General features: G+C 35.0%; 2 protein-coding genes across 2 annotated transcripts; both read left to right on the top strand.

Moving 5' to 3' along the window:
* Positions 1–62,241: 62,241 nt before the first annotated feature.
* LOC127093925 (secreted RxLR effector protein 161-like) lies at positions 62,242–62,772 on the top strand. Its single transcript, XM_051032816.1, has one exon. It carries the CDS (start codon positions 62,242–62,244, stop codon positions 62,770–62,772), a length of 531 nt encoding a protein of 176 aa, XP_050888773.1.
* A 5,009-nt stretch (positions 62,773–67,781) lies between these two features.
* On the top strand, positions 67,782–70,080 carry LOC127096622 (WAT1-related protein At4g08290). The gene is made up of 7 exons (XM_051035169.1): positions 67,782–68,091; positions 68,182–68,244; positions 68,341–68,457; positions 68,714–68,960; positions 69,102–69,263; positions 69,366–69,517; positions 69,623–70,080. The coding sequence occupies exons 1-7, from the start codon at positions 67,880–67,882 to the stop codon at positions 69,843–69,845; spliced, it is 1,176 nt and encodes a 391-aa protein (XP_050891126.1). The 5' UTR covers positions 67,782–67,879; the 3' UTR covers positions 69,846–70,080.
* The last annotated feature ends 2,009 nt before the right edge of the window (positions 70,081–72,089 follow it).

The following is a 72,089-nucleotide window of genomic DNA, read 5'->3' as shown; positions in this document are numbered from 1 at the left end:
GCACAAAGAAACCCAACACAACACAACACAAAAAAAACAGTAAATACTTACAATGTTGGGGTGCCTCCCAACTAGCGCTTGTTTAACGTCGGCTAAGCTCGACGGTGCGATGCTCACAGAGGAGCATCAAGCGGCAAAGCACAGCTCTCGCGATCCACATGACCGCCGAGATAAACTTTCAACCGTTGGCCGTTCACGGTCCAACTATCTTTCTTGTCTATGTCTTCAATGACAATAGCCCCGTACTCCTTCACCTCTTTCACCCGAAATGGCCTGGACCATTTTGATTTCAACTTCCCGGGAAACAATTTCAACCGGGAGTTGAACAATAGGACCAATTGTCCGGGCACAAATTCTTTGTTACGGAGCTTCTTGTCGTGATACTTTTTTGCCTTTTCCTTGTACAACCAACTTGAGTGGTATGCGGCATTGCGCATCTCTTCCAACTCAAGTAGTTGTACCTTCCTTTTGTCACCGGCCAACTCATTCTCAAAATTTAAAAATTTTAGGGCCCACAAGGCCTTGTGCTCCAATTCAACCGGCAAGTGGCAAGTTTTACCAAATACCAATTGAAAGGGAGTTAGGCCAATTGGAGCTTTAAAGGCCGTACGGTAGGCCCATAATGCTTCGTCCAATTTTTGGGACCACTCCTTTTTTGAATTAGACACGGTTTTTTCGAGGATTCTCTTAATCTCATGATTAGAGACCTCAGCTTGCCCATTAGCTTGTGGGTGATACGGAGTTGTCACCCTATGCGATACACCGTAATGTTTTAAAATAGTTTCCAAAGGTGCATTACAAAAGTGTGACCCTCCGTCACTTATCAACACTCGGGGGGTTCCGAAATGGGAAAATATGTTTTTCTTCAAAAATTTATCACCGTTTTCGCATCCGCCCGAGGTGAGGCAATCGCCTCAACCCACTTAGAGACATAATCGACAGCAACAAGCATGTACTCGTTCCCATAAGAGGGTGGGAAAGGTCCTACGAAATCTATGCCCCAACAATCAAATACTTCCACTTCTTGGATATTTTGGAGAGGCATTTCATCTCTCTTACCTATCCCACCGCTTCTTTGGCAACTGTCACAACTTTGCGCATGGGTATGTGCGTCTTTGAAAATAGTCGGCCAATAAAATCCCGATTGAAGAATTTTAGTGGCCGTTCTAACCCCATTATAATGTCCGCCGTAAGGCGAGTTGTGACAATGCCAAAGGATGCTCTGGGCTTCATCGCCAGTCACGCATCTCCTTAATAGGTTATCACTACCCAACTTAAACAAGTATGGGTCATCCCAGACATAATACTTCGCATCCGAAAGGAACTTCCTGTTTTGGTTCGAAGTTAGGTCGGAAGGCACAAAACCACTAGCCTTATGGTTTGCAAAGTCTGCAAACCACGGCCTAACTTGAACTTTAAACAGTTTTTCATCAGGAAATTCTTCCCGGATTTCTTTTTCAGACGCGGTAACCTCCACATTCACTAAGCGGGATAAATGATCCGCTACCAAGTTTTCCGACCCTTTCTTGTCTTTTATTTCCACATCAAATTCTTGTAACAAGAGGATCCAACGGATGAGCCTTTGCTTCGAATCCGGTTTGGTTAGCAGATATTTAATCGCCGCGTGGTCGGTATACACAACGACTTTAGACCCTATAAGATAAGACCTAAACTTTTCTAGCGCATACACTATTGCAAGTAGTTCTTTTTCCGTTGTGGCATAATTTATTTGAGCCTCGTTAAGAACCTTACTCGCATAATGTATCGCATGAAAAGTTTTGTCTTTTCTTTGGCCAAGTACCGCTCCAACAGCATAGTCACTCGCATCACACATTAGTTCAAAATTTTCATTCCAATCGGGAGCGAATATTATTGGAGCGGTAACCAATTTTTCTTTTAAAGTTTCGAAAGCTTGCAAACAATCATCGGTGAGGAGAAATACCTGGTCCTTAGCGAGCAAATTGCTCAAAGGCTTAGCCACCTTTGAGAAGTCCTTGATAAAGCGCCGGTAGAACCCCGCGTGCCCCAAAAAGCTACGGATGCCCTTCACATTCACCGGAGGAGGTAATTTTTCTATCACTTCAACCTTAGCTCTATCCACTTCAAGCCCCCTTCTAGAGACTTTGTGGCCTAGCACGATCCCCTCGGTCACCATGAAGTGACACTTCTCCCAATTAAGCACCAAATTGGTCTTCACACATCTCTCCAACACCGTCTTCAAGTTCGCCAAGCATTGACTAAAAGACCCACCAAATACCGAGAAGTCATCCATGAAGACTTCCATTGTTTTCTCTATCAGATCGGCAAAAATGGCTTGCACACATCGTTGGAAAGTCGCCGGTGCATTGCACAGCCCAAAGGGCATTTTTCGGTATGCGAACACTCCAAACGGACACGTGAAGGCCGTCTTCTCATGATCGGCCGGGTCAACCGCAATTTGATTGTACCCGAGTAGCCGTCCAAAAAACAATAGTATTGTTGGCCCGATAGTCTTTCGAGCATTTGATCCATAAATGGGAGTGGAAAATGGTCCTTTCGAGTCGCGGTATTCAACCGCCTATAATCAATACACATTCTCCACCCCGTTGCAACTTTAGTGGGGATCAATTCATCCTTGTCATTCCGGATCACGGTAATCCCCCCCTTCTTCGGAACAACGTGCACGGGACTAACCCATGGACTATCCGAGATCGGGTAAATCATTCCCGCATCCAATAGCTTTACAACCTCCTTTCGAACAACCTCCTTCATGGTAGGATTTAAGCGGCGTTGTGGTTGAGCTACCGGCTTGAAATCCTCTTCCATCAAAATCTTGTGCATACAATAGGATGGACTAATTCCTTTTAGATCGGAAAGAGTCCAACCCATGGCTTCTTGATTTGTTTTTAGCACAATGATTAGACGGGCTTCTTCTTTATTTGTCAAAAGGTTGCTTATGATGACCGGCTTTGCCTCGGTCTCATCTAGGAATACATACTTCAAAGTAGAGGGAAGCACTTTCAATTCAATTGGCGCTTTTTCGTCAATAACCTCCTTCTTCAAGTTTTCCTCCTCTACTTCCCATGGTTGTAGGTCGTCTAAACTATCAAGTTCCTTTAAGCATTCCTCAAGAGCTAGCTCTTCTTCAACAGTGAAAACCTCCAATGAGTCGTCAAGAGCTAACTCCATAGGAGATATCTCATGAATATGCTTTGAAACCTCCATAATAGCGTCTTCGATCACATCGATGCGGAAGCTATCATTTCTATCTTTTGAATGCTTCATTGCCTCGAATAGATCGAATGTAACTTCCTCATTTTGAACTCTCACCTTCATTAAACTGTCATCAACATCTATCATCATTCGCGCGGTCTTCATGAACGGTCGGCCCAAGATGAGCGGAGCATCATCATCTTCCTCCATATCAATAACAATAAAATCGACCGGGAAAAAGAATTTGTCGACCTTCACCAAAACATCTTGGGCTACGCCATGAGGATGGGTCGTCGACTTATCCGCCAATTGCAACGTCATTCGGATGGACTTAATCTCAATGTTGCCAAGTCTCTTGATAATTGACAAAGGTATAAGATTAATGCTTGACCCCAAGTCAATAAGGCCTTTCCCGACATAAACGTCACCAATTTTAACTGGCAATGTAACTCTTCCCGGATCAACCTCTTTCTTAGGAAGCGTCCTTTGAATAATGGCATTACAGCTCGCATCAAGGACGATGGTCTCCGGTTCCATATACCTCCGCTTTTTTGTTAGTATGTCCTTCATGAATTTGGCATACTTGGGCATTTGCTCCAAGGCTTCGGCAAACGGAATGTTGATTTGCAACTGTTTAAAAATATCCATGAACCGGGCGTAATGCCGTTCATTCTCCCTTTTGGACGGAGCATGAGGATAAGGAAGGTTTTGGATTGGAGTAGCGCTCACTACCTCCTTTCCCTTTGCAACTCTAGCACTCTTCCATCTAGGCTTTTTTACTACCTCCCCTATTACCTCATCACTTGTATTTTTCTCAATCTCCACACCTTTTTTCTTTTCAACTTCACCATTATTTTTATTCTTTTCAACTTCTTCACCCTCACTCCACTCTCATACTTCACCATCAACATTTTCCTCCAATATTTCCTCCTCAATTTCTTTCTCTTTCTCTCTTTGTTCACTCTCAACTCTTTTTTTATTCTCACTACCCAACTCCCTCCCACTTCTCGTTGTGACCGCCTTACAATGCTCCTTAGGATTTGTTTGCGTGTTTGCCGAAAAGGAAGGACCGGTTTGTTGTTCCGCGAGTTGCTTGGCAAGTTGCCCAACTTGAGTCTCGAGATTTTTTATGGCCGCGTCATTGCTCTTTTGATTGGCCATTGACATTTTCATGAATTGCGTCAATGTCTCTTCCAATTTAGAATTGACGACCGGCGGTTGTTGAGATTGATACGGATTTTGGGGATGGTTTTGACGGCTAGAAGAACCACCTCCATAACCTTGGTTATGGTAATAGTTACTCCTAGGTTGGAACCCTTGGTTCCCTTGGAATTGTTGTTGTTGATTTTGAGGATGCGGTTGATAAGGTTGTTGTTGTTGTTTTTGTTGTCTCGGTTGATAGTCCCGTTGATTGGCCATGTAGTTTACTTCGTCAAAACCGGGAGGTGGACAAAATCCGGTGTCATGTTCACCTTTACAAAGTTCACAACAAGCTATTTGTTTAGCTTTTGACGGTTCTCTTAACTCTTTAATTTGTTGCGTTAAGAGTTCCACTTGTTGTGAGATGAGCTTGTTTTGGGCAAGGATGGCATCGTTCGTCCCTAGCTCAAGCATTCCCGCCTTCTTCAAAGAATTTCCTCGACTTTGAATCTGAAGATCATTTAAAGCCATTCGATTTATGATGTTTGTGGCTTCTTCGGCACTTTTTGACAATAAAGAGCCACCCGAGGTAGCATCCAACAACGTTTTGCAGTTTGGTTGAAGTCCATTTTTGAAGATATGGATTTGAGTCATTTCATCAAATCCATGCCCTTTACATTTCCGAAGCATGGACTTGAATCTTTCCCACGCTTCATTTAATGATTCACTGGTTCCTTGTGAAAACACCGAGATGACCGTCTTGGATTCCATGAATCGGTTATGGGAGAAAAATCTTTCGATGAATTTCTCTTCTAACACGTTCCAGTCTGTCATTACGGCTGGTGTTTGATCTAGGTACCAATCCTTTGCTTTACCGAGCAAAGCGTGGGGAATAATCGTCTGAACAACGGAAGCTCCTGAGCCTGATCCACTCCGGCAGCCAATGCTATCTCATAAAATTTTGTGAGAAAAGCAAATGGGTCTTCATGGTCCATTCCGGTGAATGGACTTCCATATAAAAGATTTAGAGTTCCCGTTTTCATCTCAGCTTGCCTTCCGGTGTGGTTGGCAAACTGAGCGGTGTTCCTTGGACTGTTTATGCATGGAGTAGAAATAGGTGGTGGTGGTGGTTGCTCCATGTTTGGTATGAATGGTGGTGGATTTGTGGTTGAAGAACTTTCTCCTTGCTCTTGGCGTTGTCTAGCCTGTTGCCTCCTACGTCTCGTTTTGCTATTGAGCCTCCTTGCGGTTCTCTCGATCTCGGGATCAAAAAGAAGTTCGTCCACAGGGATTTGCCCTCGCATAAAACGTAAGCTGCACACTAAACCAAACAAATTACAAGCACAAGTCAAAAATTAACAAGCTAAAACTTAAACAACCATTGCGATGCTCGCAATATCAATTTACAATCCCCGGCAACGGCGCCATTTTGTTAGTTGTAAATTTACGTGTCGGGTTTTTGTTATCGTATCCACAGGGATTGTAAGATATCACCGCCGTTCGATGGTTGTATTAATTCTAACTCAATGTAACAATAAGGTTTTGGTTGGTTGTCACGTTATCTTGCATAAAAAGGTAATAAATTGCGGTAAAAGTTATGGTTTGAATAAATGAGAAATATTGCCAAAGTTAGGGTTCGATGATCACTTTGCATGTATTTGTTCGGTCAACAATCTTATAAACTCCTTTAGATGATGAATATTTCACAAAGTCCTCTCAATATGTTTCTCTCGAACACACATTGTGAGTTTTCCCATTTTGATCCATTGTTTCTCTCGAACACAATCTATCAAAATGACAACTTTTTGGTTCAACCTTATGGTGAACAAAATCATTCATTACTATCTCTAGCTAACAAACAAGATTGGATGAAAACCTAGGTCAAGAGTTGGTAAACATCTCTCGATCATAAACCAACACAAAGAGTTTTAAATAGAAACAAAGTTTTCATCATATATTCACCATTAAAGAGTTTACACATGAAGATCCTTACATTTACACACAAAGCTAGTAATCACCTACATCTAACCTTGACAAATGGAGGACTTAGCTACTCATTTTCATGGTAGCTTGGTCGGCAAGTTTCGGAAGAAGGTTGATCAACATCCAAGTCGGATAATCGATATTGGATGGGAATCCACCTTCTTTTTGTAGAAGATGGTTACAAGATGAAGAGAAATGAAAACTAGGGCATAAAAGCTCCCAAGAACAATGCTGTAAAAATATCTAACAAAAGTACAAAAGTGGAAAATGAGGTAAAAACTAGGTATGGTGCTCAAAAGTGGCACCTGCTACTTATAGAGTAGTACTGGGCTGTCATGCTCGCTAGGCGAGCAGAAAGGCTCGCCTAGCGAGGGTCTAATTGTGGCACCAAAGGCACCTGCGCCCAGAGAAAACAGACTAACTCAAACTGTCATGTTCGCCTAGCGAACACACCTTCGCCTAGCGAAGGACACGCTTCAACCTTCGCCCCAGCGAGGTTGAGAGGTTTTGCTACTGGAATGCTCGTTGGGGACTCGCTAGAGCCTCGCCTAGCGAGTAAGTGCTGGCTGCGCTTTTCACCAAAACTGAACGAACTCGCTACCACCTTCGCTAGCAGCTCGCCTAGCGAATTTATTGACATTTTACTGGAGCTTTTCGCTAGCAGCTCGCCTAGCGAGCAGGTTTCGCCACAGCCTTCGCCTAGCGAGCATGCTGATGAATGCTTGTTTTCTTTGGTTCCTTTGCCAACTTTCTTGTGTCTTAAATTTCAATTATTTCATGCCTTCTTCCTGCACAATAACACACAAATCAAAGGCACCAAGCTTGTTTATCAATGTAATGCATTTCATCTAAAACAAAGGTGATTTTGACAATTTAGCAAGGAAATAGAGTGAAAGATACCCTTAATTGATGGCTCAAATAAGCACTTTTGGGTATCTAACACTCAACAACTTTATTAACTACAATTAATAAGGATATTCTAGTAAATGATATTAAATTTATCTTTGAAATCAAGACATCTAATCATTTTCTTAAGAACCGCACATAGCTCAAATATGATATTTTTTATGAGACAGAAGGAGTAATAATTTACAACAACCTACACACATATGTTAATAATTTCACAATAAATTGACACAAAAAATATCAACCATAAAAGAAGAATTCTTGTAGAAAGCATTATTAGTTCTTCACCAAGTTTGAGAATGACTTACCATGTGTTTCAAAACACATCTTCCAAACCACTTTCGGCACACTGTCATATGGGTTATTTGTGACCATCTCACAAAATATGTACATTTTATTGCTTTGCTCACTTGGTTCTTAACTCTGGATCAAACTACACAATTTTATATGGAGATATGCCGCCTACATATGTTCCTAGAGCTATCATCTTAATAAAGACTCATTTTTCTTAAAAAAATTCATAATCATATTTTCAAGGTACAAGGCCAAACACTCAAGTACCTCACTATTTACCACCCCAAAACACATGGTAAAATAAAGATCATAAATCATAGTCTTTAATTATCTTAGATGTTCTACAAATGATCACTTCAGATGATGGTACTAGTTTCTATACCTTGTTGAGTTATAGCGTAAAACTTTGTTCATGTTTTAATTTGAGGCCTTGGATAGGCGAATCCACCTATCAGACATGACTATTTGGTATGCATATCAATGTGGGCTCATTTGACATTACCGTGCAACAGAGACATGAAATTTTGAGATAACTTAAATAAAACTTAGTAAATAGTAGAAATAACATGGAAATCCAAGCTAATAAGAAGATAATTGATCATGCCTTTGCAAGCCAATCGTCAATAAACAATCAACATGCGGATCTATAATTTTTTTTTATAAAAAACATTGTTTTGGCCTTCTTCTAGCACGATTATGGTCACTGATCATCCAAACCTAGTTTCCTCGTTCCATGTGATCTATCTTTAAAAAATGTTATTTTGGATAAACTTATTTCTCCCTAATCTTTTCTTAAAGATAGAATGTTTGTTGATGAATTGGAGGCTATCAATACGGTGATAAAATTGGCCAAGATATTTATGAAAGTTTGTCTTATATTTAAGGAGGATTTTGAGAAAGCATATGATTCATTCAGTTGGAATTTTTGGATTACATGCTTATCATATTTGGTTTTAATGAGAAGTAGAGGTTTAGATGGGAGCTTTATGTTTGTTGGTAATCTTATTGTGCTGGTTAATGGGTTTCTAACTCAAGATATTAGCATCCAATGGGGTTTGAAATAAAAAGGATTCCCTAGCTCCTTTCGTTTTCTTGCTTGTATATGGGCGACTAAGTGGCTTAGTTAATATGGGTGGTGAGATTAGTATTTACTCTAGGTCTAGGGTGGAAGCATCTGATTTTAAGGTATCTCATCTTCAATATGCATATGATACACTCATAGTAGAGGTTCCTACTCTTAAAATATATGGAGTATTAAGGCGTTCCTGGGAGGTTTTAAGCTAGCTTTGAGGCTTTGGATTAACTTCTTCATAGAAATTCTTCTAGGGTTTAATGTGGACCATGTCTGTCTAACCTTGCATGTGAATTCCTTTCTTGAGATTGAAACCCTTCCTTTTAGGTGCCTTTTTTTGTCGGTAAGGTTAATCCTATGATTGAATCTACTTGAAACGCTTTAGTAAATTTGCTTACTAGGGGGCTCAATTCTTCGAAGCACAAAAATGTTAGTCTGGGTGGTCGAGTTGTTCTCCTTAATTCTATGGTTAATGTTATTCATATATTCTTCTTATCCTTTTTTAAAATGCTCGTAAAGGTTGGAAGAAGCTTGTTAGGTTACAAATAAGGTTTCATTGGGGAGGGGTGAAGGGATAATCTAAGATTTCTTATATTAAATGGGATAATGTTTGTAATCTTAAGAGTAGAGGGTTAGGAATTAGGGACCTCTAGATGGTTAATTTATCCCTTTAGGTAAATGGAGGTTGCTTATAGGTAGGTATTTTGTGTGATATTCTTATAGCTAGGTATGGTGGCTCAATCGTTTTCTCTATTCAGGGGAGAGAACATTGGAGCTCCGATCTACTTTACGTGTTTGAAAGGTGTGTTTGTCCTTGGGTCTAAAGAGGATGACCCCTATGATTGGCTTGTAGGTGGTACATTACTACAAATAATGCATTTCATGATAAAGTTTTCAACTCAGCCAATTAAAAACTGAGGTCAGATGCCTTAGAACACGACCTTTTAATTTTTTGTTTAAAATTATATCTTATCCCTCGATTTTTGAGTAAAAGCGATATGAAATGTAGCTCAGGGTTTGAGCTTTGATTCCCATCTCCTGCAATTTCGTTTTTTATTTAGAACCAATATGGAGCCCTTATTTTATTTAATTTTTTTAATTATAATATAAATAGTTTATCCCCTTGATTATTGGTAAAACCGAAAGGAAATGTAGTTTAGGGCTTGAACTTCGATTCCCAGCTCTTTCAATTTTGTGTATATTTACAACCAAAATGGCGCTCTTATTTTTTATTTAAATTATCATATAAATACTCTATTCCTCTGTTGTTTAACCAACCGATATCTAAACTTCAAACAATATTTTATTTTAACATCAGAATGTAACTCTCATTCACTTTTGCATTTCTCATAAACTTTGTGCGTCCTAACGAGCGAACGAAACACAATTGTTCATGTTCTCCGCCTAACGAACGAAACAATATTCTTCATCTTCTCCAAGTCGAAGGAAGTAAACAAAGGAGGAAGGAAGCTCGAATAAGGAAACTCGAATCTCAAACCAACACATTTCTTTGACTCTCTCATCAAGTTTCGGATATGTAACATTTCTTCATGAACGTACCAATAATTTTGTTTTTGTTTTTGTGGTTGTTGTTGTTGTTGTTTTCGTTATTGTTGTTGTTGTTTTTGTTTTTATTGTTGTTGTTGTTGTCATCGTTGTTATTATTGTTATTCTTCTTCTTGTTGTTGTTGTTGTTATTGTTGTTGTTGTTGTTGTTGCTATTATTGTTGAGACTTAAGGTATAGTATTGTGTTGTTTTTGTAGTATAGTTTTTGTGTTGAGATTGAACGTTTCATTGTTGTTTCTCCATGAATGTACTAGTAATGTTGTTGTTATTTTTGTAGTATTTGTGTTGAGATTTAATGTTCATTATTTTTTTGTGTGTACGATTTTTATTTTATTTTCAGAAGTTGTATGTGATTATGAATTATAGTTGGATGAAAGCCAATAGATTAAGTAAATAGTATGAGAATGGAGTGATTCAATTTCTTGAATTCGCGGGAAAAAAACCTTCTTGACAATAATCGGAATTTTATTGTCCTTGTAAAATATGTTGAAACATGCAAAAGCATCCAAAGAAAGATATATTCAATCATTTGGGTTGTGATGGAATTATTCAAAATTATACGAAATGGGTATGGCATAGTGAAGTGACAAAAAAAAGACCTGCGTCACATGGATTTGAAGTTGCTGAATATATGAACGATAACCTAGAATATATGATATGTGATATTGGATTAGATTATTTTAAGAAAGCCCATGTCGATGATACTTTACAAAGTGAAATGGAAGAGTCGTTATTTTTGGGATGCATAAATTTTACAAGATTGTCAACTGTGGTAAGACTATTTAATTTTAAGGAAAAATGTGGGTGGACGGATAACAGTTTCATTGAATTTATTGAATTATTGTAAGAAATGCTTCAAGAAGGTAACACGTTGTTGAACCGTAGTTATGAGGCCAAGAAGATTTGTGTCCAACAGGTTTGGACTATTTCAATATACATGCATGTCGTAATGATTGCATATTATACAAGAAAAAATATGAAAACTTGAAGGAATGCCCTGGGTATGCGGAGTCACGCTGCAAGCTGAAGGACAATTATGCTGAAGATGATGATGGTGTAACCAGAAAGAATGTTCCTGCCAAGGTGATGTGGTACCTACCAATAATTCAAAGGTTCAAGAGACTGTTTACTAATGTAAATGACACAACGAATACTATATGAAAAGCATATGAAAGATTAGGTGATGGGAAAAAATTCCATGTAGCGAATTCATTACAATGGGAGAAAATTGATTAGTTGTTTCAAGATTTTTCCCTTGAGCAAAGGAACCTTAGTCTTGGACTTGCCACCGACTGAATGAACCTGTTTGGTAATATGGGTACTAAACATGGCTTATATTTATGCTTCATGAACAACCACAAAGGTAAGTTATAAATTATGAGAAGAACATATCATAAAGTATCAATGATGATTTTGGGTCCAAAATAACTAGGGAACGACCTATATGTTTATTTAACTCCGTTGATTAAGGATATAAGAGTTTTATGGGAGGAATGTGTTAATTTTAATGATGCATATATAAGTGATAACTTTAAGATGTGTGTCTTGTTGTTTTGCACAATCAATGACTTTCCTGTATACCTAATTTGACTAGGTACAACGTTAAGGGACATAAAGTGTTTCCTATATGTGAAACTGATACATGCTCCCACCAACTACAAAATGTAAGAAAGTTTATTTACCTTGGGTATCAAAAATTTCTAAGACCCAATCATCCACACCGTAGGTTGTGGAAGGCTTTTAATGGAGAGAAGAAGTTTGATATCGCTCCAAATCCCTTAATCGGGGAGGAAGTTTATAAAAGACAACAACACATTAATGTTGTCTTTGGAAAGAAACAAAAAGGTCACGTGGAGAAAAATATTTGGAAAAAGAGGTCGGCGTTCTTTGATCTTTCATATTGGCCTAACCTCGATGTAATAAATTATCTTGATGTGATGCATGTTGAGAAAAATGTATGTGATAGTTTGATTGAAACACTTCTCAACATTAAATGCAACACAAAAAAAGATAGTAAAAATTCTCGTCTAGATATGGTGGGGATGGGTATACTGCAAGAGTTAGCCCTAGAAGAAATAGGAAATAAAATATATTTTCCTCCAACATATCACACTTTATCTAATTATTTATGTTAGTTGTAGTTATTGATGCATGTTGCTGATATTGATGTTTGAATGTTGTGTTTGTTGTTGTTGTTGAGATTGAAGTTTGAATAATATTGTTGTTGTTGTTTTTGTTTTTGTTGAGATCAAAGGTATAAAGATTTAATGTTGTTGTTGTTGATTATCCTAATTGGTTTCAAATGTCGTTCAAATTATAGGTGTTTAACGATCAGTTACAAATTCCATAAAAGAAAACTTTTAGACGACCGTTCAAGAATTTTCATTATGATTTTTGCTTTAGTTGGTTAATTATTTGTTTTAGTTTTGTTGTAAAGAGATAACGTGTGTGCCATTTTGGCTTTGCAATTGGTGTAAATAATGAATATTTTTGGTACAATATTTCTGTTTCAGAAAATGGGCAAAAGGTACAATGTTTTTGTTTCAAAAATGGGAAAAACACGTTCTGTAATACAAGTTAAACCAAAAATATAGAAAAATAAAAAAATTAATAACAATGATTTCCCTCGGTTATTTTAATAAATCAAGGTAGTAAGACATAATCTAATACCTCGGTGTTTCATATAACTAAGGAAAAAAATAGGACGCGTCATCTAGTTCTGAAAATTAAAAAAATGCATTTTCTAGGGATTGAATCCATGGCCAATAAATTTTTTCCCTCGATGTAAGTTCAACGAAGGGGGGAATTGAGAAATTTTTATGACGTCTTTCGTTACCTCGCATAAGAAACCGATGTTAAACCATAAAAAGTGCTTTTTATGGTAGTGGTATAATTAAGAAAGTTGGGTTGAGCCTCCAGACTTTCTTTAAGAAAGACCATTGGTTAAGACCCACACACTTGGTAAAACCCTTACCACCCCTTACAATTTAGAACTTTATTCTTCCCCTTATTTGGTTTAGTTGGACTCCTTATAAAGTGTTGGTTTTCTCTTGGAAGCTTTTGCAATATATAATCCCTTCTAAAGAGAACCTATCTAAAATAGGGTGACTACTTATTCTTGTTGGATCTAATGTTCCTTCTGTCGGGATCCGGTTAAGTTTGTATCATATTGTTTGTCACTTGTGATTTAGACATGTATGTATGGTATATGATTTTCTAGTGGTTGGGTTGGCAGACGATTCTTCTTGGAGACCATATGCTTCTTTTTGAGTTTTTTATTTCTTTAGGTGGTATGACTAAAATTAGAGGTGGGTTTGTTGTGATCTCGCACACAGTAGCCTAGACCATTTGGAGAGGCGTAATGATATCATCTTTAATGGAGTTTCAAAAATTGTGAAAGAGATGGAGGAGAAGATTATTTTTTTGGCCTAGAAATGATTCATGGGTAGATCAAGGTGAAATCATGTACTTTCTCTTACTAGCTTCAAAATCTTATCCTCAACCTTAACCAATAGTGATCGAGTATTTTCCATAGTTCTAAGGTAGATATTGGTTTGAAGTTTTGCTGTTCTTTTGGTAGATTCTGATCCGTTGATTGGTGCTTGGGCGCTTTTTCTGATTTGCTTTATTTATTCTATTAATTTGTTAGTTATTGTTTTCTATTGAGTTTCTATTTATATACGTTTTATGCCTTTCTTGTGTTAGAGATTATTTGTACTTGATTATCACCTTTGTATAATACATGATTTTGTTATTAAAAAACTATTTAAATATAATATTAAAATGAAATATTAATAAATAAAAAATTAAATTTTATATTGTTTCTTCTTTTCAACCCAATATCTAAATTAGCTTTAGCATAATCTTTCACGGACAAAAGATTATATATTTTGTGTTATTTGTTTTTTCCTCATATAACATATGAAATAAAGTTAATACTGTTTCTCTCCCTTGTTATATGGGTCATTTTTTTAAAATTTCAATATACAAAAAAAGAGATAAAGTTCTCCAGTATTTAAAGATTCTCTCACTTTTGACCTTTATCAGGCCAACTCATAAAACTGTTGTGACACTGTTATTTTTATTTTTTCCATTTAATCCAATTTCCACATGTGCATTTCAGTGTGTAAGATGACACAAATGTCCTTAAGTAAAAAAGAAAATCTTTAGAGCTGAGAGAGAGGGATTTATTTAAAGGAAAAACCTTAAGTGTAGCCTTCTACTTTCTTCTTTTACGTTCCCTTCTTCAGTTTCATTTCTTGCAATTGTTCCAAGTTATTTCTTCGCCGTTCTCTTCTTCTCCGCCGCTCCATTCTTCATCTTAGTTGTTTTCTCAATCTCCCTATTTATTCAACAAAAATGGCAATTTCAGAATGTTCTAACTCTAACATATCTTCTAACGAAAGAATTACCTTCAAATATGGACATAATCTCTCTATGAAGATGTTTGTTTCAAAGTCAAATGCAAATCCTGGGAGAGAATACTTAAAGTAAGAGTATTGGGATAAAGAGGGTGATTGAAGGAGAAACAACTCTAACTAAAGGAGAAATCATAGAACTTATGAGGAAAACGGGGAAAGGGTTTGGGAAAGAGATTGGTATTGATATGTGTTCAAAAGAGATGGAAGATTTGAAGGAAAATGTTGATTGTATAAGGAAAAAGATGAACTTTGTAATAAAAATGATGTAACTGTGTACTAAGATATTATATGTAATCTATTTTGATGGAATTGTTTAGTAAGGTATTATTTATAACTTGTTTTGAATGAATGAAATGCTATTATATGTTGGCATAATTGGTGTCGTATAATTGAGTAAATGGTTCACATCTGTTATGACATTGGTGCATAATTGACACATTTAGTATAAGTGAGTAATTGGTGCTTCCTTTTCCGCATCTGTCATGACATAAAATTGGAACCTATTTTTTAACACAATTGTGCACAAAATTGTAATCTATTTTTCAATACAAATGTGCACAAAATTAGAATCTATTTTTCAACACAAATGAGCACAAAATAGAATAACAGTAGATGAACACAAATATGCACCAAATCATATAATAGTAGAAATTCTTAAATATATGAGCATTTAACAGTGAATGTTCTTTAATTGTCATTACATGTTGATCTAAAATGTGCACCTAGTGTGCATTATAAAGATGTTCCCAAAAGTAGCACATGTTACGCATAACATAGAAGTTACGAAATATATGTTTCTTAGATTACAAAATATATGTTACTAATAATAAGCATTATTGAGTCATTCTTCTTGAAATATCCTCCTATGACCTCATTTTCTTCACAGAAGGTTCCTCATCAACTACCAATGGTGCAGTTGAAGTTGAATCAGACCCAACATTGATTTTAGATCTACAAACATATTTCAACCTATCACTGCTCTTTTTAGGTGATTGTGTGTTCTTCTTATCAACTTTTTTCTTCTTGTCAACTGCTTTGGCAACTTGTTTCTTCTTTTTAATTGCTTTGACAACTTGTTTCTTCTTCTCAACTACTTTTGTAACTTTTTTCTTCTTCTCAACTACTTTGTCAACTGCTTGGTCAACTTCTTCTGCTTGTGTCTTCTCAGTTTGTGCAACATTAGGCGTGGGATTACACACTTGAGATTGTGCCTGCTCAGTTTGTGTAGCATCAATTTGGTCTTCAAAAGCTGTCATCATCTCTTCAAGAAGTGCATCTAAATTTGGGTCATTTATTCCGAGCACACTTTCAGGAGCATTTGTCTTAGACACCCCTTTGGTTTCAGCAGCTCTTGAAGAGACCTTGGTCCTTGGTGTTTTCCTCTGCGTACAATGAAATTGCAACAATTTATGTTAAACATCAACATTTAGTAAATTAGAATTAGAATAATAGTTAAGAAGCATGATTCGTTACCTTTCTCTTCAATGCATTAGGATCATATTCTTTGCTATGAAATTTCCTTGAATTGTGGCCAAATTTATTATACTTTGTGCTTCTATAAGCTACACCTAGCCTCCTCATCCTAGACCCAAATTCATCATGCTCTCTAAACCTCAACTTTTAGACCTACCTGAACCCTTCTTATACTGAGGTGGAAATGTGTTCCCAACATCCATATTTGGCCACATGTCCATACCATTGATTGAACTGACATTGTTTTTATAGCAGGTTTTATTTTTTACTTGGGAGCATTTGTGTCATTTTACTAACTGAAATACACATGTGGAAATTAGATTAAATAAAAAAACTATAAAAAAAAAATAGTACTACATTGGCTTTTTTGATGAATTTACCTGATGAAGATCAAAAGTGAAATAATCTTCAAATATCGGGAGATTTCATCAAACTTTTTTTTATATGGGATTTTTGAAAATGACTCATATGACAGGGAAAAGAATAGATATTAATTCTATAAAATATCATCTATCAGAATATCTAAAAGAAAATTTTATTATCTCATCGATATGTTTTATTATTTGATTAAAAATTGTAAAAATTAATGTACAAGTAGGAGAACCCAATCTAAATGCTTAATCATTTTATTAAATAACCCATTAAATAAGTTATTTATAAGACTTTTAACATTGACATACTTTTTAAAAAACAATGTTATATGCACCTATTTGTATTCGCATAGCATCGTAATTTAACACTTGGTGTTATATAATTTTAAAAATATTATGATAATTTAGGTGAGACAGAAACTCCACAAGAAAAATGTTATGTTCCATCTTCGAAATGTTTTTGGGAGACTTTATTTCTCATCATTCTTGTGCTCGCAGAAAAAAATTACTCATCTTTGAAATTCGAATAGGACAACTTTTGCAATTTTGCTCGTCGACAAGATTAAAATGCAAAATATCAAAATAAGTATCTCATTTCATATGTCACACTCTCATAACACAGTACCATATATAAGAGGTGTAGCAAATTTTTGTCCTATTTTCACCCTGTTTGGTGTGAACCCCTTCCTTTCCAACATCACAACCAATTATAACATGAATACTATATTTCTTTTTAAAAGTCACCAAACACCATCATTATATGTTTGCTTTAGTTTTCACCAAGTTAATTGCACGATGCATCATCCAAAGTATTTGTGTTTTATTTCGTCATCAAAATTAAAGTTGTTTTTAAATCCACGTATCGGTCCAAGTTATTCATTCCACAAATTTCACCATTAATATGTCACCACCATTATTCCACTCTTCCAAGTGGACACAATAATGTTGAAGTTTTTTTTCATACAATTGCTCCCCTCAAATACGTCACTATATTTTAATTAGTATCACACCCTTTAACAAGAAAATGGGGATTATCTTATGTTTACCTTCTTCATGCACTGATTTTATCCTGTTTGAATTTGTTTTATAAGAGGTTAGATTTTGCATTTAGGATCAAGTGCAAAATATGAATAAAAATTAGATGAATATACCATAACATCGGTTTTAATTGATTTATTTGAGTTTAGTATTGCTTATAAACTTTTTAAAATTTATAAAGTTTTCAAAGATAACTTTTGAAAACAATTTATAGCATATATAAAACTAATTTAAATTAATTTTACTTTTTATTATAAAAATAATTTGTGTAAATTTTTTCATAAATGTTTATTATAATTAAGTTGTTTGTCCAAACAAATTCATAGTAATAGTTATACAAAATAAAATTTAAAATTTATGTTCGGACACTAAGTATTCACCTCCACTAATTTAATTAAATTAAACATATTGACGAATTTTTTTCAAAATATTTTGATAAATCAATTATATCGATTAACGATATTTTTTAAAATAAATTTTTTATTTATTTATTTTCGTGCCTTAACAATGACTTATATCTATTTTTTTTATTCTTAAACCAATTGATCGAATTTTGTGTCTCTTTATACCTCAAAAATACTTTTATTTATAGAAAAACTCATGAAGAGATGCAACTCTTCAGAATAGAAATTATATGACATAGTATATATTTTCAACCCTCAAAAGGTATAAATGTTAGAATAGTTTAAAGGTAACTAGTTATCTTTCTTACTTAAAGGTTAAAGATTACAAATTGAAATTCTTTGTACATCTTTATCCTTTTGTTAATTATAATCAATAATTAATAATAAAAATATATTAAACCATTAGACTATTTACTTTTTCATTTTGTTATATTTTAATTTTCATAAAATATATTTTTTATTTATATTTTTGAAATTCTGCTATAGCTATATAGCATTATCTATTTGCTTTTTGCACTTATGAATTAAAGTATATTTTAGTTTGTTGCCAAATAACTTATTTGGAGAATCTCTTACGTAACAAATATTGGAATTTGATTTGTGGGTCATTCTAAAGATTGAAGCGTTTAGATTCAAAAGACAAAGTTTGCTAAGAATATGATACAAAGAAGACAAATTTGGGCAGATACCTCAGATTCTAAGGCTTGCATGACAAAATATTCCTTAAGGTGTAAAGAGTATCTAACAAAAAATAGTTATAAGTCATTTAAGGATAAGATTCTAACGTTAAACTCTAACAGAATATGAATAAATTTGTTATGAATTCAATCAACTCAAATCAACAAAGTTCTTAAATATCAACATTGGATATATGAATGAAACCTTTTTCCACCATTTATTACAGTTTTTAAAACTTTTTATCATTTGAATCTGTTTCTCAACCTTTTCGGATCATATACAATATAATCAAATCATACTCTAAGAATGGTAGTATATGATTCGTTTACACTATCATTTTTTGACGGTGAATTATCATTATATTAAATATGTAATATGAGTCTATTTATATTTGAATGTGAAGTATCATTATTTTAAATATATTGTATGAATTTATTTTATATATATATATATAGATATATAGATATTAATTGAAATACACTGTCAGTGTAAAGGAATTTTACACCATCAGTTAATTATAGACGTTAGATATTAAAAGAAGTTTGACTTTTATTTTAAAAATCTATAAAATAATACAAATGGGTGATGGTGATTAACCGACAGTGTAAAACTTTTTACATTGACAGTGTATAGTAATTAATCTTATATATATATATATATATATATATATATATATATATATATATATATATATATATATATATATATATATATATATATATATATATATATATATATATATATATATATATATATATATATTGTATTTAATGATGAATTATGATCGTTATATTGTATAATTTTTTTAAATGATAAAGATCATAATGATAGTTTTAATAAAAACCATACTTTTTTACATTATATTTTTTGAAACAAACTTTATCATACTCTATTTTAAGCTCATCAATTAAACTAAACTTAATTGGATCAATTATTAGTTAGGTTCAGATCATTCTTTTAAAAGAGTTTAAATATAATATATAAAAAATATAAAACGATACTATATGTACAATCAATTGAATATTTTAAAAATAAAAATGTAATTTAACATAATATATGTCTTTCATTTATAGATAATATAAAAGTATTTTTTAATACATATTCCTTTTTCTCCTTTAAGAAAACACTTAAAACATAATTAAACCAAATTTTTATCAATTTAAACATTTTTATAATAAAACAGGTCCAAAGCGAACCGTTACATTTCTACTATTTTATATTTATATATCTATTACAACCATTTTGAATAATTTTTTTTTTAAATTAATGTAATTTGTTTTAGAAATAATTATAATCATTTATGATTCTTTTATATAAAATGTTCATGTCATCACATTACATAACGACAAATACCAAATGATATGATACATTTTTTCATCAATAATAAGATTGAATCTTATCTGAAGTGAATTCCACTTCCCATTAGGTAGGGATATTAAATTATACAACGAAGAACGCACTAAATTCTCTCAAATTCTTGTAGATCCTTAAAACAATACAAGACACACAAGATTATAGAGATGATGGACCTGCTATCTGTTAAGATTACATTGCTACATAGGTTACCGATTGCTTAACAAGTATAATCTTGTAATATAAAATAAACATAATTATGCGATTTTCAAATGTTATATATTGAAGCATATAGAAGATAAAATGGCAATGATATGGAGCAAAGTTGTAGCGTGAAAAATAGGTTTGTCACAATTAAATTGTATTTAAATAAGGTTATTAAAATACGGTTAAATAAGATATCTAATTATTATTATGGTTGAAGATGACCGACCTCTGCACGACCTTCAAAAACTTAAGACTTCTATTAAAGATTAAAGGAATAAAGTTAATAAAGATGTTTTGGCAGTTAAAACACAATAACTAACTTCTATTCCAAATTTGAATTAGTTAGAGTAGATATTTATCACTCAAGTAATCATATCCAAATTTGAATTAGTTAGAGTAGATATTTATCACTCAAGTAATCATATAGTGTAGTGTATATACGATAACTTATGGTGGAAGCAATTAAATGTGTATATAATTGAACATCGTAATTGTTTCAAAGTAATGAGACTTCACTTTTTCATCATATTCATTTTTATTTCTTAATATGATATTACAAAAATCAATGAATTCTATCACATTCTCATTCTTCATTGTTCGGTGATTCTCTTGTGTTTTTCGTTATTTGCAAGTTCTGTTTCATCTTCATCGTTGATCCAAGATGCCTTTGCGTGTAGCATCATCTCAACAATAATAAATTGATCTAGAATCGTCATATTACGTTAATCTAAGTGAGGCCCCGACATAGTCAATGTTACTCTAACGTTAGATGGATCAAACTATCTTGTCCGGAGAAAATCAATGAAGCGTGCTTTGGGAGCGAAGCGCAAGCTAAATTTTTTTTGATGGAACCTTCCAAATCCATGCACTCGATGATCTCAATTATGCTCGATAGGAACGATGCAACCATCTCATACACTCATAGATAATCAATTTAGTTTCTAATCATATTGCTTTAACTATTGGCTTTCATGAAAATGCGTTAGTTGTTTGGAAAGGTTTACATGAATAATTTTTGTAGAGTTAGATTTGAAGGTGAGAAAAATACACAAGAGGGTAGGGGGTTGAATTGTGTATGTTAATTCTTTTTCACTTCTGAAAAATTAACTTCAGAACCTGAGCTCAGAGTTAATAGCAGCATAATGAATAATATTCAGAAGCAAGTAGTAAAACAACACACATAGTTTATCTTGGCTCCTCTCCTAAACTGAGAGTAGTTTGATCCTCCTGTCCAACAAGAGATTTTCACTATAATCAAACTAATTATACTTTGCTCAAGCAAACTAGTAAAATACTTCAATTGCTCAATCACACTAGAAATAGACTTTCGCTCAAGCAATCCAACAAGAGACTTCTGCTCAAGCACACATGCAAGAGACTTCCATTGCTCAAGCAAACTAGCAAGAGACTTCCTCTACTTTTAAACAAAGAGTTTAATAAAAAAGATTACAACTATACTTGATGTACAAAGAGAAGTATAAAAGTGATACAACAATCTCAAGATACTTAAAAACATAAGATTTCTAAGGTATACAAAGATAAGAAATCATAAGAGCTTGTGCAGTAAACAGATGAAACTTTAGCTCAAAGTTTGTTCTCAATGTATTCTGTTAGATTGTTCGACAGTTTGATAACCTTCCTTCAAATCTTCATCTCCCTTTCATAAAGGCAAAAAAAGATCCCTTGGAAAGTAGCTTGCACGAGTAATCTTTGAAAAACAACAATTCCAAGAGAGAGACGTTGGAAGATAAATCCTATTAAGATCTTCAACCAATGTGTAATAACATTATCCACTACTTATTTATCATACTACGTAAATAACAGACATTGGGGCGGACGTAAGAGGTCTCATCAACTTTCCTTGAGCCTTGCACTAAGAGACTCTAGTTGACATTTTCCATAAGTATGGCGTTGACAAGATTGGTCTGTTATGAAGACAGAGTACTGATCAGAGGTTGAGCACCTTTAACTGAGTTTTCAGAGTTTGAGCTATCACCAGAGGCAGAGACACCACAATCAAATTCTGATCCTTCAAAATATGAAAAACCACGTTCAGGGTCATTGGATTCTGATCCTTCAGAATCTGAGGCTTTTAGCTTCTTCACATATGCTTTCATCAGGATCGATTCTAAGTTGAATTTTAAGGTTATGATCCCACACACTTGAACATATGCTAGTATATCCAATTTTTCTGTAATTATTTTGTTATCATCAAAATCCAAGGAATATGAATAACTTTGTTCTAACAAGATTTGTGAGTGTCCTCAGCTAGGGCGCCCTCGCCCGAGTGTGATTTTGATTGGACGATATCCTTACCAGAATAGAGGGATCACCCTTCACACTAATTACATGTGTAATGTTTTTAGTCAAAGGAGTTAGGATCCACCATTACCTCCAGAACATTAGGTGGTCAATAACTTCCTTAAGCATGAGGCGGCAACCATACAGGACTTCAATAGCTAGGATCAATAGATTTTATAGCTTAAATACTCTTCACACATGCCGCCTCTAAGGGTTACCCAAATCCTAGGATCAATAGCTTCTATATATACCTCTCCCCAAGGGGAGAAAAGAAAGATCTTAAGTCATACAGATCACACCCCACGTACGCTTATACATAAGCACATCATTCCATAACAAGGCCTCTCATCTCACGTGAGCAAGTCCTCAAAACCACCACAAAACACCATCGTACAGGGCTTCACCGTTGTGGGCAAGCCATAAAACATCATACATTGTAATATACCCACTAAATCCTCTGACTCCCCCTGCCCATGTAGGAGGAACGCGTACACCTATACTTTTTTACCAGTATAATGGTGCCCACCGTGGGGCCCTAGTAAAACTAACTTGTGCCACACTTTCTTAATCACCATCGCCCTGCTCACTATCACCCTTCACTCCTATACCTAGCCAATCTCTACCATGGTTAACAGAAGAGCTCCATCGTCTACGCCATAAGATACCATCGGTAGCAATGATGTCGATGCGCTGACAGAGATGCATTCCACCATGGACAAATTAAGCCGCCATAACCAAACACTAAAGACAATGTCCATAATATTAGACAGCGCCAACGTGAGTCCAATCCTCCATAAGAGATGGAATTTTTGGACACCTAACCACTCTCAAACGAGATTTGGGTGTTGTTTGTTCTGATGGGATTAAAACCTCCCTATTTGGCCAAGTTTGATGGGCGTGGTGATCCATATAAATATGTCGCCTCCATTAACACACAGATGGCCATCATATGAGTGTTTGACTCACTAAAGTGTAAGTTATTATCCATCACTTTCAAGGACGTCGTCCTGCGATGGTATATGGGTCTGCCTCGTGCCTCCATCACCAACAATCAGGAGCTAGTAAAGAAACTAGTGCACCAGTTCCCCACCAATCGTCACAGGAAAATGGCCATAACTAGTTTGTTTAACATAAGCTCGTGTCCGCCAAAGTCAATGAGGGAATACCTTTCCCATATTAACGAAACCACCATCATGGTCGTCCCACCAAACCAAGAAATATTTATGGGGGTGTTCCATAATGGAGTGAAGGTGGGACACTTCAACGAGTCTCTCGCCCAGAAGCCATCGCTCTCATTGGTGGAAGTGGTCACCAAAGCAGAATGTTACATAAAAGGCAAGGAGAGCAAGCCTGAAAATAAAATTTGCAACATCAATGAGAGTGTTCCCAATGTCGAAGGGTCACACCAACAAAGGAAGAAATTATACCTTGCCCATAAAGGACAAGACGGTGTTCAAGAGAGTAGGCAACGCGACATAGAACTTCACGCCCTTGAACACTCCCCTTTAGTAGATCTGACACAAGGTTCTTCACCTGCACAACATCCTTACGTCGCCCACTTCAAAGGCGAATATAATGTGTCCTGAACTAGGAAGATGGTGCATGCTCCATATAGTCAAAGGACACCACACTGAAGATAGTTAACAGCTCAAGAAGGAAATCGAGAGACTAATCTAGGAAGGACACCTCAAGAAGTATGTGAAGAGTGACTATTCCCATTCGTCAGATAAATATAACTCGCAGGGGCAAGATGGAGTAGGAAGCCCCAAACCCAATAAAGAAAAAGAGGTATCCCAAGACGAGGTAAACAAAGCTACGTGCCACACACTCAACACCATAGCAGGAGGATTTTTCAGGGAGAGGGAAACTAGCTACGCCCATAGAATGTATGTCCACCAGATCCTGAGTACATAAGACCTCCCAGAAGTCGAGAGTGGAGGCAAACCACGATCACTAGAAGCCACGGTTTCCTTCTTCGAGAAAGACACAATTGGCATCCACCCTCACAATGACGACCCCATGGTCATCACTGTCAGATGTGACGACTAGGAGATCAATAGAGTTATTGTAGACCAAGGAGTTTTACATACATTCTGTACTAGGAGGCGTTTGAAATACCTTACCTCAACCCATAAGACTTAAAGTCTTTTAAATTATCTTTATTTGTATTCACCTGAGAACATGTATAAGTAAAAGGATATATCACATCGAAGGTAACTTTTGGAGAGCAGGATCAAGCCAAAGCAAAAAAGGTCGGGTATTTGGTCATTGGTTCCCCCTCTTCCTTCAATATATTTATAGGCCGACCAACTATTCACTAGTTAGCCGTTGCTTTTTCCATTTTGTATTTGTGTATGAAGTATGCGCTCTCTAATGCGTGGTTATGAGTCGTTCAAGGAGACCAAGAGATCAACAAAAAATGTTATGTTTAGAGCCTCAAGGTAAAGAGATCCCGCACTCCAAACACAACTTCCAGGAAGGTGAACTCAGGGATAAAGCCACCAAAAGAAATTTGCAAGAGTGAGGAGGCTTCCCCTCCAACAACATAGGATAATGAGGATTAAAGGTCTAGAAAGGATGTGCTCTGGAGATTGTTGCATAGATTTTGATACTTTGTTGGTTTTTATAGGCGAGTATTAAATCTCTTCCGATTGTAAGGATAAGTTTATTTTGTGGGGTGCACTCTTTTCCCTCCACTCTCTTTGTACAGAGATGGATCTTAATGAGGCTTCTCACTTTATTATTATAGATAATTTGTGTTTGTTGGTATATTGTAGGAACTTCATCAACTTGAGAAATAGACGCCCAGGGAGGCGATCAATACGTTGAACCTCTAAGGGGGATTCTTTATGCCCATAGAGGTGATCAAATCGTTTGATCTCTAAGTAGGATCCTTGTTGCGCATAGAGACGATCAAATTATTTGATCTCTATGTGAGATCCTTGATTCCCATTGAGGAAATCGATGTATTGGATCTCTATCTGGGATCCTTTCCGCCTATAAAGACAGACCAACCGTTAGATCTCTAAGTATGATCCTTCCCGCCCATAAAGACAGACCAACCGTTAGATCTCTAAGTATGATCCTTCCCGCCCTTAGAGGTGATCAAATCGCTGGATCTCTAGGCGAAATCCTTTTCGCCCATGTAGTTGCATGTCCCTAATACAGTCAGGGAGACACCCAATACGATTATTTTATTGTTTTCCTCATCGCTTTCATCTTTGATTTACTTTTTATTATTGAGTGTCTTTCATGATTGCACGTCTCTGAATCAAGTTTTGAATGAACTCATTTTTAGCATGCATAAACCATTGGTTAGGTTTGAACTTGATCATGATGCTTTTAATCAATTGCATAAGTCAATGGAATAAGATCCATATATGATCTTGATTCAAGTAAGATGGAAAGAAAAATCTCAAAGTCTCTTTAAAAATTTCAAAAATTGAGATTTTTGGTGTTTGATTTGAATCAAGAATAAATCCTGATTCGAGTCATTTTAGACAGTTGAAAACTAGAAATTTTCAAAACAAATTGATTTGAATCATATTTTACACATGATTCAAATCATCAAACTATGGGTTACCTCTGCCTCAATTGATTCGAATCACACTTTACACATGATTTAAATCATGCAATTTTTCCACATTTTTTCAGTTATCTCATCTTGTTTGATTCAAATCAAATTTAACATATAATTCGAATCACATGGTGTTTGATTCGAATCACATTGTCCTCTTGATTCGAATCAACTGAAAAATGGGTAAAAACTCTATTTTTATTTTATTCCATTTCACTAGTTCATTTGATTCAAATCATGAAATTCTCTTGATTCAAATCTAACTGACGTTTTTCAACCATTTTCAGTGTTTAATCTCAAACATATATAAAACCTTTTTGTCATCATTTCTCATGTAACGAATCATAGTTTGTATCATAATCAACATTGTGATTCTATGAAAAATCAATTTCTTTTATTTTGAAAGTTCAAAGTTCTTGCAATGAAATTCTTGCATCTTCAACTTCAGTTTGATTCAGATCTTGACAATGAGAGTTTTGTAATTTATTTAAGGAGGCGTGCTCTTGAAACTATCAGTTCTTGAAGATCTCATTGAGATTCTCAGGTTGTTTGCAAGATTTAGGTGATTGTCAATGGTGATAATAAATTCCATTAAAAAGAAGTAGGTTATTCTCTCTAGAATTTCCTTAGTAGTGACTGTGTGGAAGGCTACAGATAAGACAGATTTATTCTCAAACCTTCAGATAATTCACCGCTCAAGGAATCAGTAGGATCAAGGGGTTGATTTCTACACATGAAGGCTTTCAGCATATTTGTGATATAGGAAGTTAAAGAAGCGTTACTCGAGTAAACATTACGTAAAAGAGTTTCACATTATGATGTATAAAAGTCAAGATCCATATAAAAGATTTACTTTTCTAAACATTATTATGGATTAGTGATTGTATGAACTCTTACAAATATTTGTCAAATAAAAAAGAACAATGCGGGTTCCAATGGGAAACCATTGAAGAGTGCACGTAGGTAAAGTGAGGACGAACACTGAAGCACAATAAATCTCGGTGTCATCTCTCTTTCCTACTTTTGAAGTTAATTTCGTAGTATTACATGCTTAGGTATTTCAGTTCTTATGTAGTTTATCGTTGATTCACTTGTTGGCAATTTATTACGTAAGCATTGGGTTTTCCTAGAATTGGATACCTTATTGAGCTAAACTGGTGATTAATATTCTGAGAAACAATTGAGGTTAGAATTCTCTATATTAAATCATTATATAAACACGCCTCATGGATTATACAATTGAATCAATTGAATACTTTGTGTTTCATCTTATTCATCTTTAGTGTTTGTAAAATGATTTAGTATTAATGTTATCGAAATTTTAAATAGTATAATTTTCATATTTTTGCATCAAACTTTGCGCTCAGAGTTTTTGAAAACACTCTGATAACCTTTTTAAAAGGATGTTGATTTATATTTGGGTCTATTCACTCCTATCTTGTTTACCGTGAAAATTGGTAAACAACCGCTGATCTTCCAAATTAAAACTATTTTGGTTACTTACAGGATCAATCAGATTGATCCTAGGACATGTGCTAACTGTTTTTAGGGCGAAATCTGATGAATGATAAACACTTAGACAAGGTTCATACTTAAATAACTTGTTCAAGAATATAAAGGAAAAACAACGCAAAGAAAGCAAGGAAAGCGCTAGAAAGTAAATGGCGAAGAAGATAAATTTCTGAAAAGAAAAGAAAAGAAAAGATTGATTAAACTGCTTTGAGTAAAAACATGGTGTAACATCAAACTTACATTTTCTCAATTTACACTTTCTCTACACACAGGTACTTTGGGTAAGTTGATGAATTTTTACAATCTTGAACACCCTTGATCCTAACACTAAGACCTCCTATTTATACCAATCGAAATAATCGCTTCTAACGGCCTATTCACCAAATTGAAACAAGTGGCACTCTGCATGTATGCAACTGCCCACCATACCTCACGTATACCTAGCAGTTAGATAAGAAAAAAGAATTCCCTCCCTTATTTTAATTCAAATCCTGCAGCGAAATACCATCAGTGACGCTTCTGTCGAAATATCTCCAAACTGCTAGAAATACTTCTAAGTCCATACAATACCTTTACCCTTGCAACAAGGTATCTTCGACTGGAATTTCAAACTATATAGTATTGTCGAAACATTCAATTTCTTCACAGGAAACTTTATTTCCTTATTTAATTCCCTTAATCCATATCAGGTTTCGAAATTGGAGCTAACAAGTTGCCCCCCAAAAATGTCATTTTCGACACGTCAAAGAAAAAGGCATTTTTTGAGACTGTGGTTCGACGCCTTTGAACAATTCTTGCATCGCTTCGATGCCACTGATACTCCAACATTGCAAAAACTATTCATCTTTTTCCAGCTGGCCTATGACATCAGAACAATCATTACCTTTTTCCAACCTGTCTTTTCAAACCATGCGCAAATATTTTTAATCATCATGTTCCCTATACCCTATGAGATCGTGGGATTAGGCCTTAATTACCATCGTCCCATTATGTAATCCTGGAGAGACACGTGTCCCACTCATTTGTCAACCATTAATGCTTATTTGAACCGTTTTCTCTTCTATAAAACCTATAAAAGCGTATTTCTCACTAAACTCGTTCTTTTACGCTTTTTGAAACTTTCAAGCACTTCAACTCTTCATTTTCTTCACAATACCCTAAAACCCAGATCTTTCCTTCTTTAATCAACCTTTTAAAAAAATTTCCACTTCAAGCAAAGCCTCCAAAGAAACAACTAAGGCTATCAAGGTTTCTACTAAACAAATGAAGGTCTCTAGAAATATTTCAGACCTCCCTCCTTTTGCCTCACTCCCAGGACCAATGATGATACGCAACCAACAATATATTCCTGAACCAAAAACTGAAGAACAACGCAGAATTTACGCATCTCAGATGCTCATTCCAATCACTGTGTCTGGGACAAAACATGCTTTATTTGGTCCTTTTCCTGACTTAAACATTGATTCTAGTAGACTTAGGGACTTTTTCCCCACTTATCATAAATCTAAACCCATAGGCCAAGCAAAAAACCTTAGGGTTGAAAGGTCTATCGCTGCTGATGAATCCCAATCTTTAACAGATGAAACCATAGACTTAAGGTTTATGAACAATGGCTTTAGAGTTTTCCAAGCACCCCCCCTTATTTAAAGATCCAACTGACAATTTAAGATGGCTAAACAAGATAGAAAAAACCAAATCTAAAACCTGGAAGAACATGGGGATTTATGACCTAATCATGTTGTCGAAGGTAAGACTGGATTATAGTTCGACGTTGTTAGTTTCTTCCATGTACTTCTGGGACATCGCCCATTATACCTTCCAACTCCCTTGCGGAATGGTAACACTTACTCTCTTTGACATAGCCGTTATCACATGGCTAAAACCAACAGGGAATACCTATGACCCAGATGTCGAATCTGATGATTCCATAGCCTTCTCAACCTCTAAGGATGCATACTCAATCCACATAGCACATTACCATGACAAAGATATTGACACCGTCTCCTACATAGAACACATTGAATTCTTGGCTTTATGGTTATCCCACTACGTCTTTTGTTCGAAGTCACTACAGGTTACCAAGAAGTATCTTACTCTGGCGAACCAACTTCATTCTAATCACATCATCTGCTTGAGCAAAATGATCTGGGCCAGCCTCTACAAATCTTTAAGTGATGGCATTGCTCAACTAAAAAACCTAGGGGGAAAAGGAAATGTTCTCCTCTCTGGTCCTTTCTGGCTGCTGCAACTTTGGCTGAATTCCACCTTCGAGGCAAGTCTTCCTAACAAGAGCCTCGTCAACGGAGAGGCTGAGGAAGTGAAGAATAAAAGGGTCGAAGGAATCCGCTTGGCTCAAATAACCCCCAACGATGAAGGACAAGCCCTTCGACCAACATTCATGAGCTACGTCATGATGTTTGAGAAACGTCATGAGTTCACGTCGAACATGGCCCCTTTCGCCACTAGAAAATATGGTCCAGAATGGTTCACAAGACATTTCCCATCTCCCACCAAAAACCAGGAAACAGAGTCTCTTTTAATCTGGGAAGCCTTTCTAACTCCAAAACTAATAACCCTTAGGTTAAATCCGTCGAAGAGCCAGGTTACCTTGATTGCTTATCAACCCAACCTCGTGGCTCGATAATTTGGTTGATTCAAGTTCTCCCAAAATGCCTTTATGACAGAAAAAGCACCCTCCTTCTCTATAACGCAAATCACAACGAAACCACCACTCTCAAGCAAATAGCTTGATATACTACCAGAACACACCTTACCCCAGTTAGCTTCGAGCCGAGCTTCCTTTGCACTCCAGAATTTAGGAAGTGGTGATCATAATACTATACTGAAGAATTTTATGATATTCCTTCGTTCACTCATCACTTTAATAAAGCTTTCCTCTCTATGCAGGAAAAAACCAAGAAAGGTACTTACCCACATATCAAAGAAATTCAGGCATTCAAAAACTACTTTGAAACGGCCTATAGGCTCGATGATCTTAGTCGAACCATCCGCGAGGCAACCGTCACTCTGAAGGAAATTTTTTCAAAGAAAATGGAGAATTTAAAAATCCCTTTGTACGTTCCTCCTGAGAAACGATACAAAATGGCTTTCAAAATGTTTCCTCTTAAATTTCCTCGACTGCCAAACGCTGATTTTGGAGTGACTCTTGCTCCTCCATTTCCAGACTGGTTTATCTTTGGGGATTCTATAAAGATCCTTCGACAATAATCACAGAAAAAATCCCAGTGGATGGTTGCGACTAAGCACACTTTAGACAGTTTCAAAGGACATCTTCATATAGGGATCAAAGATGTTCGCATCGAATCAGATATATATATGAAGGTGTGGAGTGGGAGGCCCTTCTAATCACATCTCTCTGTTAGGATATTTACTCTTGACTCGTGATAACTGTTCTGTTTTTTTATTTCTAGCTACCAGAGTTCCCCCAAAAAAACCAATGGTCAAGAAGTTGGTCGAAGCAAAGGCTGAGGGAAGTAGCATGACCATAAAGGTACATCTTTACTTTGCTAATTACTTTTTGTTACGTATAATGGCATTATTAACACTTCGATACTTTTGTTCAGGTTGCTTGAAAACCCCTCATACTCCTCAAAAAGTCAAAACAAAAGCAGTTGGAGTCCCTGTTGGGATGGAGTCAGACGAAGAGGACTTATCTCATGTTCTAGACTTAACCCTCAGGAAAAGGAAGAAGCAACCAAAAGTTGCTGAAGCCTTAAGCCAGCCTCAGGCAAAAATTTCTAGAGTTGTGAAACGACCTGCTGCTCTTACCATACTAGAGCCTACTCCTGAAGAGCTATCAAAGATAGCAGCAGCGCAGGTTGAAAGTGACTACTCCAATCCTGGAGTCGAAGGGGACAAGGTAAAAGCAGACATTCCTTTGTTCTTTTGATTTAGTGTCTTCTATTACTTTAACTAACTTATCTTTCAATTTTTTGGCTTCTCAGGGTGATGCAGATGCTGCCAGACAAATAACAACCAAATCTCCCTCTATACTCGTCCTCCTTAATAGTGCTGGCAAACCCACCTACCACCCAACATCTGCAAGGGTTTCGGAGAAAAGCTCTATGAGCAAAATTAACCAACCGGTTGTTGAGGAGCATGAGACTTCTCCACCCAAAATCACCACCCAACACTCTCACACCAGTGGTTCTGATCATGAAATTGACTCAGGTACAGAAACCCAAGCTGAAGTGAACAAAGATGCTATGGTGGCGGACGAATAAGTCCATGCTAGAAATGACTCTGAATGTGGTTTGCCTAATGTTGACGGTATAGACAATGTTGCTCTAGGAGGCCGTGATGGACAAGATGAAGAGATGAAAGAAGAAGAAGAAGAAGAAGAACACCATTTGTTATTCCATGATGGACCTGATGGTGAAAATGATGAGGACCTCGAAGGGGAGGATAGTAATGGTGTGGGGAATAATGATGATAACGTCGAGACAGACAAAGGACAGCCTTAGAGCCCAAATACTGCTACTCCAACCGTTGATGTTATTCCTGAAGGCATCAAAGCTTCGACAGGAACAACTGGGGGTCTTTCTTCAGAAGTACTAGCAGCTCTGAAGCAAAGTTAACCTCTCGAGTATCTGAAAGTTATGCGGAGTAGAAGGGAAAGCTCGTATGAAAAAAGTTTTAACACTTCTATAGCATCTGAGGATTAATCTTCGAGCAAACCTATGGATAAGGCGCTCTCGAAAATCAAAGAAAAAATCTTTAAGGGTGATTTATTCCTACTTTTGTTGGCTGATTGTTCTTCCCCTTTATCCTTGAAGACTCTCCTTAACCAAGTTAATTTACTGGAAGCTTCTCCCGAGGTTTGCCAACGTCATCTTGGAATTGGGTATTATGATCGAACAAATTGTTATTGATCACAAGTTGTTACCCCAAATCACTAAGGAAATTTAGAAAAAGCCTACTGCTGAAGCAGCTGCTTGGGATACGGCTACTGAATCGACTAACAAAGTAATAGAGCTAGAGCAAACCATATAGAAAAATAGGGCGGAGATCAAAAGTCATGACTGTGACATTGCCTCTTAGGAAGCCCAAATAAAGGAATTGCGGGCCAAGATCTCTGAAGCCAAAAAGCGCAAAGATGGGCTTTTAAAGTTTTATGACACTTCCATGGTTAAGGAGCTAGATTTTGGTATGGAGTTTGTCAAAAAAGCGCGAACATTAGAGGCAGAACTCACAACTCTTCGGTCGAAAAGATCCCTATGTGAGAAACGTCTGGAGCTTCACAAGGCAAAATATCTCCATATGAAGGCTCATCTCCCCTTTTAGATTTAGTCTCTTTTCAATTTATCTTTTCATGAATTTGGTTTTAATTTTACTGATTATTGACCCTTTGGGCCTCTATAATGAACTTAAGCCATGTTGGCAACATTTTTATTACCATGTTGGCTTCGACCAATTCGCATGCAGTTATTCGTTCATTACTTTTATCTCTTGGAGTGCTGGCTTATATTTTTTCAAATATTTTCCATTCACTCTCAAGATTCTTTTATCTTTATTAAGCTCCTCGATATCATAAGCATCGTTGGAGAACACTTGCACAATTTGAAAAGGACCTTCCCATTTGGGGGACCATTTTCCTAAGGCCCTATCTTTTCAATCCATTGGCAGAATCACTTTCCAAACCAAGTCTTCACGTAGAAACATCTTAACTTTCACCTTCTTATTGTAAGATTTCTCTACTCTTTTCTTCTTCTTTTTCAATAATTCCAAGGCATTCAGTCTCTCCTCATCTAGATCAACTAACTCATCAAGCATCATGTTCCAATATGATTCTAATGGAATTTCATGATGCCTCTGAATTCTTGTTGATTGTAGGTAAATCTCGACTGGTAAAACGGCATCATGACCAAAGGTCAGTCGAAATGTGGTCAAATTAGTGGCTTCTTGGGGGAGGTTCAACACTCCCATAAAACCTGATCTAAAGTCTTGTGCCAATTTCTGGGCCTTTTCCCCACATGTTTCTTAATCAAACTAATTACCACCTTATTCGCTGCTTCAACCTGACCATTAGCCTGAGCATAATATGTCATAAAAGTTAATAATTTGAAACCCATTTCCTTAGCAAATTCTTGCATTTTTTGACCAATAAACACAGATCCTTGATCTGTTGTAATGGTCTATAGGATTCCAAATCTATAAATGATGTGTTTCTGGATAAATTCAATCACATCTTCTTGGTCTGCATTTGGCAAAGGTATAGATTCGATCCATTTTGTAAAATAATCAATACCAACCAAAATATACCTATGACTTTTAGATGATGGTGATCGAATTTCCCCAACCAAATCTAAATCCCAACCTCTAAAAGGCCACGGTTTGACTATAGAATGCAGTTCGCTTGTAGGGACATGTTATATGCCTGCATGTACCTGACATTTTTGGCATCCTTTGGCGAATTCGATGCAGTCTTTTAACATGGTAGGCCAGTAAATCCCTGTGCAAAATAATAACCATTTCATCTTATGGCCAACCTGGTGTGCCCCACATGCCCCACTATGAACAGTCGAAAGGGCTAGATATGCCTCTGATTCACTAAGACATTTGAGTAAGACTCCCTCAGGAGTCTTTTTGAATAACTCAATACCCAAAAGAACATAACTTAAAGCTCGATACCTAGTTTTCCGTTCAGTAGACGCCGTCGGTCTGTAAATACTCCACTATTGGTTTTCTCCAATCCTCGTCTGTCAGACTATCTACTGCCAATATTTCAAAGCTCTCTTTGACGGCGTATCCCAATTTTGTTGTTTCCAACTCTGATGGGGCTAATATGGTCGATACAACTCTCCCTCTGACTTCGATGACTTTTTACAATTTCTCTTTTGAAATTTTATACCCATATGCAATTTGAGCCAAGTCGTTAGCCACTTGATTTTCCAATCGAGGTATGTGTCGAGTATTAGCCATCTCGAATCTTCTCAATAATCGACTAGCTATTATGAAGTACATAATGAGATTATCTTTAACATATTTATACTTTTTTGTGATCTGTTTTATAACTAACGCCGTGTCACCCATTATCTCAACTCGAGTTGCCCCCAATTTCAACAATATCTCAAGTCTGGCTATCAAAGCTTCATATTCAGCCTCATCGTTTGAGCAAAGGCCTTCCACTTTATACTTGAATTTTGTTGAAATTTTATTAGGAGAAATAATTAGAACTCCTATGCATGTCCCGTCTTTGTGACTAGACCCGTTGAAGTATAAATTCTAGGGCTCTAATTCGAGATAAGTCACTGTGTTGTCAGTTATAGAGTGGTCGACTATAAAGTCTGCTACCACTTGACCCTTAACAACTTTTAAGGGCATGTAAGTTAGGGCATATTCAGTTAAAGCTAGTGCCCATTTTCCAATTCGACTGTGTAAAATTGGCTTAGACAACATATGTTTAATAACATCGAAATGCGATGAAACATAAACGTCAACAGGTTTTATATAATGCTTTAACTTCGTACAAGAAAAATACAAGTATAAACACAATTTTTCAACTATGTTATACCTAGCTTCTGCATCATTTAAAACCCTACTGAGGTAGTAAATTGCTCTTTCGACACCATTATCATCCTCCTAAGCCAACATGCTCCCTAAAGTTTTGTCAAATGCAGATATGTACAACCTCATACTCCTATTCCTATAAGGCGGTGTCAGAATCGGAGGATGACTCAGGTATTCTTTGATCCTATCGAAAGCTTCTTGCTGAGCCTGTCCCTATTCGAAGCCTTCCTTGTTGAGTCGAATTAGAGGTGATAAGGCTTGCGTTCTTCCGTTGAGGTTTGATATGAATCTTCTAAAGAAATTGGTCTTGCCTAGTAGCGACTGTAATTCCTTCTTAGTTGATGGCGTTTTCTCCTCCATTATGACCTTGGTCTTATTCTGGTTTATTTCCATCTCCCGCCTGCACACAAAACACACATTTGAGAGGGTTCATTTTCAGACCATGTCTTCTCATCCTTTCAGAAGACAGTCGAAGATGGTCCAAATGGCTCTTTCCTGAAACAGACTTAACAACAATATCATCAATGTAGATTTTCAAAAAAGTCTCTATGAAATAATGGAAGATCGAATTCATTTCTCTTTGGTATGTTGCCCTAACATTTTTTAGACCAAAAGACATGACTATCCATTCATAGGTGTTTAAGGCTCCAGGGCATCGAAACGCAGTTTTTGGGACGTCTTCTTCAGCAATGAATATCTGATTATATCCAGAATATCCATCAAGCATGTTGAGATACTCATGGCCCACGGCAGAATCTACTAACATCTCCGCCACATGCATTGAATATTCATCTTTCGGGGTTGCAGTATTTAGGTCCCTAAAGTCTATGCAAACCCTCAAAGTACCATTTTTCTTAATGACGGCTACAATATTCGCCAACCATTCGACGTACCTAGCCGTATGGATGAATTTACAACGAAGAATCCTTTTGACCTCCTCTTTAATTTTTGAGAGAATTTCAAGTGCAAATCGCCTTGGATTCTGCTTGATGGGCTTCTTCCCGGGCTTGATTGGCAACCTCATTTCAACCAGATCCCTGCTCAAACCAGGAATCTCATTGTAATCTCACACGAAATAGTCCTTAAACTCCTTTTGCAGATGGATTAGTTAGACTTCGAGTTGAGGGCTAATATTGGTGCTGATGTAAGTTGGCCTTTTTGTCAACCCCCCTCCTAAGTCGATTTCTTCAAGTGGATCTTGAGCCAGCATCTTGATGTTTGTTTCTAGCGGATCCTTCTCGAATCCCAAAGGCTCGTCATCATAGATGGCGTTGAGCCTCTGGCCTTTATATTCATCATGAACCTTATCAGGTGGTTTTGGGTCAAAGTCCTTATTAGGAGCTTTTTGGTGAAGTTCCTTGTAGGCTTCGACAACCAAGTGTTTGTCTTCAGCATCTAAGGTCGCTTGCTATTTGTTTTTGGCTATGTAAGCCGAAATTCTTTTTAGTGCTTCGAACTCAGTCATCATCACATGATTCACTTCCCCAACCTGTTGGGTCGACTCCTGACGTTCCTATGTACCCAAAATCCTCTTCTCCCACCACTTTACGGTCCCATTGAAAACCATTGGTGAGATGTAGATATAAAGAGCAGTATGCATTATCGTCTGGAGTGAATGCAAAGCTAGCTGGATCGCATGGAGCAATATTGGCCAAATGTTTGTCAAACTAGCATTTGTCGACATGATTGATTGAAGTCTTGAAGTAGCCCCGGTCTGCTTCTACATTCTCTACAATACCGCCTGGGTGCCAGATGGTGATTCTCTGGTGCATGGAGGATGGTACAACTCCAACTCCATGTATCCATTCGCGTCCAAGTAGCAAGTTATAGTTGGCCTTCGTCTCCACAATCATGAACCTAGTTGATTTGGTGACAGTTCCCACTGTTAGCTCAACCTGGATTACCCCGAGGGTGGTACCCACCTTTCCTTCATAGTCGGAAAGTACCATATTATGGGGCTTGGCATCCGTGTCATATTTACCTATTTTCCTCAAAATATGATGCGACATCAGGTTTACTGTTGCGCCGCAATCTACCAAAATTTTATTAATTGGGACGTCGTTGACCTTCCTAGTACTAAAGAAAGGCTTGAGATGGTTCTTCATAGCCTCATCCGGACGCTCAAAGAAAGCAATTTGTTCCTCCATGCAACCATTGTTCATTACGTAATAACACACTGGTTTATGAGCGGTCATTTCCATTTTTGTGATATTGTCAGTATCTTCGACCTCAATTATCTGGTTAAATTCTCTAGGGAGTACTGATACCACATTAACTCTGATATCCAACAAAGGCTCCGACCCAGAGTCAAAATCATTTGTGAGCATTTCGTCGTCTGCTATCTCCCGATCATATTTTTCTCTGTCCGCCTCTTCTTGAGTGACAAGCTTCCTCTTGACAAATCTTACATCCTCTTTCTCCTTCTTTCTGGCAGGCACATTGGTGTTGGATTCAGCGTTTTCCTTTGCTCCAATCTCCCTCTGCGCCTTTCTCCTTCTCTGTTCCCTCCTCCATTGGAACTCGGTCATGAGATTCTTCCCCTTGTAGTTCTCAGAGATGTAGGTTGGTTTTCTAAAAGCCTGGAACTCTTTACGGTAGGCCAATGACGAACCTCTATCTACTTCGAAGTTCTTCCATTTTCCTTGGCCATGCTTTCTGCCGTCAGCTAGCTTCTCCCATTTTTCGTCGGAAGCCTCTGCGATGGGTTTGAAGGAGATAGATTTGGTAGTGGGACCCCTTCGTCTTGTCTCATCAAGCTTCACTAAAGTTCTTCTTGGGTCGAGATACCTCATAGGATCAAAATATCTTCTAGTCCCACAAACCCGTTGTTCCTGAAGGGCTCCATGATCCCATCTATCTTTTGCCTTCCTGATTCCCTCAAGATTGTGCGCCGCTTTTTTCTTGAACATGGCACTACATCGAGGGCATAACATGACTTCTGATTTCTTCCCTTGGCATCTATGGAGGAAATCCATAAGATTCTCCTCTTCTTTTAGGAAGTCCAATTTGTTGTATTCTTCTTGCCGACGCTCATCGTCGACTTCCATTGAAGTTTCCTGTGAGACTTCGATCATGTTGACCTCCATGTTGACATCTTCAGTGATGCCCAAATTATGGAATTTCGTTTGAAGGAACTCATCAGCCTTATCCATGTGTATGAAACTATCAGCAGTCTCTTTGGTCACCATCATCAAATTGGAATCTTCAGTGACTCTAGGTTTGAAACCATCAGTGGTTCCATTGACGAAACTTTCAGCAATCTCCTGTACAAAATTCTTGAGGAACTCCTGGTCAAGGTACTCAGAGACCCTGACCATGACAGCCTTGTTAACAAAATCCTTAATAATTTCGGCCATGTTGATGGTGTTGTTGAAGTCATTAGTAACTTCGACCATATTTACATCATCTGTCTATGTGTAGTGAGCGTGAGCTACTTGCAAAGGGTCGGAGTCAATCTTCATTTGGCTCCTGGGTTTCTCTCCGAATTTGAGTCTTCCCTCCTGAATAGCATTTTGGACAAGATCCCTGAAAAGAAAACATTGAGACGTTTTATGACCCAGGAAATTATGGTACTTACAAAAACCTCTTTTCTTTCTCTGTTCTAAATGAGGCATTTTAGCACCAGGAGGCACTATCATTTGGCCATCCTTAACTAACAAGTCGAAGATTTCGTCACATTTTGTAACGTCGAACGTATAAGTTTTCTTAGAAAATTTATCATTCTTTTCCGGTTTGATATGGTTTTTTTCATTCGAAGGAGCTAAGACCTTCCAAGAATATGGAGAGGCTTGTTTTAGTTCAGCAATGTCGATCTCACTTTCGTCGAAGCTCGAAGGCTCATCATATGGTCCTTTATTATCTTCATTAAATTCGACATAGGCTACTCTCTTATTCCTATTTGCTCTAGCTTTTTCTTCCTTCAAACGCTCTAGTTGTCGAACCCTATCAGCCATTTGGGCTATATCCCTCAAGTATGTGGTGTCCAACTTCTTCCTAATGGAATAATCCAGGCCTCCAGCGGCCATTTCGACCAACTCGTGTTCCAGCACTTGCGTAAAACATCTGGATTTTAATAAGCGGAATCTATTTAAGTAGTCATCGATTGGCTCAGTAAAATTTCGCTTGATACCGACCAACTCTTTTAGACTAATCTTCGTCTGTCTCATGTAAAACTGCTCATGGAACATTCTTTCCAACTGAGTCCAAGTGTGAATCGAACTCTGTGGCAAGGTTGTAAACCACGTGAAGGCATTCTTTGTGAGAGAACTTGGAAAGTACTTTATCCTAAGGTTTTCGTTGTTCGAAATTTCTCCTGCCTCTATTAAATACCTGGCCACATGTTCGACAATGGATTCAGTAGTATCCCCAGGAAACTTAGTGAATATGGGACCTTCCATCTAGGGGGTAAGTCTGACTGGAGGATATACTCTGAGAGTGGTGACGTATAGTTTGGCCTTCGAAGGCCAAAGTTTACTCCATTTCGAGCCATGATTCTTTCGACCATATACTCTCTCTATAGATGACGGGGAGGCTGCGACACACCAAAGAAGTTCGCCAGGCGTGTCATCTTTACTGCTATTTGTCGGTTGGACTGGGTAGTATCCTGGATCAAAGGATTAAGGATTGTCCCCATAGTTTGGGCCAACATCTGGACCATGTCATGGTTACTCTCATCCATTTGTTGTCTAATGACTGCAGCAAAGTTATTCGTCAAATTTGGCATACAGGTAGAATATCCCATTCCTAAAGACTATCTATTTCGACCCATGTTCACCCCAGAACCTGCTTCCTGTAATGGCGAAGTCATCACAGGTTCTGAAAATACTGGAAGAGCGCTTTGTAAGTTTGCTATCATCGAAGTTGGCATTCCATAGGGTTGATCTCGACCATTTAACGACATCGAAAACCCTGGATGCGTAAAACTTCTAAACATATAAGTCCTTATAGGTGGGGGAGTTCGTGAAGGGCCCATTGGCCCAGTAAAATTCAGGATAGGCCATGTGTGGGCAATCGAATGCGTAGGCATCGAACTTGCCATTGACGTTATAGGTTCAAAAATGGTTGCTGAAACCGTTGGTCCCCCCGTCGAAGAAACTTGGGGTGGTTCTCCATTATTAGTTGACATACTTTGAGAATTCGCACTATCTGGCTGGTTTGATTTTATCACTCCCCTCATGTATCTTCCTCTTTGTTTATCTTCGTTGGTGGTAATTACTTTACCACTTCTCAATAACATACAACGAACTTTTCAAAAGGAGAAAGATGATTGAACGACAAGAACTAATAAAATGAAAAAAATTTACTTTTTTTGTTTTCAAAACAGTTAGCATTGTCCCACTGGGCGTGCCAATTTGTTTATCGTGAAAATTGGTAAACAACCGTTGATCTTCCAAATTAAAACTATTTTGGTTACTTATAGGATCGATCAGATTGATCCTAGGACATGTGCTAATTGATTTTAGGGCGAAATCTGATGAATGATAAACACTTCGACAAGATTCATACTCAAATAACCTGTTAAAGAATATAAAGGAAAAATAATGCAAAGAAAACAAGGAAAGCGCTAGAAAGTAAATGGCGAAGAAGATAAATTTATGAAAAGAAAAGAAAAGATTATTTAAACTACTTTGAGTAAAAACATGGTGTAACATCAAATGTACATTTTCTCAATTTACACTTTCTCTACACACAGGTACTTTGGGTAAGTTGATGAATTTGTACAATCTTGAACACCCTTGATCCTAACACTAAGACCTCCTATTTATACCAATCGAAATAACCACTTCTAACGGCCTATTCACCAAATTAAAACAAGTGGCACTCTGCATGTATGCAATTTCCCACCATGCCCCACGTATACCTAGCAGTTAGATAAGAAAAAATAATTCCCTCCCTTATTTGAATTAAAATCCTGTATCGAAATACCATCAGTGACGCTTCTGTCGAAATATCTCCAAACTACTAGAAATACTTCTAAGTCCAGATAATATCTTTACCTTTGCAACAAGGTATCTTAGAATGGAATTTCAAACTATATAGTATTGTCGAAACATTCAATTTCTTCACATGAAACTTTATTTCCTTATTTAATTCCCTTAATCCATATCAGGCGTAGAAATTGGAGCTAACACATCTATATTGTTTTTCTACTCCTATATTCACACCCAACAATTGGTATTAGAGCCTGGTTTTTTGATTGTGTGTAACCGACATCCAAAAGTTATGAATATGGAAGAAGATGACAATCCTAAGGGAGCGTATAATAGAGCACCTATTTTCAAAGGAGAAAATTATATTTTTTGGAAAGTAAATATGTATGTACACTTATTATCGGTTGACAAAAATTTATGGTATGTCATCACCGAGGGACCATTCATTCCTAAGGGAAATTAGGACATTGTTAAACATCTAAAAGATTGGAATGATGCTAGAACCAAAAAAGCTTCATATGATTTGAAAGCGAGGAACATACTTATTTTCGCTTTAAGCTCTAAAGTCTTCTACTCAATTTCAAATCATACGAGTGCTAAAGGTAAGTGGGGAACTCTTCAAACTCTTTATGAAGGAATGGATAACATCAATGATTCTTAAATTAATAACTTTACATTTATTTCGTATGGAACCCAGAGATATATGTGGATTCCATGCAAACTAGATTCCTCCATTTAATCAACAAATTAAGAAATTTGGGTAAAACCTTTTTAACAAAGGTCATACTAACAAAATATTGAGAACTATGTGTAGGGACTATAAACCAGAGGTCACTGCTATAAAAGAATCAAATGACCTTAGTACTTTGGATATTACAAAACATATTGGAAAGTTAGGTGAGCATGAGAATGAGCTAAAATGACTCGTCGATAGAGAAGGAAGGTCAAAAAATAAAGAGAAAGGTAAAAAAGAGAAACTAGATCTTTCTTTGAAAGCATCGTATTCTAAAGGGAAGAAGTCAAAGGAAGAGAGTGACAACTCATATGAAGAAACTTCTAAAAAGTAAGAGATGGGTTTATTCGTCAGATGCTACAATAAATATTTAAAGAGAAACAAACTCAAGCATACCGACAAAGGTCTAGTGAATTTCAGAAATACTCATCCATCCAAGAAAGATCACAAGAAAAGTGATTATGATATGACATGTTACGAGTGTGGAAATTGGGACATTATAGAACCATTTTTCCAACCCTCACCGAACATCATAAAAGTAAAGACAAGGATTACTACAAGACGAAAGGATGGAGTTCTAAAGGTCGTAGATCCTGTATCGCATGGGAAAAGAGGATGAGAGCTCATCTTCCGATTCTTGCTCTAGTTCAGATGATGAGTCTGCCAAGTTTTGTTTGATGGCACGTAAGAAAGGTGAAACTTCAAAGGTATATAAATTTGATTCCGATAATGAGTATTCTTATAGTGAATTGTTGAATGCATTCAAAGATATATATGATGATTTTATAAAAGCGTTTAAGAAAATTTGTCTCCAAAAAGAAAGGATTTTAAAACTTGAAGAGGAGATAAATCATCTTAATCGTCCTTTGGAATCTCTTAAGGAAGCGCATACATCTCTAATGGATTAGCGTTGTAATGTTTCAGATACTTTAGTTGAAAAGATGGAAATTATGTAATGTGTCTAGTGTCCAATTTAAAACTTGAAATTGAAACACTTAAGGGACAACTAACACATGTTACTTCACTATCTTGTACTTGTTCTAGTTCTTCGAGTGAAAGATGAAAGGTTTTTAAGAAAAAACCTCATGTCACTAAAAGAAATAGAAGAAGCATTTCATATAAAGGTACTTGTCATTATTGTGCTGATAAGGGTCACATTAGTCCTTTTTATCATGTTAGGAATGTTTAAGTTCCTAAATGACATTGATTCCTAAGTGTTGTTCAACTAACCCCAAAGGACCCAACTAAATTAGGTACCTAGTTCTATCTATTGATGTTTTGTGCATGGGCATCCATGAATCTTTATGGATTCTAACAACAAGTGAAGAAAGATGTATCCAATCATATTTTTGATCTATTGTATTCTTTTTCTATATTAGTGTTGTAATTTGCTAATGTCAGTTGCACAAAAAATCTAGTCCTTGATCATCGTAATTGGTATGATCGTTTCATTCTTTTTTATCTTCATGTAGTTGCACTTTATTTATCTTTTTTGCAATTTTTTTTCATTAGAGAGTCAATTCATGTTGCTTCTGATAAGTCTTCACCCCAAATGATGGGTAACGGTATTTGTTCTGATGTTTCAGGTGTAATAACAGAAAGATTGATCTACGATGAGAGTTTAAAAGTGTATCTTACTCCTTAAACAAAGGATGAGGACATTATGGAAGATAAAAAGGAAAGATTACATGAGGATGAAAAACAAGAGACCTAGAACTAGTTGCCTAGAGATTGGACAATCACAAAGAATCATCCGTTAGATCAAATCCTGGGAGACATCAAAAGAGGTGTAAGTACTAGGTCACATGTTAATAATTTATGTAAGTATTATGCTTTCATTTCTCATATTAAACATAAATTGATATCAGATGCTTTACTTGATGAGAGATGGCCACTTGATATGCAAGAAAAACTAATCTAATTCAAACGTAACAACATTTGGGAGCTTGTTCTGCATCCGGTTGACAAAACTGTCTTTGGTACAAGATGGATATTTAGGAATAAGATGGATGGAAATGGTTTAATTACTAGAAATAAAGCAAGATTAGTGGAAAAAGGATATAGTCAGGTTGAAGGAATATACTACAAGGAGACTTATGCTCCTATATCCCGTCTAGAAGCTATTAGACTCCTTTTGGCATTCACTTGTTGCCCAGAATTTTTGCTTTACCAAATGAAAGTTAAATCTTCTTTTCTTAATGTCCATATAAACAAAGAGGTGTATGTTTCACAACCCCTGGGTTTTGAGGATCACGATAATCCTAATCATGTTTTTAAATTGAAAAGAGCCATTTATGGTCTCAAACAAGCTCTTAGAGCTTGGTATAAGCGATTGAATGGATTTTTGATCAAGCAAGGATTCAATTGTGGGAAATTTGATACAATTGTATTTATAAGACATAAGGAAAAGCATATTCTCTTAGTTCAAATTTATGTAGATGATATTATTTTCGGGTTTACTAATGAATCTCTTTGTCGAGAATTTGCAAGTTTGATACAGGGAGAATTTGAGATGTCACTCATAGGAGAGCTAACATACTTCTTAGGATTGAAAATCAAGCAAGTAGAAGAAGGCATTTTCATAAGTCAAGCAAACTATTACTTAGAGCTTCTCAAGAAGTTCGATATGAAAGATTTGAAGAGTATCTCAACACTCATGGCCTCAAATGTGCTTATTGACAAAGATGAAATAGGAGTTGATTTCAACGTAACCAGGTATAGAGGTATAATCAGATCCTTACTTTATTTAACCGCAATTAGGTCAGATATCATGTTTAGTGTGTGCATGTTGGCTAGATATCAAGCATCACCCAAGGATTCCCATTTTAAAATCGTAAAACATATTTTTAGGTATCTCAACGGAACCTCCCATCACGGTCTTTGGTATCCTAAAGGTAGTGCTTGTATCTTAGAAGGTATTTTTTATTATGATTTCTTAAGGTGCAAGTCGGACAAGAAAAGTACTAGTGGTACCTACCACTTATTTGGAAGATGTTTAGTTTCTTGGCACAGTAAGAAGCAACATAGTGTTTCTCTTTCTACCTCTGAGGCTGAATGTGTAGGCGATGGTAGTTGTCGTGCATGATTATTGTGGCTAAAGCAATAATTACTAGACTATGATTTAAAACTTGGTTGTGTTCTGATATAATGCGATAGTACTAGTGCAATAAGCCTGACTAAGAATCTGATACTTCATTCACAAACCAAATACATTGAGATCTGACACCATTTTCTTATATATCATGTGGAAAAAGAGGACTTTTTTTTGAATATGTTGACACTAAAAGTTAGCTTGCTGACATTTTTAGAAATCCATTATCAATGGATCCCTTTCACAAGATTTATAAGGATTTGGGAGTCTTGGATTCTTCATGCCTTAAAGGGAATGAGGGTTTTGTTTAGTTTCATTTGCAATATATTTTGTTTTCATTAACACTATTTTGTAGCAAATCATAGCTTTCACTGAGCTACATTGGTATGTCTCTATAACAATTGTATTTGATTTATATCATTTTAGGTTTTTGTTCTAGAGTTGTGTGTTAGTTTACTTATATCCTCCTTATCTTACTCATTCATCTCTAGCTTATGTTTTGATTGTTCTTATTTGCATTTAAGTCTTTTAAATGTGTGTTTCTAATTACGTGAATTCGAGAATTTGTATACTTGTTCATGCATTATTTATGATTGTTAATGCATTCCTTGACATACAAGTTTTGTCACTTAATTGTTAGTTGTTGAATGTTGGTGTTGCATGTCTATTTTCATTTTGTTGCTTGTGACATATTCATCTTCCTGTTCTATATCCAATCTTTGTTGTTGTATATGCTTCTTATCTGTTCAACTCATATTTTCATTGGAATTATTTGTTGGTGGTTGTTTATTTGGTGTTTAGACGCATTTCGATCTATATCTTTTTGATATTGTCAAAGAGGGAGAAGTTGTAATGAGTCTATAATTGTTTTATGTGTTTTATGATGTGGTTTGTCTGCAATATTTCAGGGGATAAGCGTTTTTGGTATACTCAATGTCAACTCAATTTCAAGAGAAAGGTTTCCAAGCATAAAAATGGGGGATAATGTAGTTGCATGTCCCTAATACATTCAAGGGGAGCACCCCAATAAATTTATTTTATTGCTTGTCTTATCACTTTTATCTTTGATTTACTTTTGATTATTGAGTTTCCTTCGTGACTGCACGTCTCTGAATCAAGTTTTGAAAAGATTCATTTTTAGCATGCATAGTCCATTCGAATCATTAAACTATGGGTCACCTCTGCCTCAATTGATTAGAATCACACTTTACACATGATTTGAATCATGCAAATTTTCCATATTTTCCAGTTAGCTCAGCCTGTTTGATTGAAATAAAATTTAACACATGAAAAATGGGTCAAAGCTCTGTTTTTCTTTTGTTCCACTTCACTTATTCATTTGATTCAAATCATAAAATGCTCTCGATTTGAATCCAATTGGCTTTTTCAACCATTTTCAGTGCTTAATCTCAAGCACATATAAAACCTTTTTATCATCATATCCTCATGTAATGAATCATAGTTTGTATCATAATCAACATTGTGATTTTGTGATAAATTAATTTCCTCTATTTTGAAAGTTCAAAGTTCTTGCAACGAAATTCTTTCATCTTCAACTTCAATTCGATTCAGATCTTGAGATTTTAATTTATTGAAGGAGGCACATTCTTGAAACTAATCGTCTTGAAGATTTGATTGATACTTTCAGGTTGTTTTCAATATTGAGGAGGTTATCATTGGTGATGAAAAATTCTATTGAAAAGAAGTAGGTTCATCTCTCCAGAATTGCCTTAGTAGTGGCTATGTGGAAGGCTATATATAAGGCAAAGTTCTTCTCAAATCTTTGGAAAATTCATCACTCAAGGAATCGATAGAATCAAAGGGTTTATTGTTACACATAAAGGCTTGGAGAAGATTTGTGATATTGGAAGATTAAATAAGCGTTAATTTAGTAAAGATTACGTAGAAGAGTTTGGCATTGTGTCGATACAAGTCAAGATCCAAATAAGAGATTTTAATTTTCTCAGCTTTATCGTGGATTGGTCATTGTATGAACTCTTGCAAATACTTGTCAAATAAAAAGGAACAATGCATGTTCCAATGGGAAACCATTGAAGAATGCACGTAGGCAAAGCGAGGACGAATGCCGAAGCACTATAAATCTTTGTGTCATCTCAACCTTCCGCTCGTAAATTTTTTAACATCAAACCTTTCGCTCGCAATTTTTTAAAACACTTTGATAACCTTTATTAAAGGCATTTGATTTTTATTTGGGTCTATTCACCTCCCTCTACACCATTTTTATACTCCCATATTCACACCCAATAGTCTATAGAGGTGATCAAATCGCTAGACCTCTGAGTGGGGTCCTTTTCTCCCTTAGAGGTGACCAAATCGTTGAATATGTGAGATCTTTACTACTCGTTGAGGAAATCGATACGTTGGATCTCTGTGGGATCTTTGCCACCCATGGAGCCGATCAAATCGCTATATCTCTCTATGTGAGATCCTTTCCATCCGTTGAGGCGATCAATGTGTTGTGTCTCTATAGGATCCTTGTCTCCCATGGAGGCGATCAAATAGCTAAATATCTATGTGAGATCCTTGCCACCCATCAAGTCGATCGATGTGTTAGGTCTCTATGTGAAATCCTTTGCACCCATTCAGGTGATCAATATGCTGGATCTCTATATGAGATCCTTGCCCCCCCCCCCCACCCCCATGGAGGTATTCAAAATGCAAGTACCTAAACATGATACTCGTTAAGTCCTCTTTTGCAGTACTTATACAACAATCAAATTGTTGCAAGGGGAACAATGATGATTGGCGCTCTCAATCAAGGTCTAAAAGGTTAATCACATAAAAAAACTAGAAAAAAGAATAACAATAAACAAGATTAACATAAAAGGCACCCTCAAGGGGCACCATTATCCAATACAGTTACAAAATCCCTCGAAAGGGCAAAGAAATACAAAGCCACTAGGGTCCAAAAAGCAACTAATACACCAATCCTCCTATCGGGTTACCTCCACCCTGATAGCTTCATTTGGATGAAGGACTCCAGAATCACCACCATCAGTCACTTTGCCTTTATTATGGGTATCCTCGAGGGGAGGGAGACTTTTAGGCTATTGATAAGCTACTGCCTCCTGTCATATCCTAAATTTTCCCCTTTTGCCATTTCATTCAATCATCATCGCATTTTCATCACCTATATATCATGACATGCATTTCTTTAGGTATAAGTCCAAAAGTCAACCAAAATAAAATCCTAGTTTTGCAGACAGGCCGGTTAAATCAATTTCTTAACCATGCGTAAAATCAGAGAATTGTGTTTTCAGGTTTGGACCTGTGACTTCCTATTTTACTGAACTACATTACGTGTAGGTTCATTTGGCGGATTCATTTAATTTTTTTGCATCTACGCGTGTTCACATTTTGATCAGTTTGAGCCTTTTCATCAGAGTATTTCTATCTACAATATTTGATCCGCAATTGTCTGTTTTACTGAACTACATTACACGTAGGTTAGTTTAGCACACTTATTTAATTTTTTTCGCATCCGCATGTTCGCATTTTGATTTGTTTAAGCCTTTTCATTTGAGTATTTTTCACGTCATGACAACTGACGTGTCTTCTGGGGACCACTAGAGAGTCAAGGCTAGTTTAGTTAGGTTTGCGATGAGCGATAGCTTTGTTTATGTTTTTGATTTTATATTTCCTTATTATCTCGCATGATTATTATTTTGTTTATCTGTGGGATTGGGAATTACACTTTAAGTAAAGCTCTATACCCTAGCTTTGAAAGAAAAAAGAAAGATAAAATACATAAGTTGGGATGAAGGTTTCATAGTGTTAGCCCCCGAGGTGCAAACCTTGAATGGATAACATGAGGAGTACACCTAGAGTAGACTTTTTTGGCAAATCTCGTCATAAAATGGCTCACCCGTTGCATGATGTAGGTCTGACTAAGGTCCGTGACTCTAGGACCTTTTCACCAAAACACCCTAGAGTTATCCCTTGTGAGGGGTTGGGTAAAAGAACTTAGATCTATCCGGTTGTAAGGATCCTTCCTAAATAACTTAGTGTTATACCGTCATGAACCAACACATGACATTGCATTGAAAACATGCATAATATGACATTGCATTTTCTGCCTATCAAAAATAAAACAAAAATCATACATTTGCATTTATTAGCGTGCATGCATATTTTTCCACACACAAAAAAAACTCATTACACCTTTTGTCCATCACTAGCAAGTTGATCTTTCGAAACTCGCTCGAAACATGAAACAACTCTAGAAGAATTATGGATGGATTTATGCTAAACCCGGAAGTGCCAAGAGGATACGTCGATAAATCAAAATATAAAGTGGGTGAAACTTTGATAGCCTTGCAATCTCTAATGGAAGGATAGAAATCAAGAACGATTGTCCGCAAATATGGGGCACCATAATACCATTCATTAACCCCAAGATATTAATGATCCTCCTCTTCATCATCCTAAAGGGGAAATGGTATCCCAAATCATATACCCAACCAGCTGTCTGGAGTCACCAATTATCAAACCTCGAGACACTCAATTTATGGAGAGATTGCAGAACCTTGAAGAACGGCTAAGGATGATTTGTAGGGAGAGATATTTACAATATGAACATATTCTACTTATGCTTAGTCACTGGTGTCATCTTCCTCCAAAATTCAAAGTACCTAATTTTAATAAGTATAATGGGGTCAATTTTTCAAAGAACCATTTGACCACGTACGTAGAAAGATAGCTCCCCGTGTTCAGAATGATAAGTTATTGATTCATCTTTTTCAAGACAGTCTAACTGTGGCAATTTTAAATTGGTACGTTCGCATGGAAAGACTTAGCCAAATCTTTCATGAAGAAATACAAGTACAACATTGGTTTGGCTCTTGATCGAATACATTTGCAAGGCATGACAAAGAAGAATGGCGACACCTTCAAAGAATATGATCAATGTTAGAAAGAATTGCCTTCCCAAGTTAAACCTCCACTTTCTGAGAAGGAGTTGGCCACCATGTTTTCCAACTCACTCCAACACCCCCTCGAATGAGAAAATGGCCGGAGCCTTTTCACTAATTTTCTCTGACCTAGTCACTATTAGGGAGAGGGTCAAATGGGACTTAAGATAGGAAAAATCATTGACAGACCTCCAAAGGTAGTAGAAGTCAAGAATCCAAGGTTGGGGGAACTTGAGGAAGAAGACTTAGATAATGTCAATGAAACCTAAAGTGATGTCTCAATGTCTGCAAACCTATCAACCTCAATCTTTAGTTATATGCAAGGCCAACCAAATAATGAATCAAGCATGGGAAAGTTTTCTGAAAGTCGGTGATCATTCAGTCGTTTCATCATTTTCATTTGAAAATTTTCTTGTTTGCTAAGCACTGTTTGCCTTTGAAATTTTTGTTTTTAAATGGTAATAGTAATGAAATGAACATGCATGTTTTAAATTAATCCTTTCATGTTCACTCATTACCAAACATTTGATCTAGAAAATATTAGAGGGATAATGATGAAAACAAAATACCCAAAATTGTTGATGGTATGCTTTCGATTAAAAATTTGTTGATGATGTAAGACATTGTTTCAAATCCCCAAACACTAAGGGGTTAATGAGTTAATCCCTATTCAACTCCTTCGAACCCAGAAGTCGGTGTTTATTTCTGTATAAAAAAGTCGTATGCTTAACTAGGGGAAGGGTAGTTTTATTTAAATAGTTTGATCATGCATTAAAATTGCAAGAGAATCGATCAATATATACACCTTCCAATAAGAGGTTCAACCATATCTCTTCTTCACACACATCATGAAGTGTCGAAGAAGTCGGGGAAAACCCAAAAAAAGTTATAACGGTTGTTTCTCAATAACCAATAACATGGTAGTAACAACCCTTGTCAAAATTAAACTGAAAGAAAACAAAAAAAGGACGAAATGCAAAATAAAAAAAGCCCGCTAAGTCGAACACCAAAAAAAGAGACTTTGGAAAAATTAGGGTATCTCGGTGGACCGAAAGCTTCAAAGAAGTGGTCCAGGAAAGGATTAAGGATAAAAACAAAAAAGACAAGTCATCAAAATCTTCAACAACAAAAAAATATTAGTTGACCATCATATCAAGAATCAAAGGGTTACCAAAATTCTTGACAAAAACGAAATTTTGTGACTACCAAACAAACGTAGGTGACTGCCACCTCAAGCCAAAAACCTTATTGGTTCTCAAACTATCACAACTTCACCTTCAAAACCCTCTTGGAAGTTGAATGAGTGTGTCAAATTAACTAAATGTAGGACTGAAGATCATCAAGGAGAATGGGGTGGGTTAAAAATAAATTTCGAGCCTTATATCTTTTTATTTCAAAAACCGTGAACTGGGCCACGTTACGACCCTCAAAATACCTAATTGAAGCAAGTCTTATTTTGAAATCATACTATAACAAGATTGTGTTAACCTAAATACAAAGATGTTTGATAATAATTTGTTTTGGTATCATGTTTTCACATCATTTTTCGCACTTTGAATGTCTAGATCAACATTATGTTCTGATCATTAACCCATTCATTGTATTTCACAACATGATCTTAATAACTTTGATTTCAAAATATGCATGAGAATTGTATTACAATTACCATTTTGAATGAACAATTTTATCTACAAATCAACACTTAGAATCAAGGAAGTTCTAACACTGTGCAATCAGTTGAGGAACTAGATCATGTGAAAGTAGTCAAATCAGTAGCAAATCACTTTGAGAATTAGTTAATCCGAGGAAAACCACTCCAAAGTCGGTTAGTCCAAAACAAATATCTTCAAGGCTAATGCAGGGGCAAGCCACCCCAAGAGCATAATGAATCCAAGCCTCTGAGAGTCGGTTGATCAAAGGTAGACCACTTCAAGAGTCTTTTAAGTAGGTGCAAAATTACCTCAGAATCACACTAGGGAAAATCGTCTCAAGGTCTTATGAAAAGTTGTTTCAAAACTCATTTTGACGCCAAATTCTTCAAAGACCCAATAGTGTGGGGCATGTTGAGTTGTACAATCCACGAGGGGGCAAGTTCCCTCCATATTTCAAGGTGCGTAGGCAATTCCTACAATACACCAAAAATGATTGAGTTCAAAATAAGTGTCGGGAGGTCATGCTAGAATTATCTTCCATTAAATAACCTTTTCCATCGACAAACAACCTTGATGCTAAAGAATCCTTCCATCCATTACCCATCACATGGGCACTTTCGGAAACCTTCAAGTCACCGCATAATCATCGCATAAATCATTGCATGCATTAATCATGTCGCTTTGCTCTAGCATCATGCCATGCATATCATCTCATTCATCAGGCATGTGTAACACCCAAAATTTTCCCCGCGTAATTTGAAAATATTTATCAGAGTAAACCAAATCAGCATGCAATTTAGGATGCTACACTACAACATACAATCAACCTGCTCAATTATAAAGACATGTAACAATTTGAATTTATAAAAATAGTAGTAATAACCACATGTCTGAATATTAACTTTTATTAAATCGCAGCGGAACAACAATAACAAACAGTTAACTCAACATAACCAATATCAACATAACATGTCATATAATAAATATTAAAACTTATAGAAAGACACAACATTCCAATTCCCAAGTGTTACACATCAGAGTAGACGTCGGCACAAAAATAAAATGGAAGACTTCATCTTCCACTCACATCTGAACGACTAATGTGGATTATCTGCACGTTAGCCACGTGGAGGCAACATTCAAGCAGAAGGGATGAAATATCACAATTATATAAAGGAAAGCATGCTAATAAGTAAGCATCATATTATTACATTCACATTACCCATTCCACAACACAATTTCACACAATCCACACAATGGCTATTCACACATAATAGCAACATAAAAATCATCCAACATAACAACAACATAATCAACCATCCAACATAATAACAACATAATCAACCATCCAACATAATAACAAAGGAAACTAATGTACAATGCAATGAGACCCAACAACTCGAGTCAATGCATGTGGTACCAATACGTGAACACTCAGGTTCACCACTTAGATCCTCACCTCCTATGATCAAAATCATCAATCAGTTACTATCACCTTTGATAATGTCTCATTGATTCCATCACCTCCGAAATCAGCTACCGGCCCAATCCACAAAATGAGATTTGAGGCTCACCAACAATTAATCATTTATCCAACAATATGAATGCATGCAACATACAATACATTCAACAACAACATCATGCATAATGACCCACCTCCATAGTCAATGTACACCTCCAACACTAACCATCATGCAATAAACACATGTTGTACAGCTCAACAATATCAACATAAAACATAATAAGCAACAACAATGCATTTAAGGTTATGTCATACCACCACATAAACATTACAATGCATTTCAACACCATAACACAAAATAAATATTCATTTTTAGGTACTTAAACCAATTTTAAATGAAAGTACGCGCTCTCAGCTTTCCGATGCTTTGAATCGCGCATCAAACGGAGTTACGGAGCTCAAGTTACATCATTTTCAATTTCCCAATTTTTCACGTAACAGTGGTAACCAGTTATGCTCAAATCGGTAACCGGTTACAGGCTTCGAAAACAGCCCCAAAACCTATTTTTCAAGTGGTAACCGGTTACACTCAGACCGGTAATCGGTTAAAAGTTCGAAGAACAACCTAAAACTTATTTTTCGTTGTTGAAGGCCTTCCAGGCCTCCGATTTCGATTCCATAAAAACCTCCGATCTCAAAATTCAACATACTATAGTTATTCAATGACTAAAACAGAAAATTCACATTATATCATATATTAGCATAAAAAACCATTCATTCTCATCAATTCATATGTACCCCAAATCTTCCAACAACAACAATTACGACAATTCATCATTCCAACTCTAACCCGAAACCACATTAATTCACACAACTTTTACATCACACAATCCAATCAAATTTTATGGGTTTAACAACAACATTTTCATCATTCCCACAATTCAATCAAATTTCATGGGTTTAATCGCAACATTTTCATCATTCACACCATTCAATCAAGTTTCATGGGTTTAACAACACCATTTCCATTATTCACACAATTCAATCAAATTTCATGGGTTTAACAACAACATTTTCATCATTCTCATAATTCAATCAAATTTCATGGGTTTCACCGCAACATTTCCATCATTCACACAATTCAATATTTATCATTCCCACAATTCAACATAGAGAAGAAAACTCAAAACCTACATGGTATAATCTACCCACCATCATCATGTTAACCCTTAGATAATCAGAACCTCACCCTTACCTTAGAGTTCATAGCAATAGCTTCTTTAACTCTCAACAATGGTGATTCTCCCCTTGAGCCCTAGCCTCTTCGTCTCTTTTTCTATGTTTCTCCTCTTTTCTCTCAAAAGATATGTTGCTGAATTTTCCCCCCAAATTCCCTATTCTATTTTCCTTATATTGTATTTCTTATTATTATATTAACTTATTATATCATCACTAATTTCTTAAAAATAATAATAATAATAATAATACACCATTCTAATTAAATAATTAAATTAATATTCATATAATATTAATTAATTAAATAATAACTAATATGATTAATTAGTTTTACTCATCACACCACCCTTTCTACACTTTTGCTCACACACTCCCCAACACCTTAATTTCTAAGGCAACTACCCTACATCAAGGGTATGCAACACATCAAAACATCAATCAACACAACACAACCACAATTATCACATAATTAAATTACGGAAAATAATTTAAATAAAATCGGGGCGTTACAACTCTCCCCCACTTAGAATATTTTCGTCCTAAAAAATTACCTGATGTGAACAACTTTGGACACGACTCTCGTATCCTGCTTTCTAAATCCCAAGTCATATTTCCTCCGACAACGCCTCCCCACACTACCTTCACGAGAGCAATCTTTTTGCCTCTCAACTATTTCAGTTCCAGATCATCAATCCTTATAGGCAGAGCCTCAACTGTAAGGTTATCCCTCACCTGATTATCATCCATCTGAATCACATGCGATAGATCTGGAACATACTTTCGAAGTTGTGAAACATGGAACACATAATGTATATTTGACAAATTTGATGGCAACGTCACTCTATAAGCAACAGGTCCAACTCGCCTAGATATATAATACGCACCAATAAACTGAGGAGTAAGCTTCCTCGACTTCAAGGCACGCCCCACACCGGTCACCAGAGTGACTCTCAAGAATACATGGTCTCCCTCTTGACCAATCTTAAATACTTGGACACTTCTCCAAGTTGTTATTTTGCAAAAACGCAACCAATCCAAAGGACCAATCTACTAGTAAAAACATAACCAAGAAAGACACACTTTAGTGATAGAAATGATATTTATCAAAACCAGGAGAAAGATTGTGTGCAAGACATGTGGACCCGAAGACTCGGGGAGGAATTGGGTGAAGTGGAGAATTGGGAAAACAAATTGAATGAGGGGTTTTATTGTTAAGGACATGTGAAGACATGCAATTTCCAAGGTAACATGTCGTTAGCACAACATCCCCCTAAAACTGAAGTGGAAAATTACCATGGAGAAGTAGGGTCCGAATGGTTTCTACAAGATGCCTATTTTTGCATTCGACTACCCCGTTTTATTGGGGTGTGTGAGGGAAATATGTCTGATGGAGAATACCATTGCGTGACCTAAAATTTTGAAATTGTTGGGATAAATATTCACGAGCATTATCACTTCTTAAGGTATGAATAGACACACCATATTGAGTTCTTATTTCTCGATAAAATTGTTCAAAAATAGAAAATAATCCAGATATGTTCTTCATTAAAAATAACCACGTGCAACGTGAAAACTCATCAATGAAGGTTACAAAATACCTAGACTCGAAAGTAGAGACAATACGCGAGGATGTTTCCCTAACTGACATGACTAACAATGTAAATTAGATAACTTGGATAAACTTGGCACCAACTTCTGTAGTTTGGGGAGACCTGAATGACATAACTGAGCGTGGATAGTGAGTGGGGAATTTGTGGTTGAGCATGTCTTAGATGACAAAGAAAGGTAGTAAAGGCCTTGAGACTCACATCCGACGTCAATCCTCTGTTCCGAACTCCAATCCTGTAGAGTACCATTACCGTTAGTGAAGGCGACAATACAATAAAGAAAACATGTTAAACGACTGACTAAAAGTAAATTAAATGGGCAATTAGGTACATAAATATTAAAAGTAACACAGAGAGAAGGTAGAATTTAAGCAGTACCAATCCCTTCGGATTAGGTTTGAGAACCACTGGTAAAATTTATAGTAGGTAAGAAACCAGAGGTTGAGAGGGAAGAGAAAATAAATTTATTACCGATAACATGATCAGACACACCAAAATCAAGGACCTTAGGGCCGAGATAAGATGTTTAAGAGAGGCAAAGAGATGAATTACCAATGTGTGCAACCGAAGTAGTAGAAATAGAGTTCAGATTATTCTGACACCATCTGATGAAATCACCGTAGCTTGGCTTAGAGATCTGAGGAGAAAGTGGTGTCAGAAGAGTGACTAAATGATCAAGTTAAGATTCATTCACCTAGCGTGGAGGTGTACAGTATGCTTAAGCCGATTACAATGGCCACACTTGGGACAAGGTTTTGATTTGGATGACCTTCCTTGAATGTGATTCTGATTATTACTAAGGGATGCAAGAGCAGTAATATCATCTGGTACAAGGGCAGCAAGAGATGAAGGGGAGACCAGTCCAAAATCATGAGGTGTAGCCAAGTGCAACAATTATTCACTAACAACATCATAATTAGGAATAGTAGAGCCTAATAAAATCTGGTTATGAACATAATCGAGCTTTGGTGGTAGTCCGATAAGTGCCATGATCATGAAATACTTACTCCGTTATTTGGAATGAGTTGTTGCATGTGTTGTGAAAGGTATTAGGGTTGTGAAGTTTGCTTTCAACGCATTAAGCTTACTCTGATAGGCTTGCATATCCATATTCTCTAATTTTAGAGAGTTGAGTTGAAGGATGACACTGTATAGACAATGAACATCGTTGGAGAAGACTTTCTTGGCCTTTTCCCAAATCTCATAGAAAGTGGAGAAGGCTTGGTATTGCGTTTGGAGATTGGGTGATATGGAAAACCATAACAGGTTGTATAGAGATGCGTTGGTTTTTTTCCATTTAGTGTGTTTGACGGCAAAAACATCATCCACTTTTGTTCTTAGGTGATCTTCAAATTCCTGACCATGAAACCACATATTGACAACACCAACCCATATGTTGTAGTTGAATGCCCTAGTTAATTTTTCACACGCAATAAGAGAAACTTTGGTAAGCGAGAAATAATCAGTGTATCCCATGACTTAAAAAAAACAAAATCAGAGTGAAATAGGGGCTGTTTGAATTGGAGCACAGTTTTCCATAAGTCCAAAATAAAAATCGAGGTCGGATCTAGAACAAGGACTGGGTGACGAGTGAGTGGTGAAAACTGCGTCGAAGATGAACGTCGGGCGCGTTCAGACGTGCGGTGCAAGCGGTGGCGCATAAGTCCCACACATAGAGGTTATGAAGGCGCGTGGGGTGCGTGAGGAGGTTTCTTGCATGCAATTTTTTGGCGGTGGGCCGGCTCAGGGAAGACGATTTTGTTTGCGGTGGTCGTGTGCTGGAAAGTCACTGGAAGCGGTGAGGGCAGACAATGGTGACTGGAGGGTTACGAAAAATTAATACTGAAGTGAGTCACATCAATAAGTGGAAGGAAAACCGGAGCCGAGACACGCTTTGTTGAAAAAAATTCTCACTGAAAGACAGTGGATCAACTGGGTAAAATACGTCGAAAGATTGACTCTTAATATACTCTAAATACCATGTTGAGATATGACAAACTATGAGATATTTAAGTAAGTCGTGTGAGTTACAGAAGATATATTATAATATACAACATATCATATTAATTATATTGGGAATATGCTAAAATATATCTTTTTATATTCTAGAATGAATTATATTATATATATATATATATATATATAATTATATATATATATATTATATATATAATTATATATATATATATATATTATATATATATATATATATATATTATATATATATATATATATATATATAATAACAATTCATTTATATTTTTTAAATATCAATACAATCTATTAAAAACTTTAAAATTAATTTTATTAGATACCATAATATACTTTAAATTTAATTATATACTCCCTCCATCTCACAATGAGTGATCCATTTATAATAAAGATGTGTTCTAAAATGGATGATCTATTTCAAATTTTAATTTACATTTTTCAATTTTTAATGTACATTTTAATGTATCTTTTCCAATGTGTTCTAAAATGGATGATCTTATTTTATTTTGTATCATTTCCAACTTACATATTTTATAATGTCTTGTTGAATTTTATACTATTATCAGGTGTTATGTCGTGTTGATGAATTTTGTTAGATATTATATGATGTGTTTCATCAAATTTGAGTGTTATAAATGAATATGATTGTATTAAGTTGTGTTACATTGTTTTAACTCGACAAAAAGAATCATAAAAAAATATATATTTTATTTGAAACACAACCCGCGAATCCAACCCAACTCAACCCATAAATGAACGGATCTATTTTGATAACGAAATTGCGGGCTGGACGATAAACCCAACCTATTGAAGTTTGAACGGGTTGGGTAACAGGTTAGGCCAAACCTTATCCAACCTGTTAGAATTAATTTATTTTCATAAACTTGTAGACAAAGTTTATTAGAAAGTATTTTAGTACTTCTCATTAAGTCCCACTTGTATTTAAGCAAGTGAGTGGCGTGAACAAATATCACCTCTATTCCTTTTGCAGTCTGCAGTAGTGTGTGTGTGTGTGTGCATCCATTTTGTAACCATTTTAAGAGTAGTAGAAGTTTATTATTATTCTCTCGTCTCTCTCTTATTTCCATTGTTCCTCTTTATCACCTCGTGTACCAACAATTGGTATCTAGAGCTCCGGTTCAGATCCGTAGGGAAACACCACGGGAAACACGAGTGAAACGGTGAGGCGTTGTGTGATTGATTTCTGTTCGAATAATTCTAGTTGAATTTCTGATCAGAATCATATATCTTGATTTTGCGGGATTGGAAAACATTATGTTTAGGTGAGATCTGAGTGTATTGCACAAGGTTGAAGATGAATGGAAATGGTAATCTGAGTACCAAACTTCCAGTGTTCAATGGCAATAATTGGAATCGTTTGATGATTCAGATGCGTGTGTTGTTTGGAGCTTAAGATATTCTTGATATCGTCAACGACGACTATGCTGCACTTCCAGAAAATTCAACGGATGCGCAGAGAAATGCTAAGCGTGATCTGAGGAAGAAGGATCAAAAGGCGTTGTTCTACATCAATCAGTGTGTGAATGTGAATGTGTTTGATAAAATCGTTGATTCTATGATTGTGAAGGTTGCGTGAGACACAGTGGTGTGGTGCTACAGTGATGATGCATCAGTGAAGAAGGTGAAGCTTCAGTCTCTATGTAAGTAGTATGAGAATCTCAACATGAAGAACAATGAGAAGGTACCTGACTACATCTCCAGAGTAATTCTGATCACAAATGAGATAAAGTCATGTGGAGAAACTCTCTTTGAAGAAAGTATCATTGGGAAGGTACTTAGATCTCTTACTTCTCAGTTTGATTACATCGTTGTAGCAATTGGACATTCTAAGAACTTGAGCACCGTGAGAATAAAAGAGTTGCAAAGCAGTCTAGAGGTGCAAAAGTTGCGTCTGACTGAAAGAACCTCTAAGAAAGAGGTAGAGCAGGCTCTCAAAGTTTCTTTTGTCAAGAAAGACTAGAAGCAGTCTTGGTCAGAAGCCAAGAAAAGACATGGTAGATCTCAGAAGTCAGAAACCTCAACTTTTGGGAGTCAGAAGGGAAATGAGAAGTATGACAAGAGGAAAGTTCAATGTTATTGTTGTAAGAAGTTTGGCCACTTCGCTGCAGATTATTGGTCAAACAAGGAGATGAAATCAGAAGAAGCAGATATAGCCAGAAGTTCTAATGATGAACATGTGCTATTAATGGATTTTGATTATGATAGTGAGTCTCTAGAAGACTGGTGGTATATGGACACTGGTTGTTCAAACCATCTTACAGGAAATAAGAAATGGCTGGTTGATTTTGACTCTAGGAAGAGGACCAATATCACATGTGCTAATGATAAGTATCTGAATGCTGAAGGAATGAGGAATGTTAGAGTGACTCTGAATAATGGCAAATCTGCATTAATTCAGAACGTCTTGTATGTTCTTGGCATGAAGAGAAATCTGATGAGTGTAGATCAATTAACTGAAATGGAATTTTTAGTTACCATGAAGGACAATCTTGTGAAGATGTATGACTGTAATCAGAAGTTGATTATGGAGTCAAAACAGGGAAGGAATAGAACATTCAAGGTGAATGTTAAAACTGCAAACTCTTAATGTCTTAGCGCAACAAGTGTTGTGAAGGAAAGTGAGTTGTGACACAAAAGATTTGGTCATTTGAACCTTCACTAGGAGGGAATAAGTACTTTATGTCATTTGTGGATGAGCTTGCAAGGATGACATGGGTATCCCTTATAAAGTTTAAACACGAGGTGTTTGCTGAATTTAATAAATTCATAATCAAGGTTGAGAAACAGAATGGTCAGACTATGAAGATTCTCAGAACTGATGGTGGAGATGGGTATAACTCTACAAAGTCTAAGAAGTTATGTGAAGAGAATGGAATTGAGTATGAAGTGACTAATTCATATACTCCTCAACACAATGGTCTTCTTGAAAGGAGAAACCAAACTTTTCTTGATATGACAAGGAGCATGCTGAAGAAAAAGAAGCTTTCTAACACTTTGTAGGGAGAATCTATTGCCACTGCAACATATGTGCTCAACAGGTGTCCAACCTAGAAGTTGAAGGAAATTGTTCCTTTTAAGAGGTGGACTTGAGACAAGCAAAGTGTGAGTCATTTCATAGTATTTGGTTCTGTCTCTTATAAACATGTTTCAGATGCTACTAGAAAGAAGTTGGATGATAGAAGCAAGGTGATATTACTGACGGGGTCACAGTACATGTGCTTATAAGTTTTATTGTCCATTCACTAATAAGGTTGAATTCAACAAAGATGTTGTTGTGAAAGAGTCATAAGTATGGGATTGGAGCAAGTATCAGTTCAACTACGATGCAGAGTTAACTTTTGAAGATATTGATTCTGATTCTGAAGATGAGTCAGAGTCTGAAAATGATTCTGAGAGTGAGTCACAATCAGAAGGCGAGATTGATTCTGAGGAAGAATTTGATTATGATCTAGATTCTGATGGTGATTCAGATTCTGGTGGTAGTCCATATTCTGAGAATATTCCAGATTCTGAAAGTGGTCATGCTTCTGAAGTCGGTACTTCTGGAGTTCCAACATCTGATACTATTCCAGAATCAGAAGGTTCTGAACAAGTTCAGAGGCTACAAAGAATCAGAAACATTTCCAGAAGGTTTGCAGAGTTTGACATGCTGCAAGATACTGAAGTAGATTCTGAAGGGGAAGTTATTCAGTGTTCCATGTTAGTAGACTCTAAACCTATGAGTACGGAAGAAGCTCTTAAGCAAAAAAAATGGCTGAAGGCCATGAAAGAAGAATTTGATGCCATAGAGAGAAACAAGACATGGAAGCTGACGGAATTTCCAAAGAACAAGAAAGCCATCAGCGTGAGATGAGTTTATGAGGTGAAGCTAAAGCTAGATGGATCAATTGGAAAATACAAAGCAATGTTAGTTGTGAGAGGTTTTCTGCAGAAACCTGGGTTAGATTACTTTGAAGTGTTTGCGCCTGTAGCAAGACATGAAACAATTAGGCTGGTGATTGCGATACCTGCTAACAGGAATTGGCCTCTGATGCATTTAGACATGAAATCTGCATTTCTGAACGGTCCATTAGAAGAAGAGGTTTATATTTCACAACCTCCTAGATTTGAGAAAAAGAATTAGGATGGGATGGTGTACAGATTACACAAAGATTTGTATGGACTAAAGCAATCCCCTTGAGCTTGGAATCTGAAAATTGATTCATTTTTCAAGAAACATGGATTTCAGAAATGTGAGATGGAGTATGGTGTCTATGTTCAACATACTTCTGAAGGAAATATGATTCTGGTGTGTCTGTATGTTGATGATATATTGCTAACAGGAAGTTGTGAACACGAGATAGCTAAGTTCATGAAAGAGTTTGAGATGAATGATCTAGGAAATATGGTTTATTTTCTAGGGATGGAGATTATGTACTTTGAGAAAGGCATAATTTTACATCAACTGAAATATGAATTTGAGCTTCTGAAGAGATTTGAGCTGCTGAATTGTAAAGTTGTTGTCACACCTGTTGATACAAATTAAAAATTGGATTCTGATTCTGATGATGATGATGTAGATACGACAATGTTCAAGAAATTGGTAGGTTCTTTGAGGTATTCGTGTAATACCAGACCTGATATTTGCTATGCAGTTGGAATGGTGAGTATGTTTATGAGTAAACTGAAGTGGTCTCATTACCAAGCTGCTTTCAGAATTCCGAGGTATGTAAAGAGAACTCTAAAGTATGGAGTTTTGTTTCCTTCTGATGCTGAAACTGACGCAGAACTTCTGAGTTACTCAGATTCTGATGGGTGTGGAGACAGAGTTGACAGAAGAAATACTTCTGGATACTTGTTTAAGTTTCTAGGGAGTCATGTTTCTTGGTGTTCCAAGAAGCAACCAGTTGTTGCTTTGTCAACCTATGAAGTAGAATATATTGTAGGTGTTGTGACTACATGTCAAGTTGTGTGGCTTATGAATTTACTGCAGGATCTGAATATCAAAGTAAACAAGTCTCTGAAGTCGATGATTGATAACAAGTCTGCAATCAATCTTGCTAAGAACCCAGTGTTGCATGAGAGAAGCAGCATATTAAGACTAAGTATCACTTTCTGAGAAATCAGGTTCAAAATGGAGAGCTAGAAGTTCTGCACTATAGCATCCAGAAGTAGCTGACAGATGTTCTGACGAAGACGATCAAGACTGATCAATTTCTCCGCTTGAGGGATGTAATTGTTGTTGTTAGTTTTGGTTAAGCTGAATATGAATTAAGAGATCATGTTAGAATTAGTTCATTTTCAAAAATTTGTAGATAAAGTTTGTTAGATGGTATTTTAGTATTTCTCATTAAGTCTCATTTGTATTTAAACAAGTGAGTGGTGTGAACAAACATCATATTTATTCCTTTTGCAGTCTGCAGCAGTATGTGTGTGCATCCATTTTGTAATTGTTTTAAGAGTAGTAGAAGTTTATTATTATTTTCTATTCTATCTCTTATTTCCATTGTTCATCTTTATCACCTTTTGCACCAACACAACCCAACACGTGTGCATCCCTAGTCATATGAGCTTATAAGCTTTAAGCTCAAAAACATTCATGTCAAACATATAAATTAATATTAGATATTGAAGTTGTTTGACCGAGTTAGATTTTTTAGATTTTAAAAATAAAGATATAAATTAATACTTAAGACCTATTTTTCACATAATAATTAATAATTTTAAAAAGATGTACGACAAAACTTATTTGATAGGTTATTTTAAGAATATGGTTTAAAAACTAAAATATAAAAAATATGAAAAACAAAAATTAAATTCTATTTATTTGATGAATATGTGATAGTGAAAATGATGCAGGCTTGGTTATTTATTATATATTTATGTAAAGGAGTATTATTTTTAGCATTTTATAAATTCAGTTGACAATAATACTAATATGATTTTATAATTTGTATTAAACAAAAATATATATACAGATTAATGGATTCAAAAGTTAAATTAAAGTTATTTATAATATCTAAAAATGAAATTGATATGATATTATAATTTTAATTTTCTCAAAATTTAAACGATTAAAGGAATCACAAATAATTTCTACAGGTCAAGTAATATAAAGAGTAATATTAATAAATAATTAATAAAATTGAATAAAATTTTGTAACAAATAATCTTTGAACATTAATTTGCATTTTTTGGTGATATTTTTAATTCACCAAAAATGACATTTTTTTTTGTTTTTCGTTATGTATTTATCAATCATAATTGTCTCATGTTCTTTATTTATAAAAATAGATATTTGTAGCATTTTTTCGTGATTGACTCATGTATTTTTTTTCGTAATTGTTTCATGTATTTTTAATAATTTATAATTGTCTCATTTTATAATTAAATATCATCTTATAATCCGATCACTGTTATAAATATTTATTAATAAACTCAATTGTATAAAATATCTCAGTATTAAATATTTAATTATAAAATAAACTCAAGGTCTACTAATTTTCATGATTGTTTCATGTATTTTTAGTGAATGGAAAATATAATTTTTAATTAATATTATTTTTATCATTTTTAATATTTGATAATAAGTAATTTGATAAACATATTTTTATTTTTAATATATTTAAAATGATCAACTAAATTATTTATCCTAAAATTAAAGGAGTATTATTTTTTAACTCACTTTACCGTTAAAGAGTGTAATTTTGAAAAAAAAACAAAACACAAATAAATGAATGATTACAAAAATCACCGAGATGTATCTTCTAAGCCTCCTATCTGTATTGCTCAAATGTAATAAATATTGTGCTAGTTAGACAAAAGCTAGTTAGACCTTGAGCCAAACCTTAACATAGATAAAATGGTAAGTTTTCAATTATTTCTTAATCTATATAAAACACTCAAATGTAATAAATATTGTGGGACTACATATCTTGGCTCTTTTATCAAACTTATGTAGAAAAGTTATACATAAATTGTCTTAGGCTTTATATAAATTGTGTCCAAGAGTTTGATAGCGTTAGCATTAGCTAGGGACAGAGCTAGCTTAGTCATAGTGTGGGATAGAGCTCCCATTAAGTTTGAAACCATAAATATGTTCACACTAAAAATAGTTTTTGGATAATGCAAACATGTGTTTCAAGGGCATAAGTTAATGATATACTTATAGAAATATTTTCTTGGAGCATGTGCATTTAATTTCTTGAAATTTAAAATTTTATTTTATTTTACACAAACTTTTTAATAGTAGTAACAAGTTAACAAGACCCTTATAATCTATATTTATAATTTAAAAATAATTTATTATACATATTTAATGTTACAAATATATATTGTCCTCACAATTTAAATTTTATGATTAAATTGCAATTTATAATGGATTAAATATATATATATATATATATATATATATATATATATATATATATATATATATATATATATATATATATATATATATATATATATATATATATGCATGTATATGGAACTCATTAGAATATATTGCATGTCCTGATGTTTGAAAAAGACACTTCAAAATCATTTCAATAATTAAGATAATTAAGGTAACAAATTGTCTATATTAATTTTAATAAGTCTTTTTCATAGTGATTAATTAAATATTAATATGTAAGAAGCTATAGCTTCTTTAAAAGGACGTGGCTACATCTTCTTTTCTATTATTATAATTATGATTATAATTACTTGGCTATCAATTAATGGCATGATTAGAAAACGGATAAAGCAATTAGGTATTGAAAGAAAGTACTAGTACACCTCTAATAAAAATATTAAGATTGTTAGGATAAGGATTAGGGGTATATAGACACATAGTTGAAAATGTTAGATAAATAATATTTGTAGATAGCACTTACTGATAAAAGTTGTAGCCATTATCAACATAGAGAAGTAATTTCAAATAGTTTGTGAGTTGGATAGTTGGGGAAGCAATATCTTCATTTTATATTTTGAAACAACAAATTCTTGGTTTCACAAACGTGATTCAAAACACATTTATTGATAGCTCACTTTACTAATAAATATTGAGATTATTAAAATTAAAATTTTATTTTATTTATTTTTATAAAACTAATTTATAAAATAAAAGAATATCATTCATTTCATATAAAGTTTTATAGATTTTATCTCATCAATATAAAATTTTATATTTTTTAATAAAATATATATTTTGATAAACAAAAGAGGACCTTCATACAACTTTAGAAGGAAGATTCATATATTCTATGAAATAACTTAAACACATTAAGATTGACTAAGGCGGCAAAAACCCTAGCCATCTCATCCATCTAAATTTTTTATATTCAACGGCTAAAACAATCTCGTAGAAAATACAAAAATAATCAATCGTCTTCATCAATTCAATACACATCCTACATTAGTATAGACAAACATTATATTTTATGACGTCTCAGAATATTCATTTTAATCAACAATATATCTTGAAGTATCTATCAAAAAAAGATTACGGTTTTAAAGGACGTTCAACTCTTCTAAACTCTAATTAGTCTCCTTAAAACACTAATTGAACTACTCTCCAAATAGTCAATCGAAATCAACACGGTTATAAGCCGATCTAACTAAAAATTCTCAAGTTGAATTAAGTTTTCAAACCAAAATATATGTGAGGTTTTTGAGAGTAGTTTCGTATTTCATATCAAAAATCTTAGAAGAAAAGTATTTGAAGATTGTTTTGTTTAATTGATTATTTTATATATAATCACTTACTATCAATTAAGTTTTCCAATTTTAGTATTGAAAAATTAATATCAATAAAAATTGAATGAATCAATTAATTTTTTGAAATATTCAAACTGTCAATGACCAATTTGAGAGAGTCCTACGTAGGTATGGACTAATAATACCTATCCGCTCAATTTTTCTTATAAGTGAAAAATGTAATAAATACTACTCCTATTTTTCTAAAATTGGTCTCCCACTTTAATTTCAAATGGAACAATATTTATCTTTTAATTATATCTTTTAATTAATATTTTTTAATTTATTATCTTTTTATTTTATATTTTATGATAATTTGAATACACTAATAATAAATAATAATAATTTAATAAAAATATTATTTTTTTTCTTTTATTTATTATATTTTTTTAGTCAATATAAAATGACTAACAAAGACAATTAATTTGGAACGAAGGAAGTAATATTTATGATCAATTAATTAAGTGAGACTTACCTACCTTTTAGTCATATGTTCATCGTCATATGTGTGGATACAGATGATAGGAAGACCTAAATCAATACATTTTCATATTACTTCTAATTTAATATTTTATAATATACATTTTCATATTACTTCTAATTTAATATTTTATAATAGATAAGATTAAGGATGTAGCTTAAACTTTATTAGCAATATAGTTTTAGTTTTATGCAATAGTTAGATATTTCTCTTTAATACAAAATAACATATATATTTTTAAAAAAACAAAATGAAATATATATTAACGATCAAAACAAATCATAAATCATTCCAATATAAAAAATAAAAAAAATGATAAGAAAAAAAATCTAAAATTATAATTTAAAATTCTAAAAAAAATAAAAAAATAATAATTTATATAACTGATAAACAAAATAAAGAATTTAACCTCCATAACTAATAATAACAATAATAAATATATATATTTTTAACTTTAATCACCAAAATGACTCAAGTTTTACCCTTTCATATAACTATACTATAGCACTATAGTCGTAAAATATGATTAAACATGTGATTTTTCCAAAACATTTCGTAATATCCAAATTAATACTTGGATATTTCTAAATAATACAAAACTTTAATCAAATTATTAAAATTATTTAATTTATCATCTAATCCCTTGTAAAACTGTATTTAATTAATTGTGCTTTGTTATCAACCAGATAATAGTACTACTTACCTATCCTTTTTAACATAATACTCAATGGCATGAAAGTAGAAATATAGATAATGCGCATCAACTTTTGTTTCTACATCTAATGGCCATCTAGTGTCATTAGTGGATATTCGATTAATAATTATTTTCATTAGTCATATTTATATTATAACACTAATAATTTTGACTCTTATGCTAAATTTTGGGTATAAATATAGTGATTTATAACCATACTCTTCCACTCATCCCAAGCAAACATATATAAGTTTCTCTCTTCCTCAAAAACACAAAGAAATCAAAAGAGGAAGTGAGATTAATATACATAAGATGGGTGGATTAACATGTTGTGAGAAAGTTAATGCATGGTTAAGAAACTCAAAGGACTATTTGCTTATAATAAGCTTGCAATTTGGTTCTGCTGGCATGTATGTTCTCACCATGGATGCTCTTAATAAGGGAATGAGTCATTATGCTTTTGTGGTTTATCGTAATGTTATTGCCACTGTTGCTCTTGCTCCATTCGCATTTTTTCTCGAAAGGTATATAAATCAATAATTATTAATATTATTTTTATTAGAAGAAATTTGAGAACTAACTATTTGTGTATTTATTTTGTAATACTTTTTCAGGAAAATTAGGCCAAAGATGACAGTGCGAATATTTTCTGAAATTATGGCACTGGGTTTTGTTGAGTATGTAATTTCATTTTATACTTGGTTGAGTAAGTAGAATTTTTGCAATGTTGTATATGATAATATATTAATTTTTTATTCATATGTTATTTATAGGATAATACTTGATCAATGTTTCACGTTCTTGGGAATGAAGCTAACATCAGCATCTTTTGCATCTGCTGTTATGAATTCCGTACCCTCCATCACCTTTGTACTTGCAATCTTATTTAGGTAAGATACTCATTTAAATCATATAATATATAGTATTATTATTATTATATAATATAAAGTATTATTATATTATTATTATGTTGTGTCCTTCAAGGATCCCACTCCACACTCACGCATGTCATTAATGAGTGGATTTAGTTCGTTTTTCTATAAAAGAATAATTTGAATTTAATTATATAAAAATAAATAAAAATGTTTGATGTATTAGAGAGATTAATTAATAAAAATGAGATATATATGATTTATGTTTGAGCAGATTGGAGAGGATGAAACTTAGGGAGATAGGATGTCAAGCTAAAGTGATTGGCACAGTGGTGAGTCTTGGAGGTGCTTTTCTTATGGCACTATACAAAGGTCCTGTTCTTCAAATTGCTGGCTCTTCAGCAGCAACACAGATGCACCATCCTGAAAATGTGAATGATCCAACTGGTTCACATTGGCTCCTTGGTGCATTGTTCCTCCTCATCGGTTGCGCCGGCTTCTCCGCTTTCTACATTTTACAAGTAAGTTCAACTATATATACACGAATCTTAACAATTACGTGTCTACGTGTCTAGTTTCTGACATGTGTATTATATGCGTGGTAATATGTATTTGCTTGGAGTTGAAGTTACCTAACTAAAACATATACTTATGAATTACAGGCCATAACATTAAAAAAGTATCCAGCAGAAATGTCTCTTGCCACGTGGGTTTGTTTTATTGGTGCACTTCAAAGCAGTGCAGTAACTATTTTCATGGAGCGCCACAGCCCGGAAGCTTGGGTTTTGGGCCTAGACTCTAGACTCTTCGCTTCGTTATACGCGGTTAGTACAAAGGCCCAATAAGCCCATTTAAACTCAAAGGCCCAACCCAGATATCTTAAATTTTGTTTCTAACATAATATTTTTTATCAATGTTTTACACAGGGGATAGTAACTTCAGCAATTCAATTTTATGTGCAAGGTTCTGTAATTAAAACTATGGGACCTGTTTTCGTGACGGCTTTTAATCCTCTTCGAATGATCATAGTCACAGCCTTAGCTTGTCTCTTTCTCTCCGAAAAACTTCACCTCGGAAGGTACATTATAGTAACCTTTCAACCTATCAGCGTGTTGCTAACACTTTTCTTAATTTTATACGAAATAAATAATCACTTATATGATTTGTTTTATGTACGTCGCAGCATTGTTGGAGGAGTGGTGGTGGTTACCGGACTATATCTTGTCGTATGGGGCAAATCTAAGGAACAAAAAAGTATTATCTTAGAAGAAGAGTCCCCGCAAAAGATCGCCAAGCAAGGACAACAACAATTACCGATTACGGTCTCTAAAATTGATGACAATGTTGATGTTAAGAAAACTCAATCAGTCACGATTGAAGATCCAACAAGTATAGAGAGACAGTGATCACAACAAAATTAAGTGGTCACATTGTTGGAATGTTTGTGACACTGGCCTAGGAACATCTTGTGTTGTATTATAAATATTCATCACAAAATTTGGATGGTTTTGTTTTTGTTTTTGTTTTTGAGTTTTACTTCTGCATTTAACAAAATATGAAAGGGATGGGGTATCTTCCTTTTGTATTGCATTGTTGACTTTAACACAATATATAAATAAAAAACTTTAGGCTTCTTGTTCATTTTCAATGGCTTGATTTACCATTCTTGGGTGAGTTTAATGCGTCGTGCACTTGGTGACAAGATGAAATTCAAATTCATTTGAAATACATATTAATCCATGTGGTTTATTAGTATGTTTGATCTTACTTTCCAAGCATGGAACCAGTGTAGCATGTTAGTTTATTCCTATATTATTAATTATGCTTTTAAATCTATTATATAATTTCTTGTGTTCATAGAAAATATATTTGGTGTATGTATCAATCTCAATGAATGCTTCACTCAAGGTGATTTGATGCATATCTTTAAATTAATGGAAAGCATCTATAGTTTGCAACAAGATTCTTGGATATAGTTAATTAAATTTACTTCAAATATTAAATTCTATCGGAGAAATTTGAAATTTATATTCCAATTCTCAGTAAAAATAGATGTATTTGTAAAAATGGACGAATACTCAAATTTCAACTAATGGAATCAAGCTCATTTATTATAGATATTTATAGGCAAAAATATATATAAATACATAAGTGATAGAATTATATCAACGTTAAAATTAGAATATTTTTTATGAGTTCACAATTCAAATATTCAAAAATTGAAAAACAGTAACATTCAAGAAATATAATTTCTTCGTTAGTATTCTTCATTGGACAAATACCAATCCAACATGATACAAGTACACAAATTATCCCTTAACATCCGGTATGGGATAGGTAGAGACAATGAACATGACTACTACAAGAATTTTAGAGACCATTAATAAGTGCCAAATTTATTGATTTTACTTAAGTATTTACTAACTTAAATCACATATAATCACATGAAAATTGAGAAAATATGAACATTTTGAGATTTAGGTTAAAATTAGTTGTTTATTACAATTGAAATACAAATGGTCCAATGTATAAAACAAACAAATGTAGAGAATTTCAATAATACTTATGTCAAGAACATAGATAGAAATTTAGAAAATTCTTTTCTAGATCTTTTCATAAAAAATACAAGGACAAATGAGTTCAATTTTATATCAACCCCTTAACAAATAATCTATAAGACGATGTTTTAACTCATAGAGAGACTATTTCAAACTTATAGAGTAGTCTTTTTGAGATCCAAAATAATGTGTCTCACGTAAATAAATCTTTTATAGAGCTTCATGTAAATTTCACTATCAAGTGAGTTATACAAATAATTTGTTATAATATTCATCATGTATAAAATAACTTTCTCATGTGCTACAAGATTAATTAAATATCAAAAAGTTACTTGTATCCATTACAGATGTATATGTCTCATTAAATTCAATCCTAGGTATTTGTGAAAAATTCTTGAGCAACAAATCAAGTTATGTATCTCACAATTTCACCATTCTTATTTTGTCTTTTTCACAATAATTTATTTATATCCAATTGATTTCACACCTTTTGTCTTTTTCACAATAATTTATTTATATCCAATTGATTTCACACCTTTTGTCTTTTTCACAATAATTTATTTATATCCAATTGAATTCACACCTTGGATGTTTGGACTACATGTCCAAAAATGTGTTCCTGGTAAATTGAGTTTAATTCAACTTTAATTATAACTTCATATTTTGGCAAATTCTCACTTTGTCTATCATCTTTGATAGACTTTAACTCTTAATCATCATTATCATTTATCATTTTTAGCCCTATATCGTATATAAAGACATTGTCAACATTGATTTATTTTTGTTCCATCATATTCCATTCATGACATAATTTGTAGAGATCTCTTTATTTTTCTTAAATTTTAGGTATCTGGTTAGCTCTTACGGAACTCAAAAATAAATTATGTCAAAGTACTCTTAGAGTTTTTATATCCTCACTTCGGTCATCTTTAACATTAATTTATTTTCTTAGTAGAGAACTTTTTAACATTGAAACCGACTTCCTATCACGTTTTAGCCGTGTTTATATGTCGTTTGCAATATTAGGTTGTCCAATAGGTGAATCCACTTTGAGTGGAGTATTACCAGCTGATAATTATTTCATAAACTTTG

Source organism: Lathyrus oleraceus, chromosome 6, assembly GCF_024323335.1.
Source record: "Lathyrus oleraceus cultivar Zhongwan6 chromosome 6, CAAS_Psat_ZW6_1.0, whole genome shotgun sequence".
Classification (NCBI taxonomy): Eukaryota; Viridiplantae; Streptophyta; class Magnoliopsida; order Fabales; family Fabaceae; genus Lathyrus; species Lathyrus oleraceus.
The sequence above is the reverse complement of the archived record's forward strand: the minus strand, read 5'-3'. Positions and strand labels throughout refer to the sequence as shown.

What these genes read in the sequence shown, in the direction of transcription:
- LOC127093925 (XM_051032816.1), top strand. Translation starts at nt 62,242, where the DNA reads ATGTTCAAGAAATTGGTAGGTTCTTTGAGGTATTCGTGTAATACCAGA.
- LOC127096622 (XM_051035169.1), top strand. Translation starts at nt 67,880, where the DNA reads ATGGGTGGATTAACATGTTGTGAGAAAGTTAATGCATGGTTAAGAAAC. An exon ending in GTACTTGCAATCTTATTTAG is followed by an intron (nt 68,458 to 68,713) that starts GTAAGATACTCA and finishes ATGTTTGAGCAG; the next exon opens with ATTGGAGAGGATGAAACTTA. An exon ending in TCTTCGCTTCGTTATACGCG is followed by an intron (nt 69,264 to 69,365) that starts GTTAGTACAAAG and finishes TGTTTTACACAG; the next exon opens with GGGATAGTAACTTCAGCAAT.